Source organism: Dreissena polymorpha, chromosome 15 (genome assembly GCF_020536995.1).
Source record: "Dreissena polymorpha isolate Duluth1 chromosome 15, UMN_Dpol_1.0, whole genome shotgun sequence".
NCBI lineage: Eukaryota > Metazoa > Mollusca > Bivalvia > Myida > Dreissenidae > Dreissena > Dreissena polymorpha.
In genome coordinates this window covers 23,578,828-23,650,916 of record NC_068369.1, presented here as the reverse complement: position 1 = coordinate 23,650,916, position 72,089 = coordinate 23,578,828, and the positions used below count along the sequence as shown (strand labels likewise).

At 36.4% G+C, this 72,089-nt stretch overlaps 1 protein-coding gene across 1 annotated transcript; it reads right to left on the bottom strand.

The window, feature by feature from the left end:
* Positions 1-22,338: 22,338 nt before the first annotated feature.
* On the bottom strand, positions 22,339-65,922 carry LOC127859613 (fibrillin-1-like). The gene is made up of 47 exons (XM_052397115.1): positions 65,084-65,922; positions 64,768-64,895; positions 63,952-64,254; positions 63,222-63,417; positions 62,701-62,969; positions 61,669-61,888; positions 59,586-59,981; positions 56,581-56,781; positions 56,052-56,297; positions 54,263-54,497; positions 53,672-53,841; positions 53,407-53,574; positions 53,047-53,172; positions 52,699-52,824; positions 52,157-52,282; positions 51,755-51,874; positions 51,092-51,343; positions 50,565-50,693; positions 48,028-48,153; positions 47,550-47,684; positions 46,940-47,065; positions 46,344-46,595; positions 46,028-46,141; positions 45,523-45,645; positions 44,964-45,089; positions 44,432-44,551; positions 43,864-44,118; positions 43,268-43,528; positions 42,415-42,531; positions 41,935-42,195; positions 40,284-40,553; positions 38,514-38,783; positions 37,201-37,470; positions 35,479-35,748; positions 33,701-33,970; positions 31,710-31,991; positions 31,439-31,468; positions 31,054-31,166; positions 30,760-30,824; positions 30,331-30,485; positions 29,945-30,056; positions 28,737-28,883; positions 28,279-28,466; positions 27,223-27,293; positions 26,614-26,664; positions 24,779-24,803; positions 22,339-24,421 (listed from the first exon to the last, which is right to left on the bottom strand). The coding sequence occupies exons 4-46, from the start codon at positions 63,340-63,342 to the stop codon at positions 24,789-24,791; spliced, it is 7,500 nt and encodes a 2,499-aa protein (XP_052253075.1). The 5' UTR covers positions 63,343-63,417; positions 63,952-64,254; positions 64,768-64,895; positions 65,084-65,922; the 3' UTR covers positions 22,339-24,421; positions 24,779-24,788.
* Between the last annotated feature and the right edge of the window lie 6,167 nt (positions 65,923-72,089).

Sequence of the window (72,089 nt, the reverse complement as noted above, 5' to 3'; positions counted from 1 at the left end):
TTTCATTTTGGCTAGATGTTTATTTCAAAACCAATTAATGACATTTGAACAATCAAGTGCGAGGTATTACACGGGCGATCAATCTTACATTGAAATTCCCATTACCGTTGATGTAAGTTCCCTTGTTATTTATTAACTAGCATCAGTGTGGTTCATTGATGTCAGCTTTGATGTACAATTATGCATAACAGTTCACAATATTTCTGAAGTCCTAGTCAGTTGGTTTTGTTTATAGATTAATATGAATTTAATGCACAATACATTGCTGTTGAAGTATAAATTTACATCCTAATTAAGTATTGAAACATTATTATCAGGTAAAATATAGTAAATTAATAGTTGTAAAAGTAATTCGCTCTCGTCATAGGTTTGTTTGTATTATATTCAAATATCAGGAGACAACTTGTACGTATTCAGGTACTCGAAGTTTATTTAATGTGAGTCTTCTTGATACTAATGGGGGGGGGGGGGGCTACACAATTAATGTCAGTTTAGCCTGTAAGGTAACTATGAGCCTACCCAGTTAATGTCATATTAGCCCGCGAAGTACCAAGGGTCTCCCCTATTAATGTCATATGAGCGTGCTGGGAACTCAGTTGCCTACCCAGTTGATGTCATAGAAGCAAGCTATGACATCAACTGTGTATGCAAGCAGGCATACACAATTAATGTTATAGAAGCTAGCTATGCACTCGCAGGCATACACAGTTAGTGTCATAGTAGCCAAGCTAGAATGAATCTCAAGAACCAACCCATTTAACGCCAAATGAACTGCTACATACTCAGGGTCTTATCCATTTGATGACATATGGGTTTGCTAGATACTCAGGGACTAACCCATTTAATGTGCTATAAGCCTGCTTGGTACGCAGTGGCCTACCCAGTTGATGCCATGTGAGTCTGATTGGCTAATTGCACGAAAGCACTTAATTTTTTATTGCTCCGTATCGATTGATCCTGGGAGGTGGGATTTTGTTTCTGTCTGTTTGCGAGCTGCGTAAAAGTCACATTTTAGAATGGTTTCTAATGTGTAATCCACTTAACTGCAAACTTTAAACTTGTCTTTAATCCAGTTTTTTTTTATAAATCTTCAGCGACTTGTAGTTGAAAGAATATGTACACAATGATACATCAGAAAGATGATGGGTGTGTCGTTATTACCAATGTTTTTAACGAGACACTACGAAACTGTTTATTTCATTTTAGATTTATAATTTTCTTCGTACGAAATTTACTTTTTGTGCACTATCAGCAGCTGGAACGTAGGTCTACCTTAAGGATAACTATATGTACCGCGTGTTTTAGAAGATTGCATTGAGTGTTTGAAAAGACTCTTAAGTAATGTGTGTTTGTGTTGTTGTGTTGTTGTTGTTTTTTTGTTTTGTTTTTGTTGGGAATTTTAAAGGAAATACATTTTAATGCTTACATTGAAGCAATTTGAGACAATATCAAAAGACACTTATATTGTATTCATTAATACTAAAAAATATTGACACGTAACAAAAAGTAACATAGTAAGCTTATTTTACCTTCTTCACCGAAGTGCGACAGCAACCTTTGAGTCAGGTATTCAGGTCTGGTGCGCAACAGGCGAAAACCTTATCCGAACATGTGTGGTAATTTATTTTAAACTTCCAGCCTTTTTTGCCAAAGTTTAAATTGACTTCTAACTGTGACATGATCCTTTACATGCTGGTCGCAGTATTACAATGTGACGCTTATATAAAAAAGCTGACCTCAAGTATACATGAGTAATTAATGCATGTCTTTTTGTATTGTTGATGGAAATTTGTGTCAAAATTCATTGATAACGAATATAATGATGAGTTGCTTGCATACGTTATATTAGTTACACTGTTAGTTACTGATGATGTATGGGATATACACCTTCAGTACTTTAATACCATACTCGAGCGAGTATGGTATGAAAGTACTGAGGGTGTGTATCCCATACACCATCAGTTACTGACTGTGTAACTGTTATATCTCAACCAACTACTCGATTACTCGGAGTTTATGGACATTACTCGGGGTGTATGAAAAATACACCAATCGGATTAGGTCATTTTTGTAGGAGGTGAGATAAACCATAATACCATCATGCACGCAAAAATTGACCTCATTTTTACGACGCAAATGAATAAGTGAGTACTATAGCTCAAACTGTTCGATTATGTATTTAAGGACAATTAAAGAAACGGGCACATATGGTTTTAAAGAAGTGTTTCACTTATTGTTAAACCTAAATCTACGTCTGATACAAACAATTGATTTTACAAATTTATTTTACTGAAGGTGGATAGGTATTCAAACCAGGACATATTTGATCGACAGAACTGTCGAGTTGTTGACGCAATTAAATATGCTTTGTTAGACATAGGGAAACTGACACTTACAATGTTGACAAATTGTCAAATTTAATACCAAATAATGTTAAGGCATTCACGAGTTAGAGCTTCAGTTAAAAAAATGACCGAAGGGATTTTGTCCTTTCGTTTCTTACTCAAGTAAAAGAAAGCTTAAAACCAGGTTGCTCTAAATTCATAACTGAAAGCATAATGTTTAGTATTTTACACGCTGAATACAATAGAGTAATGTGCTCCATTTGTAAAATTTATTTAAGTGAACATTCTTAAACGTACGTGACGTTTTAAATGTCTGGATCGTCAGCATGGTGTTTCTTAGCATCTGAAAAAGAAAATAAGCAAAATTGCTGAAAGAACAATACAGACGCAGAAATATTTTTATTCAAATTATATTGAAGTGGTTTCCTTGTATATGCGTACTATAGTATTGGATATATTGAAAGCTATAACGATTAACTGATTCCTACCACAGTGGAAGTGCTACTCAGTACTTAAACAAAACAATAAACACCTAATTATGTGATTTAGATATTTGGTTTGCAACCCGTCCTTATGAATTACACATATAACAACTACATGCCATACTTGAAACAGCATTACGGGCATGGTTTTAACTTATCTGGATCACACAACGCCATGTTGAAGGTTTTCAGGTTCTTACATTCGCAAACTGTGAATTAAACACTTGATTACACGCCTTAATGTTACAGAAGAAATGAAACAAAAACTTAATGTGATTCAGATAGTTGTGTCATATTTACGGTCCAAGATGTCAACACCCAGTGAATAACAATAAATGTTTACTTTTTTATCAATCGATTTAGTATAACGACGTAACGAATGTTTTACTAATAAAGACCAATATTAATTCAGTATGACTTTGTTATGGGGTATTACCCTTTTGACGATGCGAACAGCATCGTCCAAGGTATCATAACCGTAGAAATTTTTTTCACAATGGCAACCTATGTAAAAGACCGAGCCAGTCCGATTGAGATAACTCGATTTTTCAGTTACTTCCCCTTTGCATTCGCCACTGCGTACGATATTGCTCGTCATTGATAACATTCTCCTAGCAGAGTTGTCGTTCGTGTTTCAACATTCAACAATGGCCGCCACGATGAGAGTCTCAATTCAAAACTTTCTTACTGCATAAATTGGCTTGTTTCGCTATTTAGAAACTGTAATTTAGGATATATGAATTATTTATTCACTAAATTCTCCGCTTATGACAACAATAGTTGGAATTCGAAGGACATATACTCGATGTGAATGAAGGACTTTTTTGATCGTAACAGCTTGACACGGCAAAACTGCATTACTGGTATTTTTAGTTATCAATATAAGTCACATTGTGCTTTATAAATTGTATTCGAGCATTTTGCGACTTATTGAATGACTATGATACCCGATATCAACATTTCATCGGGGATTTGCAGATCACCAAGCTGTCCTAGAATTCAACATTGATTTCAAACTCTACTGGTTTGTATACTCTTTCTTAGTGTTAGGACTTTTTATCATTTTAAAGTTAAATGAACTGTGTCACAGTAAAAGAGACATTAAGGCGATTGTGGCCAGTTTGGATCTAGATCAGCCTGCAGTCGCTTGAAAGCTGTTTGCTTAAAAGCGTTTTTCTGACAATAACAAATAATTTAATTGGATACTGATTTGACTGCGCTTTTCCTGTGACCTAGCTCAAATAATAGAATTGTCATTAATCAAATTATTTATTTCAAACATTAATCAATTGTTTTTCTTGTCCCTCGGGATCAATGACTCCAGCACTTTCCTGTTGAGAATTGAATACTGCTAAAGGCGATGCTAGGGGGCGTGGGAGATGTTGCACGTTCCAGTAACACTTGATTGTTCATTGTCGGCTCGGGTACTACGTACATGTACCCCGGGTACTCTTAAGTATACTTACATGTATCCCGGGTACGGTAAATATACTAACATGTACGTGGGAAATTTAACCCTAAATCCGTCGTTGTCGACTATTTTTTTGTAATAATTATATAAACACATCAGGGCTTAACACTAACTTTTTTCTCAACTAGCCTGTGCTTGGAGATGCGCAATTATGATTAAATCATTCTTATTAGCTTGCCTTACTTATGCTATTGAATTCAATATTCATCTATTTTAGACATCTATTTATAATATTCACGCCATTTCTGGAGAAATTTTCTTGTTTTTTTTAATTCCTCATACTTTCTCTTACTTTCCTCCTTCCCTTTTCTTTTCGTATCCGAGGAACCCCCATCCCCACCCGTAGAGCCAAACTTAAACAACGACATGAACGTTAAAACCTTTTTTACATAGATTGCCGGGTTACCGTCTTACAAGAAATGGTAAGTGAATCTTAGCAAAATAACGTGTTACGGTAGTTGTAACAATTGTACAGGGTTAACTCTCTACTAAAAGCCGGGATCAACCATTAATATTAGTTTTGCTAATTGAATTGCGTAAAAAATATTGTCAAAACACTTCTAATCTAAATAAAGTCTCTATCTTCCTGTAAATGGATTTATTAATCGTCTAAAGGATGGAATAACTTTTCCATAATGACAACAAATTAAAATTATTTAAAATTGATAAATAACTATTAATTTTATAGTTACTTTGTGTTAATGTCGAGTTTTACACCTTCATCATTCCGGACGATCCTGGGCAATCCCGGCTTTTAGTTTCAAACGTATTTTCATTGAGAAAATACGTCACTTCGAGGAAACCAATTAAAAACTGTGTCTAGCGGCATTCCGTTTAAAAATAGGTACTGACGTGTTTTACCAGGAAAACCGCCGGGGATTTTCTGAATTGTCGGCCTCTTTTTGATTGCAATCAGGGGGTTCCGAATCTATTTCGAGATACGATCCGTTTGTTGTCTCCGAACTCACTCTGGGATTTAATTGTCATCTGATCGTACTGTATTAAGATTTTTGCATCTTTGAAAAGCTTATTTAAAACGCAGTTTATTGATATAGAACCTATAATCCCGCCCAAAATACACACGACCGGTCGGACATGTTCCTGGGACATTGGCTAGCCCGGACCAAGATACGGGCAGTGAATGTCGTTCGGACATGCCTTAGTGTTAAGCCCTGCACATATATGTCAATTTTCTGTAGAATGGCCTCTATATTATCGGAACACATACTCAAAAAGCATGTTGATGCAGTGTTTTTTTAAGAGAAGTGTGTTTAAGATAATCGGTTGCACGTTTTACGACATCGGATTTTTGGCACGAATACAACTCGGGTACAGTCTAATATGGACCGAGTACAATTACGTTTATTTACCATACCTGGGGTACATGTAAGTATACTTAGAGTACCCAGGGTACATGTAAGTATACTTAAGAGTACCCGGGTTACATGTAAGTAGTACCAGAGCCGACAATGTCCAATCGAGCTCCATTATCCCTCATGAACCGACTCAAAAAACCGAGTCGCCAATATTTGACTTAATTTTTGGTTTGGATGCTCTCGAGGGATCGAAAATTTCAGAATCTTCCTAAAAGCCCTACGGGTTTGATCCCCAGAAGCGACATTGAAAACTAGCATACTTTGTTATCTAAAAGGCTGCTAAACCTGATATTCAATGATAATGTGAATTTTCTCTCACATGATGTCTATCAGTCATATTATATAAAAACTTACAGCAGTAGTAAACAACTGGACAATAATTAATGAACGCATCTTTCATTTGTCTTTGACACTTTGATTTTGACATGGCCTAGATTTAAATATGTGACTGGACTTTATCAGCACTCTTATAACAGAGCTAAAGTTTAAATGTACCATTGGAGATCACCTAAATCCAGATTTGCTATTATAGACGTGTGGAAAGTTTTAAGGGTGTGACAAGTAAGCAAACATTGGTCATTACCCAGAGGCCACAACTGATTTATGACTGTATTAAAACAAGAAAAATCAGTGCCTGATTTAGATTTCCTTAGATAGTTCAATAAAAACTAATTTCATAAGCATGGTAACATTTTAACGGTAATGCTACCAATGTGTCACACCAGGGCCTTGAATTTGAAATCTAGGACGTGCATGGTCATTTCTTCATGAAATCAGGACACAAAATTGTATTTTAAGTCCTTAATTGACCTGGCTATTGTTCTCAGATTATTATAAGCTCAATCAGTATATTTATATCATTATTTATGCTTTGTGTATTGTGAACATATACACAATCATGTAGTTACATAATAGCAATAAATAATATCAAAGCTATCCATACTATAAAGGTCATTGACAAATCCTATGGTCAAAATGTGAACACATTGAGTGTCATCGCCCTCTCGTGCCAGCAAAAACAACACGTTGACAGGTTGTCATTTTTGAAAGTTCTACTTTCACTTTCATTTTGTGATATCAAACTATTAACAATAAATGTGGCTGAGAAAAATATCGCCATTGCTTTTTTATGCCCCCGGTAGGGTTGCCTATATCAGTTGAACTGTCAGTCAATCAGTCAGTGTGTCAGTCTGTCCGTCTGTCCGAAAACTTTAATGGCCATAACTTTTTTAATATTGAACATAGCAACTTGATATTTGGCATACATGTGCATCTCATGGAGCTGCACATTTTCAGTTGTGAAAGGTGAAGGTGAAGGTCATCCTTCAAGGTCAAATGTCAAATATAAAGCGTCTGTCTGTCCAAAAACTTTAAAATTGGCCATAACTTTTTCAATATTGGCGTGCATGCGTATCTCATAGAGCTGCACATATTGATTGGTGAAAGGTCAAGGTCATCCGTCAAGGTCAAGGTCAAAGGTCAAATTTTGCAATATTAAAGATAGCAACTCCATATTCAGCATGCATGTGTATGTCATGGAGCTGCACATTTTGAGTGGTGAAATGTCAAGGTCATCCTTTAAGGTCAAAGGTAAAATATATGGCTTCAAAGCTGCGCAGCAGGGGGCATTGTGTTTCACAAACACAGCTCTTGTTTAATATATTTTCTGCACATTTCTTAAAAAAACTTACATCAATACACGATTTTCTTCGTTAATTCAATCATTCCTGACAAACTTGTGTACATATTTCGCTTATATTTTGACTTTCGTAGGTAGGACCGCATTGCCGCTTCCGAAATGTGTATTCATACTATTGCCTTCGAGGAACTTATCTGATGTTTGACGGAAAGGGCCGAAAATGTGCGAGTGTGGGTCAAGTTTCCCACAGGTACTACTTTCCCGTTCCCCCAATTTTTTTTCCGTACCTAAAATTTTTCGTACCCAATTTTTTTTTCGTACCCAATTTTTTTTTCATCCCCAATTTTTTGTTCGTACCCAATTATTTTTCGGTCCCAATTTTTTGTTCCCAAATATTTTTTCGTACCCAAATTTGTTTTCATACCCAAATTTTTTTCGCAAAATTTTTGTACCAAATTTTATTTTCGTACCAACATACACAATTGTTGTGATTGTGGTGATGTAGATAAACTTAACTTGATGCTTTTATATCCATCCTCTCAAAAGCATCGTTTACTGCTTTAAATCATGCCTAAAACACATAATGTAAAATTATTTATATTTGTCATGATAACATAAGATAAATCAATACATATCCCACAGCCAAATAATATACTCAATCTGGAAATATAATGGCGATGTCTGTAGTAAAAAAGCATTGTCATTAAAATGAGATATTCTTTCTGCAGCTTTTCTGTCAATATTTGGAAATACAATCTGTAATAACACACCGTTCAATATTAAGTATTTGTAAGTCTATTTTAAACCCAATGTTCTTAGGGGCGAGCAATTATATCAATAAGTGTCGTTAACGCACTGCAGCTTTTACAAAATCAATCACGATTTTTTGCCATTTTCCAAAAATGCAAGCATTCATTATTTTGACATTGATTCGAGGTTTCGGTGCCGTAAATGTGTCGTTTGAATTCAACCAAACACATAAACAATCAAATGCACAAAACAATATCGTACTTATTTGCATTAGGAATAAAGTAGCATACATATATTTTACTATAATACTTTTATTTATAATTTACTTGCATGCTTTTGTACAACATTAACTCTCATAATTTTATAAAGTATTGGCACACATTCCTGTGTTCAGTTTTATCTTACATGTTTGTACACATATTGTCTAAAATATTATATAAAGGATATTTAAGCAAATATTGCATTAACTCACATATTGTAAGCAGCATTTATTCTTATACTTGTCTTATACATTATGTTGTCATAAAAGTGTATAGCATTCTCTCAAACAATTGCATAAAGCAACCCATCATTGCATTAAGCAATCTTTCACATATTGCCATGAGATTGTGTCTAACATGCTTGCATAAAATAATACAATTAAGGAGTATTCTTCAAAACGGTATTACACCTAATGTTATTAAATATTATTTCATATAATTGTTCACAATTATGTTATCACAATCTTGTTCAACATACATTCGCGTGTTATAATGTTATGAATAAATCACATATTTTATAAATCGTTACACTGGTAAGAGACGGCGTCCTTCAAATCCTTTTAAAATCCAGTCAACATGTGTACGGAACGTACATTGTATGACTGTTAATATAGGTTTTAAAGAAGATATATTATTGATAAAAGGCAGAGACGGTGTTGTGAACAAGCTTACAAAAAATATGTTTTTCAAGGGAATTTCATATACGCAATCAGTTACCTGTCACGTTTCTTGATTTCTATTGGTTGGTGTGCTACTTGAATTTTGATGCGAACACTTACGATTGCTTCTGGAGTCCTGGAGTAAACAGTCTACCACTAAGACCACTCGCCCATCGTTCCTCATACACAGTTGGTTGTATTTTATAATTTATAAAAGCAATCCTCGTAGTTTCACAAAATATAAGGACAACAACAGAACTTTCGCGTTGCAACGCTTTATAATTTTCAGGTTTTTAAATCGTCAAAAGATGAATATAATGGCTCTTCTAGAGAATGGTAAATGTTCAGTATAATTGTTTCCTCACGAATATCATAACGAAAAAAACGTAAATTTGCGAATCTGAAACAACTGTGTTTTTTTTAATTTTGTTGATTTACCAAAACGTGAAAAAGGCTCCTTTAAGAATATTTGACACAGCAAGCATTAAACAGAATAAACCAGAACAATATAAAGAAGTGAAACTCCAGCTGCTGGAGCAGTATTGAATTTTCATTAAAAACAATTAGTTGGTCCTTTATTTAAGGCAAGTGACCGATTGCCCAAACAGTACAAAACAGCACAATACAAACCAACATAAACACAAAATATGAATAAAGCTGGGGTCACCGCCTTGGAACGGTCAATGCAAAGCATTGGGGGTTTAAAAAATCAGTTAAGTAAGACGAAGAAGTAGAAGAAAATAACAATAAGAAAAATACTAAGAACCAGATAACAAAAACACAAAGATAAATGAATACCTGCTGTTCAATCTCAAGACTGGAAACAAACATACATTTGGTCTGTTTTATATAATACGTAGATATACTGCAAACCAAACTTGGCCTTGTGCATCAGCAAGTTAATACAAACCATACACATGCATATTACATTAACAGAAATGTATAATAGTATGTAACAAATTCAAACATTTATCTTAAATTAGTGTATACTGCTTGTAGTTATATTGCAAGTTTATTTTTAATTATATATAAATACATGTATCACACCCCATACAGGGTGATAACAACATAATATTTACCCGGAATGGTTATGTTTACCTTACCCAGTTTTATCATCCAGTATGGGTGTGATAATTATTTTATTATACTGAAAGAAGAAAACACAAAACCTAATAAAACAATTGCTTGTTTATTCATTAACTAAGCACTCTGGCTCATACATTTCTGAATGCACGAACGTTATGTATTTCTTATTTTTATTTTAAGTAAATCAATATGCAAATGCAAGAAAGTAAATGAAGTAAATGCAGTATATTTATATATTCTCTTGATGCGGAAAACCAGTAGTGCTATTTTAAGCTCCATAAAATGGTGATAAAATAATTTGCATGCGACTGTAATATGGGTAAATGGGAATTTGACACGTGCTAATCACGTGAGGTATAATTAAAATATGAAGGCTTATATCATTATTCTTTCAGTATTGTGAAGGACGCAGGCGTGCCTCGACAGGCAAATAGGGGAAATGCAGCAGCACAGACCTTTCACCCATACATTTAACATGTGTTTAGCTCTACTTATGTGAATTTTGTTGTACACTTTCCAAAGCTCTCTGGCAGTTGCTAATTTACCTACATTTTCCTTATTTTATTTATTTATTTATTTAATTGGTTCCTAGTCTGGTTTTTTTCTAGTTTTAACCAAAAGCTTGAATTCCTATTTGTTTGGTAATTGATTTAGTAATTTTTCATGGTAAGTTGTTTATATGTTGAATTGATATGATTTGTGAAACTGGGTTTATCCCCTCTGAAACAAGAACAACTAAGAATGGGTGATGATATTTTAATTAAATATTTTATATCCAGTATCGAGTGTATATATGTCGTGTTTTAGGAAAGTTAGCTCATGTTCGACTTAAATTTTGTGGAATAAGTTTGCACAGAACGTTACTTTCAATGTTATCATATATATTTTGATTATTCTTTAAAATAGATTTTCTTAGTCAAGTTAGATTAAAACACTTTAATAAGCATATTTTCTGGATAACGTTTACATGAATATTTACTAAAATAGAACCTTTACATGAATTGTGTGCTGTTGCCTCCTCACAAATTCTCATAGTTTTGTGTGACAATACTGTATGGTCTGCTATTCATATTTGATATATACAACGATAGGTTGTTATCATTTATTTTTACTGCCATTTCAGCATCAGAAATTGCTATTCTATACAATATAAAGAAGTGAAACTCCAGCTGCTGGAGCAGTATTGAATTTTCATTAAAAACAATTAGTTGGTCCTTTATTTGCCCAAACAGTACACAACAGCACAATACAAACCAACATAAACACACAATATGAATAAAGCTGGGGTCACCGCCTTGGAACGGTCAATGCAAAGCATTGGGGGTTTAAACCTGGTTATAGAGCGCTCAACCTCACACTTGGCCCAGCAATATGCATAATACATTTAAGTGTAAATAAATTTAATGTCATAGCATTGTAACTCAAATTGAACCATTATAAAAGGGAATCAAAACGCATTCAATTTAATTACTATTTAATTACTCAATTGCATTGAAGATACAAGAGTAACAGAGTTACAACTTTTTGACGAACGATCAAATAAAACTATTAACAATTGTCAACAACATTCCTTCTTTATAGAAAAAGATTTGAGAATATAGCATCATGGAGTTAATATCTCAGATAATCATCGCGCAAATACAGGAAGAAGCAGCAATAATGGGTGTAAAAATTCCATATTACAATGCTTGGTTGTTTATGTGACTGCTAAAAAAATAATAATAATTAAATCAAACAAGAAACGCCTATCAGAGAGAAAATAAAAATAAAATGGAACGTTATAAACCCAATGACCTATGCATGTAGATTACAACTGGGAAAGTCGGTTGTATGACGTCACAAAAATCCATAATGACATAATGACGTGAACAAAATGCAGGGGCAGTACTGTAAATAAAAATATTAATGGGGCTGTGATACTAATAAAACAAGTTTAGGTGATTTAATATTAAGAATCAAATGAATAAAATTGGTAATTCCATTAAAGCAACATTATTGGAATCAAACAGTATATTGGTGTTATGACATTTGACGACAGAAATGATTTGATGTACGATGTGAATCCAAATGTAGTTTTCATGCAGATCTGTGCATACGACACAAAGACACAATTCAATTCAACAGTGAAAAATGCCCATTATATCACTAATGATTCCAAATTTAAAGAGACGATAGATAAAGTGCATACGACACAAAGACACAATTTAATTACACAGTGAAAATGTCCATTATATCACTAATAATTCCAAATTTTAAGAGACAAAAGATAAAGTGAATCGAAAACCCTAATAAAACAAGTTTAGTTGATTAAATATTAAGAATCAAATATATAAAAATAGTAATTCCATTAAAGCGACATTATTGGAATCAAACAGTATAGAGGTGTATTGACAACTGACGACAGAAATGATTTGATGAACGATTTCAGTCCAAATGTAGTTATCATGCAGATTTGTTCATACGCCACAAAGACACAATTTTGTTCAACAGTGAAAAATGCCTATAATATCACTAATTATTCCAAATTTTAAGGGAAGAAAGATATAGTGAATCGAAAACCATCAAACAAGTGTTTTTAAGTACATAAGCATCGTATCCTTTTGATAAAAACAAGTTAATTAAATTGAAAAGTTTAATATGAACATTTGGTTTAACATATTTTAATTTGCGGACACGCTTCAAAACATCTCCGTAAAATGATGGATGTGAGATTCCATTATTTAAATGCCAATTTAAAGAAACATTATATTTTGAAATTAAATCCCCATACTTAGAGTAAAATCTAGCAAATTTATTTCTAAGGTTATGATACAAAAAGCGTTGTTTTAGCAATTTTTGAGTTAATATTAGATTACGATCATAAAAATCTTTAATACACGAACATGCTCTGGCATAACGTACCAACTGCGAAATGTAAATACCATAGGAAGGTCCTTTAGGGATGTTGCCATCTAAAAACGGAAAATTCACAATTTCAAAGTTAAAATCGTCCCGTTTGTCGTATAAACTAGTTTTGATCAAATTATTATTAATAGTTAAATGTAAGTCTAAATACGCAGCGTCTGTATTGGATATACACGATCTATTTAAGACTAGTTCTTTTGGGTAGATTTTGTGAATATATTGTTCAAATAATGGATTATCTAAATTAAGTATGTCATCAATGTACCTACTAGTAAGGTTAAAACAATTAATCAAATCTACTTGCTTAGTTTTAGATAATTCTAACATAAAAAATTCGCTTTCATAACAATATAAAAAAAGGTCAGCTATAAGTGGCGCACAATTAGTACCCATAGGAACGCCAATAATGTGTTTAAATATTTTACCATTAAATTCAACAAACAAGTTATCCAAAAGAAAAGTAAGTGCTGCACAAAAGTCAAGACCAGTCCAAATGATGTACTTATCTAATATATGATTAGTAAAAAAAAAGCTGTTTTAGTGTTTAAAGCTAGATACAAACACTTCTCTCTAGCAAAAGTTTTTTCAATCAAAGAAACAAGGTTGGATTTTATTAAAGCGTGAGGAAGCGTTGTATATAGTGTAGAAAAATCATAAGTACTTACCTGTGACACCTGATATTTTTTTATTTTCAATTTTATCAATAACTTCTAAGGTGTTTTTTATTGACCAAAATAGTTTAATATTACTATTTTCATAAACTTTATTACAAAATTTAGCTATACGATATCTAATAGCACTCAATGCAGATGTAAGATACACTAATAATTGTTTGGTGGTACAAGACACTGAATTAGCGATAAAACGACTTTTATATAGCGTCTTATGTAATTTAGGTATCCAGTAAAGTGATGGCAATTTCTTGTCAGTAATATTAACTACTTCATTTAACTTTATGCATTGGACAATATGGTCGGTAATAATTTCATTAGGTTGCTTATTGTACTCACAATATGATGTAGTTTGTGAAAGTTCTTGTGAAATAGTTTGAACATAAAACACTCGTCATATTATTATAACATTATTAGCAGCCTTATCAGCAGGAACTAAGACGAATTTAGATTTTAAGTCTTCAAGCAATTTACAGAGATTTTGTTTATTAAATTTAGGTGAATGTGGTAGGGCCAAAGGATGTGTATCATAAAAACATATTTAATTCATGGCCATACTACAAGCATTAACACTACCAAGATATACGCATTTATTTTTGTATCCCTGCCTTTTGCATTAAAATGTGTCATCCCTGTCAGAGCAGAGCAGGACTGTTCAATTTAATGAATCCATGACAAAACTGGTGATTGTTATTTGCATAAACTGTCATCTTAAATCATCATGTGCAACCTACATCGATCATTATTTTCTGGTTTCGTGTTATTGTTTGTTTAGAATATCTAATTTGTGCTCGGAGTAATGAAACTTTCTTCTCAGAAAGATTGTGTTGTAATGGGCAGAGGCTAATCTAAGATAACATGGGGCAACATTAGATTGTATATTTTAGTATATGTTATGCAAGTGCAAGTGTGTTTTTTCAAGTAGGGTCCATTTTATTTCGTTTTATGTATTCCTACATCTTATTTTCTATGTTTTTGCTTGGAGACAGTACATTGTATATTGTAGTACATATGAATATTATATTACATGTAATACGCCCTATATCCGAAATTTAAATCGATCGCCGTTTTAAAATATACATGCACTGTGAATGAACAAAAACTGTCACGTGACCACAAAATTCAACGTCAGTAGTCATTTTTGGACAACAAACAGCCGCGCAATGTAGGTTTTTTCCAATATATTTGCTGATCATCCTCTGACTTTCATACGACCTAGTGCAGGCAATATGGCATGCATATAGCTTTCGATCGGTATATCACGCGTTTTGTGTGTTGCTCTGGATTTCGAGAACACTTCGGCGCAAATTTCCATTTAAGAAGCAAACGTCAGTAGTAAAATTACAAAGAGTCAGAGTGAAACAAAAATAAGTGTCTTTGTGTCGTATGAACGAATCTGCATAAAACTCAATTAAGATGCAACATTGTAAATCGGATCATTTCGTCATGTTCAAACAAATAAAATAGTATAAGTCACAAATCAATAAGATTGCATATTATTTTATTAAAGTGATATTATGAATTGAGCTGAAAAAAATTAACAGGTCAAAAGAGTTAGTTTAAATGTGGTTAATGACCAATTATCTTCAACGCATCCTGCTACTAGTTGTCTAATTAAATAAAAATATATATATTATATTCGATATTTTACGTGACTGGTGAGTCCTCTTAGTCGAAATGATCCGTAAAACAAAATAGGTTCTTTGTGTCGTATGAATGAATCTGCATAAAACTCAATTTAGATTCACATTGTAAATCGAATCATTCCTGTCGTCAGTTGTCAAAAAGAAAGTACGGTTGATATTCAAAAGCATTATATTTCTCTCTCCGGGATATTTTTTCAATATAATGATGCTGCATTAACAAAAATACGTGTATATGAAGTGAAAACACCAAAAATAAACAAGGTTGCGATAGACACCTATAAACTTTTAGACGCACATATCACTTAAACATAAGTTCATTTTTGTTGTTGCAGAATTTATATATGTCGTTCATTAATGTATGACATCAATCTTAACTTGTTATATCTAATTTAAATCTAAATTAGCATATATTAAATTGTTTTTCATTAAATTAAACGCTTGCATTTATTCGTCTACTGCCGTTTGCATATTTTCGCTACTGACGTTTGCCATTCCTAAACGTACTACTGACGTTTGCCATATTTGTTTTCACTATTTAAACGTTTTTAATTATCTGGTATATATTTTTGTTTGTTTATGCATAGACATATGAAATATATGTTCGTCCGGTAACGCATAGACAGCTCTGTGATCGTTAATTTTCGAGAACACTGACTCTTTGTAATTTTACTACAGACGTTTGCTTCTTAAATGGAAATTTGCGCCGAAGGGTTCTCGAAAACCAGAGCAACACACAAAACGCTTGATATAACGATCGAAAGCTATATGCATGCCATGTTGCCTGCACTAGGTCGTTTGAAAGTCAGAGGATGATCAGCAAAGATATTGGAAAAAAACCTACCTTGCGCGGCTGTTTGTTGTCATAAAATGACTACTGACGGGGACTTTTGTGGTCAAGTGACAGTTATTGTTCATTCCCAGTGCATGGGTAGTTTCGATAGTGAATCGGAACTGACGACCTGACTGTGCTCATAAAATGTATTTAAACCTCTATAACGCTCAAAATCCGTAAAGTATTTCGTAAAATAAAGTTAACACCTACACAATCAGTGTTCCTTACAGCAATAGGCACAATTTCAACGCTAGATGTGGTATGATTACATAGATTGTTGCAGATACAAAATGTATTACTTTGTGACACAATTATTCCATTTTAATTTCCCGCCAATATATCTTTTCATACGACACATGAACACTAAAATGGTACCTTGTTAGTATTCATGTGTCGTATGAATAGATATCGTTGCGGGAAATTAAAATGGAATTAAATATGCAAAACAATAATAAAATCGACCATTTTGTATCTACAAACATCTATTTTACAAGACCACATCTGGCGTTGAAATTTCGGCAATTGCCATTAAGAACACTGATTTTTAATTGTTTAATTTTATTTTACGAAATAGTGTACACAATTTCGTTGATTTTGAGTAGTAATGGGGCTTTAATTCTGAAAGAACGACAATTCTATTAAGTTTTCGCATTTGATTTTCGCATGATGAATTCTATAACCGGAATAATGCAACATGGCATATCGTTTCGACGAAATAGGTTACCGAATTATTAAAATTTAAATCTAGACCTACGATCTCGTTGTTGGTAAGTACACATGATGGACCAGGACAAGGCCAAAACTTATTGTTCATTGAGGTAACCACCTCGCGTTCTAAAAATGCAAACATGTGCCGTAAGTGAGCGCAACTACCCTGCATTCAAATTGGAGTTTTTCGCAATAAAATGGGCTAAAACACATTTCATAGCTATGTGTATGCCGCAGCATTCACTGTAACTGACAAACCCCTTAGGTTTTTATTTCTACAGTAAAATGTAATGCTACTTGTGAGCACCTGAACGCTTCATTTTCGATGTACAATTTAGATTTAACTAACAAAGCAGGTAAACGCAATTCAGATCGCGAGGGTCTGAGCGGCAGTCAACATGTGTTCTCTGAGTCTTTTAAAGCAATGTGTAACTCATTTCATTTCGGCTTCCAGTCGTTTAATGATATTTCTGCGATACAAAAGATTACTGTGGACGCAATGCCGTCAACTAGTAAAGTGAATAACATAAATTTGTCAAACGTAATGTGACCATGATATTGCACATTGATAAATGTGATATGATAAATTGCGGTGCAAAACCTGAAGAAGTTAAATATGTGTAAGTCAGTGTCAAAATATTGATTAGTGTTTTGTATCGCTTATTTATTATTGATTGCGTTTGTATAATTATTACACGTGAGATGGTGAACGAGTCTACAAAAAGTTGTACAAAACTCGTATCACATTACAGCGTGTCTGGATGCGCATGACGCTGTCGGTAATCAAGGTAGCGACAAGTGTGATTGCCTATCGACATGTTTTGCTGGCCAGGCATTGACCAGTGCAGTCCTGTTTCTCGAAGAAGGAGTTGTATTTACTGGGAAACACACATTGTTCTATATTCTTCTGCAAATCTAGTTATATTGAGAACTCCAGGCTAATAAGTGATTTTCTTAAAGTTGATAAATGTAAGGCGGTTATGAGGATACCTGTTATGCTAACGAAATCCCTTGTCGCAATCAGAAGACGACCACAACTGAATTGCTCATTACAGTACTCATTCCATGAGCAACTCTATATAATTTGTCTAATACATGGACGAGAGCAACACGATTATTTCATTGATATTCATTTGTTTAATTCAGCCTGTGTACAGAGTTCATAGATAGAACATCGTTAAGGGGCCTATTAAAATCATTTACATGAGTTTGATGTGTCCATTTGTTTCTGTACTTGAACCTTAACTGCAAGCTCTTGACCCATTCAAAGTGCTTGAAGTTATTGTTACTGTGGATCACGTTCTGATTATGCTAAACACCTTTGCAGCATACCACAGAGAAGGAGCAACAACGCTCATACTGTTGTAATCTCAGGCCCAGTTATCATCATAGGCCATTTCGGATTCTTCTCTAATTCCTTCCGATACTGTTTTCACAGCCCAGTTCTTTAAGGCCGAGTCAGGTACAGGCAGCCATTACACTCCTGCAGAGTCCTGTTAGTTCACCTCTTTCTCATGAATAAAGCTTAAGCAAAAGTCCGTCTCTGACCTTGTCTTAGCTAGAGTCTTTCACTAAGCAGACTCATAACCCAACGTTGCCCTACAGGCCGGTAAAGCGAGTTGCTATTTTTACAGATTGTAGAGTATTTCGTTTCATTGCTTCATATTGCTGAACTTTTTAGATATTAAAGTTTGGAATTTTGTTACCTCTAATGGTTGAATATAACCTACCAACTCGAGTTTTTCTAATACATTATTTGTGCAATTTAATATAATTTTAATTTTATTTTTGTATTAAGTAAAAAGTTATACCATGCTTGTGACCCTGATTATTTAACATTTTCGAAGCAGACTATGTTCTGAAATCATGCAATTGTCATATTTGTCTGCACCAATGTTATTTTGCAGGCCCTACCTTAACTTGCAAAAAAAGGGCACGTTAACATTATTTGGCAATATAATTGAGGACATGTGTCAAAAACTCAAATAAATATATTTTTTGGAATGTTTAATTATTGTACAAATCGTACAAAAAAGTGTATCATTCTTTGTTGAAAGTGGTACAATATATATTTTTGTTCCGTGATAAAATTCAAAACAGGCAAGATACATATTTGCATTTGGCTTTTTCATGAAATAATATATAATATGAAGTTTTTCATCTTAATTATATGCTAATCAAGTTTGTAACTTTGTCGAACGTTTTGTTTAAGCATCAGGTTAATATATTGCGATAAGTTTAACGTTCACCCCCTGTACGTCGATAATCCACACTGAGTTGGTTAATTCAAAGTAAAGAAACAAAAGTCGGCCGAAACTGAAACTGAAAGGTAGGTGGTTATTTGATCATTTCTGCTAATTTAGTAACTATAAGGACGTAATTGTTCTACACATGTGATAATGAATGTCTGACACACACATGCGTTTTGATTTTTACATAATTTAATAGTTTTCTAGTAAAAAACGATAAATTTGTCTTCGCAAAATGCTAATTTTGATGAAATGCGACCTATGTGTTAAATTATTTACACGTTAATTGACAAAAAAGTGAACGAAACTGTAACAGAGATATGCCAAATTATATCATGAATGTCCTTTAAAATTTTACTTTTAACACCTAATGTGTTTCTGTGTTAAAATCATGTGTTTGCAGGACGGGTATAAAAGTTTATGGATAAATCTAAACTGATATGAAAATTTCTGTGGATAATATCCAAACTCAAAATGGATAATTAACAAACTGCGATATATTGAACATGTTTTCCAAAGACAGGTTGGATATTATTCTTTGAAAACAACTATTTATAACCAAAAACAATTATTATTATTATTATTATTATTATTATTAATGAAATTAATTTCAACCGAATTTGCATATATATACACTTGAGATTAGAAGCAAAATAAGCATGCGAAATTTGCATTCCACGTACACAAAGATGCCGTAACACGTGTTCCATGTCATTTTGAATAGCTTGAAAAGCATAGAAATTGAACAATGTTCTTACTTATTATTTAATCACTTGATTTAAAGAGATTCGAGACGAAGCTGCACTGGCCTCGCTGATTCATGTATTTGTCACCATATTAGAGGTTTCGAATATTATTTGAGGCATTACTGATCTGATTCATTATACATTGTACTAGAAAGATTTCATCGAATGGTACACACATATTTAAGGGGCATATCGACGGCTAGTATAGCATCTTACTTTCCGAAATATATTTACACATTGAAAAGAACATATTTGATGATGTCTCAATACACAGACATAGATATTAAAAATATTCTGTAAATAATGTATTTTAATAACAATAAAAACAATTACCCGTGACCCTTTACGCCGGCGCGGGAAAATTGAAGTAGTAGTAAAATATTAACTAGTGAATTGTACAGTACCAGCTATGCGCATGCTCACAGCCGAAAAACGACAGTCACTGTTAATGGTATTTTAGCATAGAAAGCTTGCGAGTTCTATATGGAATGACTTTGAACCCTATTGAAACCTTGTTTGGAATAATATTTGTGGACTTTTAACTAGTTTTCTTTTCGATTTCATCAATTACGTATTATTCCTTCCGATTTTATGTTAAAATAAATTTGGAATTTTTGTAATTTTTAATATTTGATACTTCATTATATAGGGAAATTCCGTCGATTCGCTCCTTTAAACTGGTGGCAAATAGTTTTAGAGCCGGGGCTTGGGCACATAGTATTGGCTTTATTTCGCTACGTGGAAGGACCAGACTGATAGGGGCATTCGTATGAAAATGCTTATTTATTTTCAACATTTGAATACAGTTTTATGACATATATATGCTTTTATTGTCAGAAATTAAAATCTCGAAATATTTTACAAGAGTGTTCATTTTATAGAGATATTTGCATAAAGACATCTTGCAGTTTGTCATTATCCATCAACTTCCTAATGTTAGTTTGGAATTATCCACACACTAGTTAGGTCATTATCCAATTTGTATATTCTTGTCCCAAACAAATACGAATATATTGCGGTTTTGAGCATTTACGCCAATCAAATTTTTTACATACATATATGAAAGGTTAATACATACGTCCATGCATTTAAACATTTAAAACATTCGATTATAATTGTTTTTGGCCTAAAACTTTCGACAATTTCATTTACTTTTTCAAGATTTTCAAACATATTTATTGTATTTCGACGGCAAATAACATTTTATCGAAAAAAAAACGTGTTTTATGTCACAACTTACCTCAAGTAAACGTGTTCTTAGAAATAAATGACTGGAGTCTTTATTTCTGTCGCCATTTTTTCTTCAGTTTGAATTAACCTACTCAGTTTGGATTATCAACGTACAGGGAGTGACGTTGCTATTAAGTTTAAAAAAAAAATTTGTTCTATAGATATATCAATTTTTATAAATTAAGCTTATCGAACATGGGGAACAATTTATATTAAATGTATATGTAATATTTGACACAATAAATCCCCTTGGACAGTAATGATATTCATTATAGCATTATCAACGTGTTTGTGTGTAATCTATGTTTTAATTGGTAATCGAGGTTCGATTGTTTTTCATTCAGGATTATCATTTTGATCTCCTAATACGGTTGTACCTTACATTTAATTATAATATTTGTAATTTGTGTAATTGCAAAATATTTCTTCTTCATATAATTATTTATTGCAAGTTTAAACGTTCGAAGACATTTATTTCAAGGGGCGAACTGTGTAAGATAGGTCATAAATGTTGTATATATGTCTATGTGTCAAAAAAGAGTGTCTATGTCATTTGTCTTCTATGTGTCGATGTGCATCTGTTGAGATATTCAGTCCATTGTCCTGTGTTCGTCCAGCCATGTAATGTGATGTCATACATATATTTACAGGCAGAAGGATAGTCATGAAATTATCAAGATTTTATTGGTCATCATGTAAAAACATGTTTTAGAGATTGAAAATAACTGACCATGTACCTCTTCGCCTTTGGGCAATCGCAGGAAAACCGTCATATTCACCCCATTGTAAGTCTATATTTTAGTTTTGACTTCATATACATGATTCTCGAACCTCGAGCAGGGGTTTGATTATTTATATCCCCCATAACCCACTGAACATTAAACTATGAAAATCTGCATTTCAATTCTAAGTATTAATATGAAATATTTCGGGCCTGATACAAATGTAACTAACTAACTTAATGTTTGTCTTACCTGTAAGCAGTTCAAATACATGTTTCTAAATACGGGATTTTTGCATAATTTAATATAACATCTAAAATTATAAACGGCGTCATGGTTGTGGCAAAGCAATAACTGCAAAAGTGGGTGCACTTGAAAATGACGCACTAACTTAAAATTTGTTCGTTGCAACTAAAACATTTTTTAAATTATCGATCAATTATAGATCATAGAAGCGGTCTATGGACTAAGTGTGTGTTTTCCTTCTACTGTTTTTAATATGACTTTTGACTAAACGTTAGTTTATTTTTTGGTTTTCTGTGGGCAGATAACAACACATGTGTGCTTATATGTTCTATATTCCACTGTCATATCATTTAATATAATACATTCATATGAATTACTGAATTATGTTTATGTTTAAATGTATATATAATATGTGTTGCTTTATCTATAGCCATGTTCATAAGCCAACCTTTTGTTATTTAATGTTGGACATCAGTCGAATCGAGTTATGTTTTGTAAACTCACAGTCTTATGTGCAACTCTGCGTTTCAAACAGTCGTCCATAGTAGATCATGCCATGTCATAACTTCTAACCATTAGCAACTATAAAATTAACAACCTACGTGTTCTAATTTAAAGTCCATCTTTGTTATATTGTTAACATGCATGTAGAAGCATTTTCAATGATGCTCTTATAGACAATTCTGGTTACCACAAAATAATTCTTAACAATAGTCTAGGGCGTTTTTGTGATGTGTGGCTTTAAAATGCTGTGTTTTACGCAACATTTTCAAAATTGAATATTAAAAGCCAATGCATACATAATGTAAACTTTGTCAAATTGATATATTTTAACAAGATCTAATTTACACGATCTGCTCTTGTAACTTTATTCTTATTGTGTAATTGGTTTCATGAGGAGGAAATCCCGCAAAATTAGAAAATCAACATAAAACTTGCAATATGTTATTCATCTTTATCAAAAATATAATCTTATATTAACTTATATATAATAATCCTTAAATAAGAACATGAGTATAACAGCACAAATAGATTAATATATACAAACATGTAACAGCAATATTAATACATATATGATTCTTCGTTTGAACAAAAATGTTCACTATCGAATACATGAAACAATATTTACAACTTCTAAAAACAGGTGACGTTTGATATAACATTGATTAATTTATAAGGGCTTATTTTTAATGTTACATGAACAAGAATAAGGTGATAAAGACAACGATTATAATAAGGGATACTTAAAATGCATATTTTACTATTTAACATTCAGACAAATAAAGTATTCATGTGAAACTACTTGGGTTCTTATAACTGGTTGTACACTCAATTAAAAAGCAGATATGAATTCTACCTTTGTATGCAATATAGTATAATAACAACAACAAAATACAGACGGATTTCATATCCTTACACAATCATTAATATTGCATAACAAACTATGTGTTAAAAATAATGCATTGATCATAATAAGTTCAATATAGTTCATTAAAATACGTAATTGGAACACAGAAAATGCACATGTATGCGCCAATAAAGGCTTCGTTTATCTCTTTGCAATAAAAAAAATCATAACAAAATGCAGCTCATATACCCAGACTACCCAAACAATGTGACTTTTTTCGATCAGTGGTTTAAAACTTTATGATCACCGTCAATCTCTTCAAGTAATCAGGTGAGATACAATTATTTCGATGTACTTGAAATGCAATCATACACGTATATATATATATATATACATAGATATTTGATATGTGTGCAAATATTTTATATGTGTGCTTCGGAAAGCTTTAATTATGCAACAAACTTCATTGTTTTCCGATTACAAAAGAATTCGAAAACATACACTATTTTATGAGGTTAATTCAAGTCAACTGTCACATTTTTTAAACAAAAACTTGAATCCGCCGTGCATCCACTTTCAATGAATAGTGTGTTCCACGTAGCAAACGCAACCGTTCATAACCAGAAACTATCGAATTCAAAATTTAAATGTCGTTGATACAGAAAATAGTATACACTAAAAAAATTGTTGAGCACCGTATGTTTGATATGTACAAAAGCAAAGTTATATCTCAGATATCACATACGAAGTGAAATATATACATTATTTTGATTGTTTAGATGGGGTAATAGAACAAATGTTAAACAAACATATACGTGTTTCCTTTTCATCAACAGAACTTCAGTTGTACATTTTCATCAAAACGTTGGTCAAATCGTGTTTATTCGTCAATTATTTTCAATTTCACATATTTCAACATGGGCCATCAATGTTTTGAACACAGATTTATGTCCCAATGAAATATTATTTTTTGGATTGGAACCATACAATGACGATCCATTACTTTTGAAGAAGGTGGGCATGGCAGCATATGTGTTGATTGTCGCAATATCTTAAAATATAACAAAAATTCAGGTTAGAACTCTTTTCTCGTGATGGATTTTATACTAACTATGTTAATATATAATATATTCAAGAAAATGTGTATTGACGCAATGCTATGCTTTTAAATTATTTTTTTTAAATATTTATTTATCTTTAAATTTAACTATGCAATTGGTGTAAATTAACATCAAAGCCGAAATCAAAACACAATACAACAACCAGAATGTGTAAGTCTACATATAACGTTACTTCAATTACTAATATGTGGCATGTAATTGTACTGATTGAATAAAATATATATGTGAAAAATAACGTATTGAGACGAACGTCCGCATGGTATTACATTAAACAGCACAGTACTTACAAAGTCTTTATCACATCTTCGTGCCCTGCAAGTATAAATACAATCAAGATAAAGACTTGAACACATGTGCGTATAACAACATTACAATCTCAATTAACTTCTCGGGACATTCTTACAATAAACAAACCAAATGACATGTTGTAAATTAATTGGAAAAACCATTGATTTTTAAGCGTATTCAACAGCTTTAAGGTAGCGCACCTGTAATGGGCACCTTTCCAAATATAATATAATGTATTATTTTCTTAATCAGCATCATTTCACTGAACTACATGCAAATTTTTAGGTAGGCTTTCCGTGCTTTTTAAAATATATAATGATTTTTTTTTTAATTCACCCCCACGCTCGGCTTTTTTCCAGTTTATAAGTTCCATTATTCATCCAGATTTCCGAATATGGGCATGCAGTTGGTGTTTACAGATGCAGTAAAGGTGTTTAAAGTTTAAACAAGATGAAACAAGTATTCTTTTACAGACATTTAATTGTTGTAACTTGTTATATATGGAAGAGCACCATGAAATGTAAGTGGTTTCAGCCAATTAGAAATTGGGTTGGTTAAAAACGAAGTGTCATTAAATTCAAAATAATATCATTTCAGTAATATTTTGAACTTAGTTTTTATAGATACACTATATACAGAAAAAATGCCAAGAAATAGACAGATTTACCGTTTACTTTTTGAAGAATAATAAAAATGCAACATGCATGATTCGTATTTTCAGCAGTAAATCACCCAAAGATTGGTTTATACAGGCAGTTATTGTAATGTTTGTGTTATTGCTGGAAAACCGGAATACTATATAACAAAAACATAGCTTATATGCTATATTAAATCAAATTACGTTAGAAAAGAAATAAAACGCGTCGCAAAAAGTATGCGCTGTATGCAGGATTTGAACATGCGCGGGAAGATCCCAAATTATTTCTAGTCTATCGCCTTAACCACCCGGCCACGACAACTTCACAAAGGCTCTTTAATCTTCAGAGAAATCGCGGGAAATCATAACAGGTGTGCTACCTTAAAATGTGTGAAACCGTTGGTCTGTGAATGTACAATTTAATTCGGGTAAGCTTGTTGATCAGTAGTAATTGCACATACTTATGACTGAGGTAGTGAGGAGAATGAGTTAGGAATGACCAAGAATTTCATTTTCAATTTAAGCGACATGCGCTCTACCAGTTGAGCTAACTGGTCCGGAAAAAGCATAACTATATTGATTATTACGCTTCTAAATAGGATAAGCCCTACGGTGCGAAACTGCGTGTTACGAAAATATTCCTAAAGCAGTTACAGATTAGACATATTATAACTATTATTCAATGTCAAAGGCATTTTATTTTGGATATGAATCAAAATATAAAAATGTCGTTTAGATATTTTTGTGAAGATACGTGTATTCTTTTATACACAACCCCATGAATTAACTAGAAATCATTCGACAATCTTTGACGAACTGAAAGGCGGTGAAATATTTGTATATTGTTTCGTGTAAAGCACGTCATAACTTCAAAAACAAAATTTACAATAAGCAATTAATTTTGCTGAAAGTGGTAATGCATCTTAAAATGGACACATCTGATCTCTGCATTTTGCTCGATGAATGCATCTCAAAAGAGAAACATCTCTGTACTTTTGAGAACAATGCTTTTAAGAAGGGACAAAGGGACACATCACTGTTCTTTTTCAATTTATTAATCTAAAAAGGGACATATCTCTGTACTTTTGGGATCAATTCATCTCAAAAGAGACACATCTCTGTTCTTTTGAGATAAATGCATCTCAAAAGGGACGCATCTTTGTACTTTCGAGATAGACTTTTTATTTCAGTACATACCTCATATATAGGATGTGGTCTCCTATCGGTAAGTGGTCTCTGTATGTGATACTGTAAAATAAAAACAGGTTAATACTAGAGAGTGAAATAACGAAAGGTTGTAAGTTATTTCTTTTTATCAACATACTGTCCTTAATTTAAGTTACAATCATCAGTCAAGTTTGTAAATATGATTGAATGTACTGATTTTTAAATGATCAGCTATCTTGTTACGTTATAATTCCAAAATAGATTCTGGCATATTCAACATTCTTGGTTAAAATTCCTTACAAATAGGACTTTTGCTTAAAATATTAATATATAACGGAATATCGGCCTTTTATTTGGACAGTCTAATAATTTGTGTTTCGAATAGGGTACATTCATAATAGCATTATAGTCACAATAACATTATACACATCATTGTAATATATCATGTAAATATGCACCCACAAATATTACTTTTCCCTATTATTGACAGAAATCAACTTGTTGCATAAAGTCAATTATTTGTTAGAAAGTCATAATTAACCTTTACCATATAAACCTTAAGCAGGGATGAGCATGCTTTTGCTATAAGAATACGGTGTGTTGGTATACATGTATATACAAATAAGGTACGTTACTTACTGGTTCGTTCGGAGATATGTAATTGTACAAGAAGTCCCATGAGAAATTTGAAGGTTGTTGGTTATCGTAAACTGAAACATACAAACAAACGTTTGAATTTTACAATGAAAAATAAATTAACACGTTTATTTAAATTGATAGCAAATATCAGTTGCTAAACAAAAGAGTTACAAACGTTCCTTTCTTTCATGGGGGCAATACTGTATACAGTTTTAAAAAGGAAACCATAGTTCTGACAAATATGTATATTTTACAATCCGAAACCGCAAGAGATTTCAAGAAATTATAAGGTGCATAAACTTTAACACTGTAAGATTTGTACTCGACTTTTATACTAAAGCTAAACATTAGAGTTTTAGTTGTCACAGAAAAGCAATACTCGTGCATTCCATTTAGTATTTAGAACCATATTCAACGCTAGATATGCGTCATCTGTGTATTCTTTAACCCATTTATGCCTAGTGGACTCTCCCATCCTTCTAAATTGGATCAATTTATTTCCAAAATTAGGGATGTTTATTATATTTATTTCTATATTTAGAATATTTCTTACAGAAATTCCTTTAAGCAAACAGCGCAGACCCTAATGAGACGCCGCATTATGGGTATACGCTGTTTGCAAAGGCCTTTTTTAGACGCTAGGCTTAAATGGGTTAAACACAAATGAATTCAATCATTCATCATGTATAAGCAATTTATGCAGTACCATGTATGGGTTAAAGTATAACATGTAAAACCTTTATAATTATAGCCTGTTCATGACGACAGCTATGATGCGGATTACACTTATTATGACCGTGGTGGTCACGGATGTGGTAGCTATGAAAATGTGAAAGATACAAATGATGATGAAATGTGATCATGGTTTCATACTTCCAAGTAAGCGGATGTGTTTTTACTGTTAAACTGAGCCACCAGACATGAAAATTAAACAAGTATGATTTTAATGGTCGGAGCTATCAACCACGGGTTTCGATTATTGACGTTTACGGTTCCGAAAAACCTGTGTCTTTATACTGTCATCACAGAACTCGCATTATTGCGCAAGGTACGTACCATAGCGTTCCTGGTTCGCATAATCAACGTCTCTATTTCGGCGCTTCTTCCGGTCTTCATCGGAAAAGGTAGAGGAGGACGAGGAGTCCCATTGGCGGCTGTGCTGCTTGTACATAGGGTCGTTTCGGCCCCATGTATCGATTTTCACAGGCATTCCATGCGTGAAGAAACCATTGTTGAACGAGTCCCTAACACGTGGAACAGAAGCATAATTGAAACATCTTTTATTTGTGTTTGAAGCTGCAGAAAACGGCTTGTTTAACCAGTTATGTTTCGTAATTGCCATATCAAGCAGTTAACTTGCTTGACGTCGATTCCTTCACTTCAAACCACCTTAAATGCTTTGCGTATTTGGAATGTGCATTTACATAAGATAAGGCAAAATGAAATACGCCACGGTGTTGCAGCAAAGCAGGCAATTATGTTTTTTTTCGTATATTCTAAATGCTTTTCTGTACCTGTCATATTCAGTTGAAAACTTCCTTCTGCGGTTTTTCACAGCATAAATGATGATTATGGCCACAACCAGAACCGCGATCAAAAATAGCGGAATACCAATACCAAGCCCTAAAACCAGCCCTAAATCGTCCTCCGTCTTGACAGGCCTGCAAACAAACGTAACAAGTGTTTTTTTCAACTAAAACAAACTGCAATATCCTTTAAACAGCAGTTCCCTACAAACAGCAATCCCCTAAAAACAGCAATCCCCTACTAAGAGCAATCCCCCACAAACAGCAATCCCCTACTAACAGAATACCTCTTCCGGTTTAAAGTTGACGCAGAAATAATAAGATAACATGGACATAATAAATCTAGCAGTGATATTTTTAAGTTGTGTGAGGATTCCGAAGTTAGTGTTTCATTATAAGGGATATAGCTGCCATGCAATTCTGGAAAACAAACATGCATTTTTTGTCTGACGAATTCAAACGTTAATAATTTGCATATTCTCCATGGCTGCATTTTCACCATATGGCGCTTTATTGAAATATACACAGTTTATCAACTAGGAGAACGATTTTGTTAAGATTTCGCGGGAGTCATGCTTAAGTCGTTCTTTCATTTCCGTAACCAGAGCATCCGTTACTAAAGCAACCGCAAGTTTTGTCTGACGAAATATAAAACTGAAATAATATGCATATTCCCCATATGGCCCGCTCTCAACTACCTTAATTTCATCAACTTAACTGGAATACTTTTCGAGTTTTTGCAGAATCAAATCCTTGCTTTTAATTACATACGTAGCCATGACAACCATACTCAAACGTAAATAATGTTAATTAAACCTTTATGGCCTTATCCACATACCAAGTTTCATCAACATAATTTTTAGTAATAGTATAATTCGGATTCAGAAGGACAGAAGGACAGGGGCACTAACGGACCCATGCAAAAGCGACGGACCGGGGGTAAACCTGTAGTATCCTTCAGTTACAATGACAGGTAACAAATAACATACATTTAACATTATATAATTTAGCATAACATCCACGAGTCTTCTAAACTTAAATTCCTGGTCATAAGATAAATCAATATTCTTAATTAAATTAACACAGACTTATAACTCGTCTAATCTTACAAATATTTTTTTTGAATCTCCACACTGTTTTAAATAAAAATTAGAATTCATTTTCATTTATTTTTATTAATATAAAAATCTACTCACTCGCAGGAAGGATTCTCATCCACCACCACGCATGCGTAGTTGTTAGGACATTGTCCGCGAACACTCAAGTAAATATCACACAATTGATCATTCAATGGTTTTGTGGCATCAACTTAAATTGACAACAGTAGGATACAAAAGGGTATCATTAAAATAAAACTTGACAATAACGCGATTTTTTGACAATCAATAGAACGTAAATGCAACAGAATCTTATAGACCTGTTTTTTGTAATAATTTCGATAGGAAATATTGAAATCCAAAAAATGTTTGTAGAATTTTATGTCGTCATGCGCTTAGCAACATTAGAACGAGTTACCAGAATTTGCTTAAAAACTCCGCTAGTGCAACGTTAAGTGGTTAGTCAGGTGTAAAGGCAATCTTACATATAACTCCGCCAACTGCCGCAACACTCGCGTTATATTGCACGTTGTTCCAATTCAGTTTTGCATTGTTCAAGCTCTGCGTTGCTTGTGTGAACAGCTGTAAAGCTTCTTGGCCATCGTCCATGAAAATAGTGGCGTAAACAATCACACTGCCACTGAAAATATCATACAAAAATGTGTAATGCTTTCATCATCCTCGTAGAGTTAAAGTGAGTTTGTTGTATCGCTGGTCTGTAAAGTGTTGTGTTTTTGCGTCTATGCAAATTTTAGATTTATGACGATTCTTACTTTACCAAACGATCGAATTTTAAATGGTACTTTAATTAAGTAAAATCGAGCACACTTGTGTGTACCATTACATTTGGTTAGCCGTTTAGTGCCGACGTTCTTTAATATGCTATAAATCTTTAACGTTACTGAGCGACTTACATTGAGATACGATTAACTATAACCTTCTTCAGTTTGCTACCCATATTCGCATACTGGGCAGTAATCTGTAACAAATAAACATTACACAAATAAGAAAGTTATTATAATACACAGAAATAACAGCTTTATATTATAATTAACTGTAAACCATACAAAGAATCATTCGAAATTATGCAACGGTGTTTGACGTAAACAACGTCTTAGGACTTTACGGACCAATAATGAAATTAATTGTTAAACATGCACGGAAAGGTGAAAAGAAATAACGTTTAGTAAACAACACGTGGGACTTACGAAAGTAGACAATATATCCGCCCACTGCTCGAACGTCGCCTTCACAGAAAAGTTCAACTTGCTGACCATGTCTTTAGGAATAGCAATCGTGATGGAAATATCAACGCGATCCTCTGATAAACAAAGAAAATGCAAAAAGCGTGCATTTATTTTAGATATTCACCGTGGAAAGAACGAAAAGTCTAGATATCTTATTGTTTTACTCCTCCGTAGTGGATACGTCAAATAACACTTTTTATGCGAAATTACTATTGTGCAGATGTCGCCATAATTGTATTCATGAAAAATGATGAAACTTTGCATAGAATTACTGAATTATCAAAAAACTTATTCGCCTACCCTTTAAGAACTTAACGTAATTTAGAGAAAATTAATAACTACTTACGTTGCGGGGCTAACGTAGTTGTCGTTGAGGCTGAAACAAATAGATTAAACTACTAAGTTCAAATACCAGTTAAACTACTTCATACTATTTTACGATATAAAGATAAGGTCAGTCAAACTTAGTTAAAACATAGTTTCAAAATGGCAATCCGTATCAGTATCAATATTGACAGAGGGAATATAATATATAAGTACAATCTTCACAATAATATTCATTATCAATATCATTATCAAATCACGAATATCATTAAACTGATTTAAAATATTCTTACCGTCCTGAACGCATGATCCATTTCTTTCAATGAATCCTATCAGACACGAGCATTCAAACCCTCCGTTGGTGTTGTGACAGAACTTTTCGAGGTTGGCGCTACAATTGTGAGTTCCGAGCTGGCATTCGTCTACATCGGTGTCACACGTCGCACCTTCCCATTGGGCATTGCACAAGCACGTGCCATTCACGTGATTGCAAGTCTGCGTTGAAACCAACGCGTTGGTGGTGTTGCAGTTACACGGCGTGTTACAGCCATTTCCGTATTTATTTTTGCTACATGCTGAAACAAATTAAATTAAATACACTTCAATACCGTTATTTCGAACACCGATAATCTGAAGTCACCGTTATTTCGAAGTATTTTTCGGTGTCGATTTTGATTCTTGTTTGTTAAATGTAAAATTTCATTGTTAATCCGAACTTCGTTAAACCGAAGAAATCGTTAATTCGAAGTGATTCTGTCGGTCCCAACACTATAATTCGCACCTAATTATCAATCATTAATTCGAAGTCAAAACTGCAAAATACTGAGCGTAATTTCACACCTTTGTCGTCGAGCGTCAAAAGCCGATAATTACACCCCTGTCGTCTGCGCGAACGCCGATGTTCAGAGAGACATCGCGTATTATTTAAAAAAAAAGGTTAATTCATTTCCGAAAAATGTATTCATATGTATGTATGTCTGATAATTTGTGTTATTCGTTTTATTTTATATGTTCTGTAATAAGAGAAAAATAAAAACAAGAAAAAGAATCGTTTTATTCCCCCGTTTGTTACGAGTAGAAATCTATAGCTATCTGACTAGTTTACGTTTTTAAGTAAGCATGTAACCGAACCATGCGAATTCCACAACGTTTTATTTTAAAGGAATCAAATAAGTCTTCTTTCAAATGTTTATTTCGAATTATCGTTAATCCGAAGTTTTTTTAACGGTCCCGACGACTTCGAAATAACGGTGTTGAAGTGTAATGACATTATATATTTACAATAACAAATAAAATGCAATAATAGTAAAATTGTACTTAAATTATTTTCTTTGATTTTCTAAGTATCTAGAAAAATTATAATCATGAATTCATCGGAGATTTCTTAAGTAAGGAACTTTTTATGAGATTCTGGATGGATATAGCGCGTATCCCTAAAATTATGTAGTTTGTAACAACAAAAGAAATGTATACGAATTTTATTTTGCTGCATCTATATTACAAAAAGAACTAGACTACGTTCTATGTCTTTCTTACAGAAAATGCTAGGAAAACATGGATTTATGGATTAAGGCCGACACAATTCGATTACTACAAAACGATTTTGATCTTGCATCAATATCAAAACGCGACCTGTACTTAATAATGTTATATATAACAAGCCTAAAAATAAAATGTTAAACTATTTCAGTGATGATCTTAAACAAGGTAAACCTTAAAACCTGCGAACCAATTGATCGACAGACAAACTCGAACACCTTCTGTGTGGTGGCTGTCATAAACCAATCACGGAATTAGTGGTAATAAATGCCCCCGGAACCGAAGGAATTCACAAGATTTATATGTATTACAAATATATGAATATTGCAACAGAATAACCTTATGAAAATTGTAAAAAGTGTTAAGTCTGCCTCATAAAGGCGCCATACGAGCTATGCGTGTTGCTGCGGTATGCAATGGTTTGGCAGTTGTGAGTACCAAACACTCATATCAGATAATTATAACACGTGTTTAGATAAGCATGTTCGCCGGTGCATTAACATTATATTACCGGTAACTTCTAATATGCAAGGAACGTCATTTCTCCGTTGTCATTTATTTTAAATCTCTTTCAAATGCAAGTTCAAAGAATCAAATAACAAAATACACTTGCACTTCTGAACAATGAAAAACGGTGTTTAATAAAACATGGAATTACCCAGTTGTATGAATGTATGTTATGTAGATGTTAATGTTCATTTGAAATTGTTATTGTGCATATACTATAAGTATGACACGGGCTTACCCTCGCATACACCGGAAACATCAGTATATCCGATGTTGCATGGACAGGTGAATGATCCGTTATTATTGGCACACGTGGAATTTTGTCGACAGTTGTGAGTACCAATCTTGCATTCGTCTACATCGGCTTCACATGTCGCACCTTCCCATTGGGCATTGCACAAGCACGTGCCATTCACATGATTGCAAGTCTGCGTTGAAACCAACGCGTTGGTGGTGTTGCAGTTACACGGCGTATTACAGCCATTCCCATATTTATTGTTGCTACATGCTAAGACAAATTGAATAAAATAAAGGCATCAAATATTTACAATAACAAATAAAATGCAATATCAGTGCAGTTGTACTTGATTTTTTTCTTTTATTTCTACGTATCTACAACAATTATAATCATGAAAGTATCGGAGATTGATTTTCTACGTATCTACACACATTATACTCATGAATTCATCGAATATTTCTTACTTAAATAACTCTTTTATCAGAATATGGATGGATATAGCGCGTAAACCCAGAATTATGTAGTTTGTAACAACAAAAGAAATATATATGCATGTTATTCTGTTGCATCTATGTAACAAAACGAACTAGACTACCGTATGTCTTTCTGATAGAAAAAGCTACGAAAACATAGCTTTACGGATTAAGCTCGATAAAATGCAATACCACAACACGATTTATTGGCTTGCAACAACAACATAACGCGACCATTACTAAATAATGTTATTCATGACAAGTCTTAAAATCAAATGTAAAGCTAATTCAGTGGTTTTCCGGAAACAATGTAAACCTAAAAACCTTTTGTCTGGTGGTTGTAAGAAAACAAGCAAATTCGTTGAATTGATATCCCCCGCTAATATGCTTCTGGACAATCATACCAAGTTTCAATTAAATCCGCCAAAGCACTTCCAAGATATGGCTCCGGACTCACAAAAAAAGCATTTTTCCAGATACAATGGGCCATTACTCTGTTTTTATAGATTGTGTACACTGCCATTTTGCGTGCATCATCCTATTATCCATATATATACACATACCAAGTTTCAATGAAATCCGCCAAAGCACTTCCAAGATATGGCTCCGGACGGACGGACGGACGGACGGACTGACGGAAAGACGGAAGGACGGACGGACAACGCCAAAACAATATCCCTCCGCCTATGGCGGTGGATAACAATCACGAAATTAGTGGTAATTAATGTCCACCGGAGCAGCAGGAATTCACAAGATATATATGTTTTACAAATTTATGAATATTGCAACAGTATTACCTTATGGACATTATTAAAGTGTTTCGACTGCCTCATATAGGCAGGTAAACGAGCCATGCGTGTTGCTGCAGTGTGCTATGGTTTGACAGTTGTGAGTACCTAACTTTCTTATCCGATAATTATAACACGTGTGTACATGCAAATGAATTAGTATATACGCTAGTGCATTGACATTATATAACCGGTTATTTCTAATAAGCATTCGGCGTCTTTTGTCCGTTGTCATTTCTTATAAATACCTTTCAAATGCATATTCAACGAATCAAATAACAAAATACACTTGCACTTCTGAACAATGAAAAACGGTGTTTAATAAAACATGGAATTACCGAGTTGTGTGAATGTATGTTATGTACACACATACTCTTGCACTTATAAACAATGAAAAACGGTGTTTTATAAAACACTGATTTACACAGTTGAATTAGTGTATGTAATGTTTATGTTAATCTTCATTTAAAGTTGTTATTGTTATTGAGTATATACTATAAGTATGACACATGCTTACCTTCGCATATACCGGAAACATCAATATATCCGATGTTGCATTGACAGGTGAATGATCCGTTATTGTTGGCACACGTGGTATTTTGTCGACAGTTGTGAGTACCCAGCTTGCATTCGTCTACATCGGCTTCACATGTCGCACCTTCCCATTGGTCATTGCACAAGCACGTGCCATTCACATGATTGCAAGTCTGCGTTGACACCAACGCGTTGGTGGTGTTGCAGTTACACGGCGTGTTACAGCCATTCCCATATTTATTGTTGCTGCATGCTGAAACAAATAAAATAAAATAATGACATCAAACATTTACAATAATAAACAAGAGATTTCCAAGCAATATGGTCCCCTACAGGTGAATATCCACCAGTGTCAGTAAATATATAAATATATTTGTTGCCATTGCAACCAGAATTCTTGACGTAGGAACAAAATGAATTGACGTGCATAATCTTCATATTGCCATCTGTCCATGTTTCAAGTTTCATGAAAAAAGAAGAACTTTGAAAGTTATCGCAGGATCCAGAAAAGTGTGACTGACTGACAGACAGACTGACAGACAGAGCGCAAACCATAGGTCCCCTCCGGTTACATCTGTAGGGGACACTAAAATGCAATATCAGTGCAGTTGTACTTGAATTATTTTCTTTTATTTCTACGTATCTACACAAATTATAATCATGAATTCATCGCAGATTGATTTTCTATGTATTTACACACATTATAATCATGAATTAATCGAAGATTTCTTAGGTTAAGAACTTTTTTTGAGAATCTGGGTTGATATATCGCATATACCTATAATTATTAAGATTGTAACAACAAAAGAAATTTCTATGCATTTTATTCTGCTGCATCTATGAAAAAAAGAACTGGACTACGTTATGTTTTTCTTATAGAAAATGCAAGGAAAACATTGTTTTTAGGATTATGATCGATAAAATGCAATAACTATAACACCATTTATTGGCTTGAATCCATAACCAAACGCGACCCGTACTAAATACTGTTATACATGACAAGCCTAAAAGTAAAATGTTAGGCTATTTCAGTGATAATCCGAAAACAATGTAAACCTAAAAACCTGCGAACCAATTGATCGATAGACTAACGCGCACACCTTCTGTGTTGTGGTTGTCATAAAACAGTCATGGAATTAGTGGTAATAAATGTCCGCCGGAACAGTTGGAATTCACAAGATTTATACGTATTACAAATATATGAATATTGCAACAGTAATAACTTATGAACATTATTAAAAGCTTTTTAACCTGTCTCAAATAGGCATGTAAACGAGCGATGCGTGTTGATGCAGCGTGCTATGGTTTGACAGTTGTGAGTATCGAACATTAATATCAAATAATTATGACACGTGTTTACATGCAAATACATTTCTAGTCTATTTGTTGCTATAGCAACCAGAATGTTTGACGTAGGAACAAACAAAACAACGAGAATAAAGTCCATATTGCCATCTATCTATCTTTCAAGTTTCATGAAAAAATATGAAGAGCTGTTAAAGTTATCGCAGGATCCAGAAAAGTTGACAGACTCACAGACTCACAGACAGTCGCACAGAGCGCAAATCACAAGACCCCTCCGGTCAAACCGGTAGGGGACAACAACACACTGAATTACCCAGTTTAATGAATGAATGTTATTTAGATGTCCATCTTCATTGGCAATTGTCATTGAACATACACTATAAGTATGACGCATGGTTACCTGTGCATACACCGGAAACATCAGTATATCCGTCGTCGCATTGACAGGTGAATGATCCGTTATTATTGACACACGTGGTATTTTGTCGACAGTTGTGAGTACCAAGCTTGCATTCATCTACATCAGCTTCACACGTCGCACCTTCCCATTGGGCATTGCACAAGCACGTGCCATTCACGTGATTGCAAGTCTGCGTTGAAACCAACGCGTTGGTGGTGTTGCAGTTACACGGCGTGTTACACCCATTTCCGTATTTATTGTTGCTACATGCTGAAACAAATTAAATTAAATAATGACATTATATATTTACAATAACAAATAAAATGCAATAATAGTAAAATTGTACTTAAATTATTTTCTTTGATTTTCTAAGTATCTAGAAAAATTATAATCATGAATTCATCGGAGATTTCTTAAGTAAGGAACTTTTTATGAGATTCTGGATGGATATAGCGCGTATCCCTAAAATTATGTAGTTTGTAACAACAAAAGAAATGTATACGAATTTTATTTTGCTGCATCTATATTACAAAAAGAACTAGACTACGTCCTATGTCTTTCTTACAGAAAATGCTAGGAAAACATGGATTTATGGATTAAGGCCGACACAATTCGATTACTACAAAACGATTTTGATCTTGCATCAATATCAAAACGCGACCTGTACTTAATAATATTATATATAACAAGCCTAAAAATAAAATGTTAAACTATTTCAGTGATGATCTTAAACAAGGTAAACCTTAAAACCTGCGAACCAATTGATCGACAGACAAACTCGAACACCTTCTGTGTGGTGGCTGTCATAAACCAATCACGGAATTAGTGGTAATAAATGCCCCCGGAACCGAAGGAATTCACAAGATTTATATGTATTACAAATATATGAATATTGCAACAGAATAACCTTATGAAAATTGTAAAAAGTGTTAAGTCTGCCTCATAAAGGCGCCATACGAGCTATGCGTGTTGCTGCGGTATGCAATGGTTTGGCAGTTGTGAGTACCAAACACTCATATCAGATAATTATAACACGTGTTTAGATAAGCATGTTCGCCGGTGCATTAACATTATATTACCGGTAACTTCTAATATGCAAGGAACGTCATTTCTCCGTTGTCATTTATTTTAAATCTCTTTCAAATGCAAGTTCAAAGAATCAAATAACAAAATACACTTGCACTTCTGAACAATGAAAAACGGTGTTTAATAAAACATGGAATTACCCAGTTGTATGAATGTATGTTATGTAGATGTTAATGTTCATTTGAAATTGTTATTGTGCATATACTATAAGTATGACACGGGCTTACCCTCGCATACACCGGAAACATCAGTATATCCGATGTTGCATGGACAGGTGAATGATCCGTTATTATTGGCACACGTGGAATTTTGTCGACAGTTGTGAGTACCAATCTTGCATTCGTCTACATCGGCTTCACATGTCGCACCTTCCCATTGGGCATTGCACAAGCACGTGCCATTCACATGATTGCAAGTCTGCGTTGAAACCAACGCGTTGGTGGTGTTGCAGTTACACGGCGTATTACAGCCATTCCCATATTTATTGTTGCTACATGCTAAGACAAATTGAATAAAATAAAGGCATCAAATATTTACAATAACAAATAAAATGCAATATCAGTGCAGTTGTACTTGATTTTTTTCTTTTATTTCTACGTATCTACAACAATTATAATCATGAAAGTATCGGAGATTGATTTTCTACGTATCTACACACATTATACTCATGAATTCATCGAATATTTCTTACTTAAATAACTCTTTTATCAGAATATGGATGGATATAGCGCGTAAACCCAGAATTATGTAGTTTGTAACAACAAAAGAAATATATATGCATGTTATTCTGTTGCATCTATGTAACAAAACGAACTAGACTACCGTATGTCTTTCTGATAGAAAATGCTACGAAAACATAGCTTTACGGATTAAGCTCGATAAAATGCAATACCACAACACGATTTATTGGCTTGCAACAACAACATAACGCGACCATTACTAAATAATGTTATTCATGACAAGTCTTAAAATCAAATGTAAAGCTAATTCAGTGGTTTTCCGGAAACAATGTAAACCTAAAAACCTTTTGTCTGGTGGTTGTAAGAAAACAAGCAAATTCGTTGAATTGATATCCCCCGCTAATATGCTGCTGGACAATTATACCAAGTTTCAATTAAATCCGCCAAAGCACTTCCAAGATATGGCTCCGGACTCACAAAAAAAGCATTTTTCCAGATACAATGGGCCATTACTCTGTTTTTATAGATTGTGTACACTGCCATTTTGCGTGCATCATCCTATTATCCATATATATACACATACCAAGTTTCAATGAAATCCGCCAAAGCACTTCCAAGATATGGCTCCGGACGGACGGACGGACGGACGGAAAGACGGAAGGACGGACGGACAACGCCAAAACAATATCCCTCCGCCTATGGCGGTGGATAACAATCACGAAATTAGTGGTAATTAATGTCCACCGGAACAGCAGGAATTCACAAGATATATATGTTTTACAAATTTATGAATATTGCAACAGTATTACCTTATGGACATTATTAAAGTGTTTCGACTGCCTCATATAGGCAGGTAAACGAGCCATGCGTGTTGCTGCAGTGTGCTATGGTTTGACAGTTGTGAGTACCTAACTTTCTTATCCGATAATTATAACACGTGTGTACATGCAAATGAATTAGTATATACGCTAGTGCATTGACATTATATAACCGGTTATTTCTAATAAGCATTCGGCGTCTTTTGTCCGTTGTCATTTCTTATAAATACCTTTCAAATGCATATTCAACGAATCAAATAACAAAATACACTTGCACTTCTGAACAATGAAAAACGGTGTTTAATAAAACATGGAATTACCGAGTTGTGTGAATGTATGTAATGTAGACACATACTCTTGCACTTATAAACAATGAAAAACGGTGTTTTATAAAACACTGATTTACACAGTTGAATGAGTGTATGTAATGTTTATGTTAATCTTCATTTAAAGTTGTTATTGTTATTGAGTATATACTATAAGTATGACACGGGCTTACCTTCGCATATACCGGAAACATCAATATATCCGATGTTGCATTGACAGGTGAATGATCCGTTATTGTTGGCACACGTGGTATTTTGTCGACAGTTGTGAGTACCCAGCTTGCATTCGTCTACATCGGCTTCACATGTCGCACCTTCCCATTGGTCATTGCACAAGCACGTGCCATTCACATGATTGCAAGTCTGCGTTGACACCAACGCGTTGGTGGTGTTGCAGTTACACGGCGTGTTACAGCCATTCCCATATTTATTGTTGCTGCATGCTGAAACAAATAAAATAAAATAATGACATCAAACATTTACAATAATAAACAAGAGATTGCCAAGCAATATGGTCCCCTACAGGTGAATATCCACCAGTGTCAGTAAATATATATATATATTTGTTGCCATTGCAACCAGAATTCTTGACGTAGGAACAAAATGAATTGACGTGCATAATCTTCATATTGCCATCTGTCCATGTTTCAAGTTTCATGAAAAAAGAAGAACTTTGAAAGTTATCGCAGGATCCAGAAAAGTGTGACTGACTGACAGACAGACTGACAGACAGAGCGCAAACCATAGGTCCCCTCCGGTTACATCTGTAGGGGACACTAAAATGCAATATCAGTGCAGTTGTACTTGAATTATTTTCTTTTATTTCTACGTATCTACACAAATTATAATCATGAATTCATCGCAGATTGATTTTCTATGTATTTACACACATTATAATCATGAATTAATCGAAGATTTCTTAGGTTAAGAACTTTTTTTGAGAATCTGGGTTGATATATCGCATATACCTATAATTATTAAGATTGTAACAACAAAAGAAATTTCTATGCATTTTATTCTGCTGCATCTATGAAAAAAAGAACTGGACTACGTTATGTTTTTCTTATAGAAAATGCAAGGAAAACATTGTTTTTAGGATTATGATCGATAAAATGCAATAACTATAACACCATTTATTGGCTTGAATCCATAACCAAACGCGACCCGTACTAAATACTGTTATACATGACAAGCCTAAAAGTAAAATGTTAGGCTATTTCAGTGATAATCCGAAAACAATGTAAACCTAAAAACCTGCGAACCAATTGATCGATAGACTAACGCGCACACCTTCTGTGTTGTGGTTGTCATAAAACAGTCATGGAATTAGTGGTAATAAATGTCCGCCGGAACAGTTGGAATTCACAAGATTTATACGTATTACAAATATATGAATATTGCAACAGTAATAACTTATGAACATTATTAAAAGCTTTTTAACCTGTCTCAAATAGGCATGTAAACGAGCGATGCGTGTTGATGCAGCGTGCTATGGTTTGACAGTTGTGAGTATCGAACATTAATATCAAATAATTATGCCACGTGTTTACATGCAAATACATTAGTATATCCGCTGGTGCATTAAAATAATATAACCGAAACTTTCTAATAAAGATACAACTGGATATGTTAGTTGTCATTTATTTTAAATCTGTTTGAAATGAAAGTTCAACGAATCAAATAACAAAAACTCTTGCATGTATTAACAATGAAAAACGGTGTTTAATGAAACACTGACTTACCCAGTTGAATACAGGTATGTTATGTAGATATTAATCTTCATTCACAATTGTTACTGTGCATATAAGTATGACGCGTGCTTACCTGTGCATACACCGGCTTCATCTGTATATCCGATGTTGCATGGACAGGTGAATGATCCGTTATTATTGGCACACGTGGAATTTGGTCGACAGGCGTGGGTCCCTTCTGTGCATTCATCTCGATCCTCACCACACGTGGTTCCCTTCCACCCAGTCTTGCAGGTGCAACCACCGGTGACTTTGTCACAGTGGGTTTGTGTGTTGTTAGCTACGCATTCACAACTCCTATTACACTGTTCACCCCAATTGCCATCCACGCAAGCTGGTTTAAAACAAAAAGCATGCTATCATATCTTATTTTCGCATAGTTAGTATTTCTCAATTATTATATATCTCTTCCATGTATAATTTTAAACATTTATCATTACATATTTTTTCATTTATTGATTTTGACAAAAGGCTCGAGTATGCAAGACGAATTTCAAAATAAGACGTGTTTATCAAAATCTTTGGTCTAATAGTATAACATAACTTAACATACCAACGCAATTATTTCCTGTACCACTGTAGCCAGGGTTGCATCCACATTCAAATCCCCCAGGATTGTTTGTACACTTCTGAGTGCAATTATGGGTAGCTTCCAAACACTCGTTTTTATCTGTAAATTTTACCAGACATCAACGCTTATATGGGCATTTCAAAATGCGCTTCATTTATTCAAATAAGAATAGTCAAATTATGATAAACATTCAACGTACATTATGCCGCACAGTATATATTTGGGAGCGTTTTTGCTATTTATTCATCGCCCATTCAACGAGGTTTTAAACCGCACGTTAAACACGATGCTGCGTTGAATAAACGCATATGGCCCCGGTTAAAGCCTTTTCTTTCTTTTAAATATAACAAATTTGCAGCGAGTGGAATTTATGTTAGGCGAAACGCGTACTTTTGAGTTAATTAAAGTTGAGTGTAACAGTATATTATGTTCAAAATGAGAGCATTGGGTCATCCTCGTAAGAACGAAAGAACGAAAGAACATACCAATCGTTATAAGCAACCCGACATCTGTATATGCATGGACCATGTAATCAAATTATGCGGATTGAAATTAAAGTTCATTTTTATTAAACAACTGTCGGTACAAATTGTTTCGAGAAAATAAGAAGCTGTTTGTCAGCACCTACATTTTCTAAATGATTATACACGGAAGAATTAATGCATCGACTTAGTTTATAAATTGCATTTTTAAATTACCAGGCCGCCGTATTTGATTGGTGTATGTGGTTACAAGAAAAAACTGTTTATGCAGTTACAACATGTAACAAATCAAAAACATGGGTAATGCATTTAATATATTAGTGAAACAATAGTGACAATAGTGAATAGCGTACCTGTACATACACTGGCTAGCAATGTATAACCATTACGACACTCGCATGTATAGGACCCAAGCTCGTTCTTGCAAGTCTTCAAAGAGTCACCGCAAATGGTTGTGTTCGATGCACATTCATCGACGTCCGTGGTGCAGTTGTTTCCTTGCCATCCATCTTTGCAGGTACATGTTCCATTAGTGTTTGAGCAACTAAGCGAGTTGGCTGTGTTACACCCACAGTCAGTCGCGCATCCGACGCCATATTTCCATGATGGACAAACTGCGATTCACAAGTAAAAATAAAAGTTGTACAAATATGCTGACTTACCTATTTTAAGGTTTACCGATTCAATTTAGTTCTCGATTTTTTACTAATTCGGTTCAACTGAAACTATTGGCAGATTAAATAATTTGCATTTTCAAAAGTCGTTCAAGCAATAAAAACTGTATACTGACCAACCACCTTATTAAATTGGATAACTATGTTAATCGGCGAGTTAACGTCGACTATAAACCGACTTTGAAGGCAATTGAGTATCAATCACATTCTATCGACATTCAAGAAACATAAACACAGAAATGTTCATTTACTTTATCAAAATAATTTCAATTTACCTTGACATGTCCCATCTCCAGATTTAATATAGCCCGTATTGCAGTTACAAACGTACGACCCGGGCGTGTTTGTGCATGTAGAATTTTCAGAACATGGGTCTATGCTACACTCGTTTTGGTCTTGATCACAATTGGTGCCATTCCAGCCTGCCTTACACGTACAGTTACCAGTGTCAAATGCACATGACAACGTGTTCGTTTCATTGCATGAACATACAGAAGTGCAATTTGCACCGTAGTTTCGAGCGGGACATTCTGAAAGGCAGAATGTACACGTATTTTGATGCAAGAACAACGTTATAATTGCACGGTTATGATAATGATGATATAATACTATACACAAAACTTTTATTTTTAACTTTTATGAAGTGGGTTTGTAATTTTTAAGTAATCGATTAAAAACGTGTTAGTTGATTATATTAAATAGACACTTAATTTTAAATACCGTTCTTTTGTGTTTAACACAAATGTAAAATAGAATATTTGAATTTAAGATTTTGATATACATGTATACGATGACAATAATCATGAACGCGTATATGATAAATAAAGTTGTTGAGATGCATACCAATACAAGTCTTCTGATCTTTATCCAACGTATAACCCGTCAGGTTACACGCGCATTCATAGCTGCCCTCTTTTTCAAAGCATGATTGCGAGCAGGGATTTGTGGAACATTCTTTAATGTCTGTAGATAAACAAACAATCATTCATTTATGGAATAATAACATCGAACATTTGATGAAATTGTTGATACAGTTTTGCTCCCCAATCATGGCAATGTATATAATGAGAATTATCATAACATAATTAACTAACAAAACGAAACGTTTAGCAAAACTCATGTATTTCATGTGCATACATTTTTAAAGAGTTGTTTTTAAAAACCATATCTCATAAACAGTATGAGTAAATAGTTAAACAAACTGAAAGTTCTTATGTCGTTACAGAAAGATAAATGTTTTGTAGCTGAAAAAAGGAAACACCAACAATTATTTTACGTTCTCCTTGATTATAAATGTACAAATCTTTGGGCGTTATTGATTATAGCAAGTTAACTGATGGTCAATTAAAAAGTTGTATTAAGTAAACATGATTACCTTCGCATTCAGTTACGCTCCCTGTCTTGAACTTAAAGCCTGAATTGCATGTACATGTTTGGTTGGTATTTATCAAGGCGCAAACACCATTTGTACAATAGTTTGATGTGGAACAATTTTGCTGCGCTGGAAAAATAAAATAAACATGATACACTTTTACATACAAAAAAATATTTTTGCTACAGTTCTTAACATTTTAATCATAACATGAGCCAGCAGAATAGCGTATGCATCAGATTTATTCTACATGTAACGTCTTTACATTTATCTTTCGTATGTTCCGAGTTTGTATTTTGAAAAACAAATCGAGTAAATAATTCATTTTGTACAGCAATACATCCAATGATTGAACTACCTATTGTCAAAACCAAATATTGATAATCAGCATACATACCATTTACCTATCAACACAATTTATAAAACAATTAATATTTCATATATCACTTGTTTCATTTTCCGTGTTTCGATACTGCATGGATGCACATCATGAATCATAAGGAAAACAATTAAACATTGAGGCAGTTAAATTGAAACTCAGCAAACCTATTTTGATACTCACGTAAGCAAGTCTTTTTATCGTCGCCAAGCATGTAAAATTCATTGCACGAGCAACGGAAGCCGCCATCAGTGTTTGTGCACACCTGAGTACATTTAGCCTGTCCGTTTGTGCACTCATTTATGTCTGTAAAAGTTTAATGCTGGACAATTCATAGTTTTTTATCAAAATCTTTATGCGAATTCAACATTTTGTTTACCAAACATAAATTGAGAAAAAACTATGAATCATAATTTATGAATTATATATATATACAGTTGTTGAGCCCAGATAAATCAATCGAAAAGGCTTTAGTGTATACTGTAATTCGTTTTATTGCCGTTATAATTATTAAAACAAAAAATTGTCAAATATTCTTTGTTTTGGTCAAAGAAAATAGTATCCAGTATAATACATAAAAAGGATATCCATGAATAACAATACCATAATTGGTAAAACGCAAGGAGTTAATAATTAGGACCAATCATATGAATATCATTATAGAATTTAGTTTTACAACAATGTCTACCTGTGCACTCTTTGCCATTTTGCACGTAACCTGCATTACAACTACACTCGTAGCTGCCCGGTGTGTTCGTGCAAATCTGCTTACAATCATTAGACTCCACACATTCGTTAATATCTGAAGCGATAAAAATAACACTGTTACTGATTAGCAAAATAGGATTTTAAACAAAAGGTTTTCTTGATAAACAAATCATATTAAAAAAAAGAAATATGTTAATATATGTCTGAAAAATTGTCAAGGCTTTGTTTAATAACTAAATATGTGTTAACAAAAATAGTGAACCATTTCATTTGTTCAGTGAGCATCGACAACATACCAACGCAGATTGCATTCTCTTCTTTAAACCCGGTCTTGCAGCTACACAGGTACGAGCCGGGCGTGTTAGTGCACATCTTGTTACTACCCGGACATCTGTTTAGATCCGCGCACTCATCTTGATCGATGGTGCATTTTGCGCCACTCCAGCCTTGCTTGCATACGCATCCTGTCACGCTGTCACACCTTTCTGCTCCCACACCGCAGTCACACGCGGTAGAGCAGTTGACACCATAGTGGAAAGAATCACATACTGAAATGAAAATTTTCTATCTGTACAACTTGTATTCGTTAAGCTTTTAAATAAAACATGTAAGTACAAACCAATATAAGATTGAATTTGAAATTTATAACCGTTTCCATTTGTCATGTATTACACACAGTGAAACGACAATTTGTTATCATTAGCTTCAGAGTAAAATATATCATGCTAGATTGTAGTAAAAATGAAAATTTCTAAAATTTCAAAATTCATATCAATTTCATATAACATAAAATACTATCTAATTGTTAATGTCTTAAGTTGAAATCTTAAACAATATCGATTGAAACATAGTAATAAACGAAGATAAAAGTTGCTGTATAATTTATACATACCTTCACAAGAGCGACGGTCGTTTGCCAGTTTGAAGCCCGTATTGCACGCGCAAGTGTAATCCCCAAGTGTATTTGAACACGTTTGACTGCATGCATTCGACGTGTTATCTTCACACTCGTTTATATCTGTAATATATGTGAACATGATCCCATCGTTGAGGTCAATGTAATTTAAAGAAGTGAAACTCCAGCTGCTGGAGCAGTATTGCATTCTCATTATATACAATTAGTTGGTCCTTTATTTAAGGCAAGTGACCAATTGCCAGAACAGTACGAAACAGCACAATACGTACAGCAACATGTAAATGGAAAAATAGTCTGCATGCCACCTTATATCTGTTTTAAGAGTTTTGTCATTCGTATACTATTTTTAATATTCGTATGTTCATCGAGGTGAAAATGTGTTGATTATGTAACGATTGTTGTTGATATTGCTTTTGTTTGTTGATATTATGTTTACAATAATACATGTATGAAAATGGCAAAAAGCTTTGTATAAAAAAAGACAAATGTATGCTTCAAAAAAGTCCTTGGGGTTCTCATTATTAACTTTGACGATCAATGGTATTTTATGACATATTAGTTTTCCTAAAATACGCCAAATCCGTACCTATGCACGTTTTGTTGTCAGCACCAAGCTTGTAACCGGTGTTACATAGGCAATTGTAGGTCTTGTTTTGCAGGTCCGCTCTACAAATGTCCGAGCAGCCGTTGTCTGGGAACTCTTTCTTGCACACGTCATTCGCTACAAAATATAATTATTCGTTGTAATAGAAAACACTTATTTCATTATACTTTGTTCAAAAGCTACGCATGTGTCCACCATAAAACATATTTATGGATGCATGTGTGATACTGGTCATAGCGTGATGTTGACAAACAATTTAATCATGTAACTCTTGCTTTACGTTTTGCCCAGTGCGGTATCTTGCATCGATTTATTTCCAACAATGTGGAATGTGGTTACGGTTTGTTTTGAAGACTTCCCTTTATATTTATGAGTCACGGAATGCATGTGCAAAATATGCAGCTCTCTTAACAGATACAATATAATGGAACTTAGTGTCATTTTGTGAAACCAATTGTACCTAAAACGCATTTCTTGCGGTCTGCCTGTAGTTCAAAACCAAAGTAACATTCACAGCTGAAGCGTCCGACGCTGTTCGAGCAAATATGTTGACAACCTGACACCCCAGCTTGGCACTCGTCGAAATCTAAAAATGAACGTTTAATCCATATCGAATTTATGGGCCGTGCTCTGTGAAAAGGGGTTTAATGCATGTGCGTAAAGTGTCGCCCCAGATAAGACTGGGCAGTCGCACAGGCTAATCAGGGACGACACTTTCCACTTTTATGATATTGTTTGTTTCAAGAAAGTCTCTTCCTATCAAAAAACTAGTTTAGGCGGAAAAGCCTGTGCGGACTGCCCTTAAACTCCCTTGTCACAGAGCGGAAAAGCCTGTGCGGACTGCCCTTAAACTCCCTTGTCACAGAGCGGAAAAACCTGTGCGGACTGCCCTTTAACTCCCTTGTCACAGAGCGGAAAAGCCTGTGCGGACTGCCCTTTAACTCCCTTGTCACAGAGCGGAAAAGCCTGTGCGGACTGCCCTTAAACTCCCTTGTCACAGAGCGGAAAAGCCTGTGCGGACTGCCCTTTAACTCCCTTGTCACAGAGCGGAAAAGCCTGTGCGGACTGCCCTTTAACTCCTTTGTCACAGAGCAGAAAAAGCCTGTGCGGACTGCCCTTTAACTCCCTTGTCACAGAGCGGAAAAGCCTGTGCGGACTGCCCTTTAACTCCCTTGTCACAGAGCGGAAAAGCCTGTGCGGACTGCCCTTTAACTCCCTTGTCACAGAGCGGAAAAGCCTGTGCGGACTGCCCTTTAACTCCCTTGTCACAGAGCGGAAAAGCCTGTGCGGACTGCCCTTTAACTCCCTTGTCACAGAGCGGAAAAGCCTGTGCGGACTGCCCTTTAACTCCCTTGTCACAGAGCGGAAAAGCCTGTGCGGACTGCCCTTTAACTCCCTTGTCACAGAGCGGAAAAGCCTGTGCGGACTGCCCTTTAACGCCCTTGTCACAGAGCGGAAAAGCCTGTGCGGACTGCCCTTTAACTCCCTTGTCACAGAGCGGAAAAGCCTGTGCGGACTGCCCTTTAACTCCCTTGTCACAGAGCGGAAAAGCCTGTGCGGACTGCCCTTTAACTCCCTTGTCACAGAGCGGAAAAGCCTGTGCGGACTGCCCTTTAACTCCCTTGTCACAGAGCGGAAAAGCCTGTGCGGACTGCCCTTTAACTCCCTTGTCACAGAGCGGAAAAGCCTGTGCAGACTGCCCTTTAACTCCCTTGTCACATAGCGGAAAAGCCTGTGCGGACTGCCCTTTAACTCCCTTGTCACAGAGCGGAAAAGCCTGTGCGGACTGCCCTTTAACTCCCTTGTCACAGAGCGGAAAAGCCTGTGCGGACTGCCCTTTAACTCCCTTGTCACAGAGCGGAAAAGCCTGTGCGGACTGCCCTTTAACTCCCTTGTCACAGAGCGGAAAAGCCTGTGTGGACTGCCCTTTAACTCCCTTGTCACAGAGCGGAAAAGCCTGTGCGGACTGCCCTTTAACTCCCTTGTCACAGAGCGGAAAAGCCTGTGCGGACTGCCCTTTAACTCCCTTGTCACAGAGCGGAAAAGCCTGTGCGGACTGCCCTTTAACTCCCTTGTCACAGAGCGGAAAAGCCTGTGCGGACTGCCCTTTAACTCCCTTGTCACAGAGCGGAAAAGCCTGTGCGGACTGCCCTTTAACTCCCTTGTCACAGAGCGGAAAAGCCTGTGCGGACTGCCCTTTAACTCCCTTGTCACAGAGCGGAAAAGCTTGTGCGGACTGCCCTTTAACCCCCTTGTCACAGAGCGGAAAAGCCTGTGCGGACTGCCCTTTAACTCCCTTGTCACAGAGCGGAAAAGCCTGTGCGGACTGCCCTTTAACTCCCTTGTAACAGAGCGGAAAAGCCTGTGCGGACTGCCCTTTAACTCCCTTTTCACAGAGCGGAAAAGCCTGTGCGGACTGCCCTTTAACTCCCTTTTCACAGAGCGGAATAGCCTGTGCGGACTGCCCTTTAACTCCCTTTTCACAGAGCGGAAAAGCCTGTGCGGACTGCCCTTCCCTTAAACTCCCTTTTCACAGAGCTCTGCCCATATTATATCCAATGTATCCACTCAATAAAGCTTACAAACTAGGAGAGGTAACCATTGGAATAAAATATAGTTTCATCTCGAATTGCGATTATAAACGAGCAAAAACATGAAAAGTGCTGTACACAGCATGCCCAGAAAATTTAATAAAAGGTAATCCCGATTAATGATTATCTATTACTTCCATGTGTATTTCAGATCCAAAACGATAGCATTGTTTTATGAGAATATCACTCTATATGTGTCCAAATTGGGTTTTACACACAAAATAAAACAACGTTATAGTTATTAAGTAAGAAGATGTTCCTATGTTTTAAACGTAGACGTGAATCATTCGTCGAAATACCTGTAAATCAGGTTTGCATTGAAAATCGTTCCAGTTCGTATTCAATAGCATACATATTGTACAAAGTAATAGATCCGTGTTTTTATGTGTCCTGATCTATATATTACCTAAGCACTTTGTCGCGTCGTTCTGGTTAACTATGTAGCCTTCCCCACAGGAGCAGGTGAATCCACCGATCGTGTTGGTACAATTCTGACTACACGTGTTCAGATCTAGCCTCTGACATTCGTCGATGTCTAAAAGATTATTTCAATGGCGGTTATCTTCAGCACAATAAAAATGATTATAAGAGCAATAAAATAATATTTAAAGGATCATTGACTTGTGTGAGCATGATACCCATAACATAAAGTCTGCAAAAGTTCAATAATTTATCCAATAACCGATGATATGTAAAGATATGCAGTCTTACATCAGCCTTTCTGCACTATGTCGCGATTGGAATTACTAAGACAATTCACAAATGAATAAGTCCATAAGGCGTAGACTATTTGTTAAAAAGGTTATTGTTAAACATATTTAGTTACGCTTGTTATTTTCATATTTCATAAGCATAAATCAACTAATATTTTTCGAACGACCGACAATCAATCGATTATTCACAGTTTGAGTTATGAACTTAAAGGCAACTTACCAACACATGTGACATTATTATCATTAAATCCCGCTCGACAATTGCACGAAAATGAACCAATCGTGTTCGTGCACACTTTGTTGGCGTCATTGCATTTATTTGGCGTTTCGCACTCGTTTATGTCGGTGTCACAGTTGGTTCCCGTCCAGCCAGCCCTACAGACGCATCCGCGTACCGGGTCGCATCGATCGGAACCAGCTCCGCACTGACAGATTCTAGAGCACTGAGCTCCGTAGTTAGGGAATTGGCAAACTGGATAATAATTCATTTATTTAAGTATTGAACTGCGTTTTACTACCAATAACTATTCACAAAACCTTATTTGATTCTGTGAATATCACATTTAATTGCAAATAAAAGATAAGAACAAACAAAACAATACACATCATTCGCTTTAAGTGTCCAAATTGTTAAATGAACATATATGCATGCATGTTTTCAGTATTCTTGTCGATGAAAAAATAAAAGATAAAATACAACATGACTATTTTAATGCTAGTTCCATAGATAATTTGGAACTGCACAGATTTATTATAATTTTCATATGTAACAAGCATGGTTAGAGTTGTTTCAATCATAGATGAGAACGTTGATTGTTTTCTTTCCAAAGTTGAAATTCAGAAACATTAACAATGATATTTCATTTACATTCAGTTTATTTACCTTCGCATGTGATTTTGTCAACTCCGAGTTTGTATCCATCGTAACAACTGCATTGGTAACTTCCAACAATGTTGTTGCATTGTTGCGAACATGATTTAGTTGAATTGCACTCATTAATATCTGCAATAAAACAAAAGAGCTCTGTCAGATATTAACTTAATTCAATAAAAAGCATTTTGATGTAACAGCTGAGATCAACTTACACACATTAAACGGCTAAATGAATGGCCATAAATATATATTGTGAATGAGAGGCCAAAAGTGAAATTAAATTATATTTCATGTCGATTAAAAAGGATTTTTTAATCATTATTTGTAAACGTGAGATAAACTAAAAATACTCATCTGTGCAAAACATTATTAGAAACACGTTTATAATAATGATGACAACCTAATCCTTACCATCGCAACGTGTGTTGCCACCATTCAGCTGGTATCCAGCTTTGCAGAAACACTTGGGTGAGTTGTTATCAACAACACATCCGTCTGTACCGTTACATTGATCTTTACAAAGGTCAGGTATCGTATCTAAAACATAAACATATTTATTTCTCTTTAAGTAGTAAGCGTCTGAGATATTGAATGTTTAAATGCCTCACTGCATGCCGCTAAAAGGTCAAGTTTTATCTGCGAAATAAATGCAAACGTATTAAGAAAATAAAAAACAAAGACCACAGAAACCGATGAATTATAATTTATAAATAATTAATAAACAAAATACTTAAAATATACCATACACGTTTAAACGGATCCAGGGGAATTGCCCCAGTTTCAGGGGAATCGCCCCAGTTTCAATAGTTATTTAATTTTCAATGTCGCATGGTATGGTTTGTCTTGTACTGCATAGGTCATTCGTTAATGTTTCTGGTTTTCATTATTTCTATATATTTAAACATAATTATCCGTTCTTATTCAGTAATGTGTCAGTCGTTTACATGACATACCTTGTTTGCATTGGTTTGAAGTTGAACTGAAGTTGTATCCGGCATAGCAGTAGCATGTGAAGTTGCCCTGGGTGTTGTTGCAGCCTTGGTCACAGCCGCTAGTTGACTCTTCACACTCGTTTATATCTATGACATTCAGAGAGATTGGCTTTTCTTTTCTTTTATTGTAATATAATATATGTGGAGTTTCAAAATGAAGGCTAAGAAGAAAATTAAAGTTTAGTATGTTTACTTGACAATAGAATCATTAATTTTGAATGGAACAATCCAATTAGTTGTTAACCTTATCGTGATCACTAACCAACTGTAATTTTAATGTTTTTAAAATTGATATTAAGTTGAACTTACCGTTACATACGGTTTTATTGATTGAAGACAAGCGGTATCCAGCATTGCAAACACACGTGAAACTCCCTTCGGTATTGACACAATTAGAATTAGGACCACAAGGCGTGCTCTTACATTCGTCGATATCTACAATGTAATATAGATATATCCATCGTTGCAGCTAGCTAACATTTGACCCGATGTTTAAGAAGAAGTATTATCGCTATGTCTTTGTAATATTATCATCCTGCATCATATATACTCTCTAAGCATTACATTACTACTGTGATTTGGCTCAATTCAAATTAAGAAACAACCAAGTTTGAGTAGAGATATGTAATGAATTTAGTACTTAAAATAATGATATCGTTAAAGACGTACCCTCGCACTTAGAATTGTTGTCTTCAAATCCCGCTGGGCATGGAGTGCAGGTGTAAGTCGGTAATGATGTATTTGCTTTGTGTGCTTCCGCTTTTGTGTCCGTGCAGTTGCGTCCGACTGAGCAAGGATTTTCTGCACATGCGTCAAAATCTAATTGGCAATCATCACCTACAAAACATACATATACATGTTGAATAATGCAATTGAAACCATCAAATATTAACTAGTTGCATCGATCTACACATTTAGGTAAATGACCTCTGACCTGCCCAGTACGGCTCGCATTGGCATGTTGCTAATTTGAAGTTAGGATTGCCATGGACCTCTCTCAACACGCTCGTGTTGCACGTGCCGTGACCGCTACACAGAGAACACACTACGAGGACGATGTCCAGAATGGGAGCGCTCACATTCTTGCTGTCTATGACAGTGACACTACAATCAATAAAGAAAACGAATTGGCATACAACACATTTAAGTGATACCAGATAGTCCATTATTTATTTAAATTATTCTGAACTGTATAAAATATACACTCATTTTTAACACGTATTGCGTCCAACCAAGCCCTAGAATCTTCACATATGCACTATCTGAAGATCATTCAAACATCGTGCGGTAAATGTATACCACTAATTGACCTCTATAATAGGAACTTACGGTTTATTTTTAATACATTGGTTAATGTATAATACACACCTTAGGTAATATACATTACCACAAAACAGAATAATTACAAATTACAATGCAAAGATGTTGTTCTCATAGAACAAATTACATGAACTACACATTTTTATATATTCCAATTGCAATACACCAGTCAATCGCTATCATTTTTACTGTACTTTACTCTAACCTTAAATCCTTCGGATTAGTGTCCGTCAATTTTAACGTGACGTTCATAGACTTGTCCGCTTGTTCCATGCCAAGCGTAGCACCGGAGGTGCCGAGCACTTTGTAGTTTAATATGCTTCCATCGTCTTCTCCTTTGATTGTGATTGATCTTGATTCGTTGACGTTAAGTGTCAAAATGTTCTTGTTGCCCACCACCTGTACTCCTGCCACCACAGTTATATTCGGGATTCGGTTGCCTGTAATGATTGAAATATACATTTTTATTTTGCAATTGATAGTTATAAATAGAACATTACATCTATAAAGTATGGTTGAATTGTACGAATGATTAACGTTAACACACCATTTTGGCGATTTATGTGCAAAGTAAAAAATTATAAACAAACAATGAACGGAAACTATAAATACACAATATTACGTATTAAAATTGAAGTATGTTCCTGCCGGTATATTGCATGAATGATTGCATATTATATAAGAATATAGAAATCGAATGATATTTAATTGTAGCTTTATTGTGATTTGAAAATAACGTTAAGTAATATACTAGAAATGGCGCGGCAGAGGCCGACGCGTATCCCCACGCCGAATGTTTGACCTAGGTGTGCCCCAGGGTTGGTAATGGGGCCATGCATAGCTGAGATTGACCGTATTGTCATAAGAGAAGTTCATCATCAATTAGAAGTGAATTGGTGTAGAAATGAAGAAGTTATAGTAAAAGGCAATTTTGGGTGGGTGTGACATATGTGGGCAGGGCGCCCCAGGGTTGGTAATGGGGCCATGCATAGTTGAGATTGACCGTATTGTCATAAGAGAGGTTCAGTATCAATTTGAAGTGAATCGGTGTAGAAATGAAGAAATTATAGTAAAAGGCAATTTTGGGTGGGTGTGGTCTATGTGGGCGGGGCGCCCCAGGGTTGGTAATGGGGCCATGCATAGTTGAGATTGACTGTATTGTCATAAGAGAAGTTCAATATCAATTTGAAGTGAATCGGTGTAGAAATGAAGAAAAATTATAGTAAAGGCAATTTTGGGTGGGTGTGGTCTATGTGGGCGGGGCCCCAGGGTTGGTTATGGGGCCATGCATAGTTGAGATTGACCCTAATGTCATAAGAGAAGTTCAGTATCAATTTGAAGTGAATCCGTGTAGAAATGAAAAAATTATAGTAAATGGAATTTTTTGGTGGGTGTGGCCTATGTGGGCGGGCGCCCCAGGGTTGGGATTGGGGCCATGCATAGTTGAGATTGACCCTAATGTCATAACAAAAGTTCAGTATCAATTTGAAGTGAATCCGTGTAGAAATGAAAAAATTATAGTAAATGGAAATTTTTGGTGGGTGTGGCCTATGTGGGCGGGGCGCCCCAGGGTTGGGAATGGGGCCATGCATGGTTGAGATTGACCGTATTGTCATAGGTGAGGTCCAGTATCAATTTGAAGTGAATCGGTGTAGAAATAAAGAAGTAAATGTAAAATAACCTAAAAAAATGAGTGATAATTTCTGACGCGGCCCCACCCCAACCCCTATAACTTTTGACCCAGGGGTCAGATCAAAATTCCAAATAGTGCAGGGTCGCACATATGCTCATAGCTACCATGTGTGTAAATTTCAAGGTTCTAGTGCTTTTAGTGTAGGAGGAGATAGTGGCCAGGACGGACGGACAGACGGACGGACGGACGGACGGACGGACGGCGGAGATCACCACAATATCCCCACCTTTTTTTCAAAAAGCGTGGGGATAATAAGTATAAATATTACCAAACAATATTTTCATTCGAAAATAGAACGTACTTGCTGCCTCATTTGTTAGTACCGCCTTTTCTTCAGTACTTCCGGTCTCCTTTGCAAGTTGCTCATTGCCAGTGAAGACTAAATCAAATACACACTGAAGGTTTCCACTGCACTTCTTCTCTGCTTCCGCTCGTAATGTAGCGTTGGCTTCTTCCAGGAATTTCGGAGTAAAGTTCGCTTGTATGAAATTGGCGTGGGTGAAGCCGTCTCCATACTTGAAAATGGACTCTTGTGCGGTTGTAATCCCTGCCATTGAATAATTGCTTAAAGTATTGCATGCTATAGTATAACAAAGTATTAGTGAAAACAGCATCAATTTAAGTTGAAATCTAGCAAAAATGAGTGAAGGATACATGTGTTATATCCGTTAAAAAACATTAGCTATATGACATACTAAATATTCAGTTTTATGTAGAACAAGATCTCAGACAACTTATTTTTATGTTTACCTATTTAAGTGCATCGTTCTAAAGAGTATGATCTTAATAATATACATAAAAGGCGATGTACCGTTAAAAATTGCGCTTACATGTACTGCCGAATTTTTCGAAAATCTGTCGTTCAGAAGGTCTTGATAGGGAAGTGTTGGCACCACGTGGTATGAAGTCATCTGTATCATTGTCATTGTAGTTACCCAGCAACCCAACGGTCTTCTTGTTTTTCAAAGTGTTTGGCATCGCGATCGCCATCTGAAGAAGCCCGTTTCCTTCTGTGACATTGAATGTGACTCCTACAATAAAGAACACAATTAATAAACACATGTTCAACTTCCAACGTTGCCATATACTGTAGTATACTGCCATATACTATGTAGTGAAGATAAATTATTTAAAAGACAGTAAAATATTTCTAAGCAGTTGAAGAATAATAAAAACAAGAGCACCGCCTTGCGGGTACAGACCGATCATCTATTTTTCTTTTTAAAGGTGAAGGGACATATCTCAATTTCAATCCCAAAGGAGGGTGGGATGGAGTGGAGAGGGTGTATAGTGTGGGGGTGTGGTCATTTATTACAATATCTTCTAAAAATGAAAAAAAACAAGAGCTGTCAGAGGACAGCGCGCTCGACTATTCGAATGCTTGACATTATAACGTAAGTCATCATGGGGAAATTGTTCATATTCAATAATTTATAAGACGATCTTTCATAAATAAAAAAAGGAAAATAATTATTATTTATTTATTTATTTTATTTATTTTTTTTTGGGGGGGGTGAGAGGGGGTATAATGTGGGGTGTGGTCATTGATTAGACGATCTTTCAAAAATAAAAAAGAAAAAAAGAATGTTTTGGGGGGTAGGGGGGAAGGGAGGTGAGAGGGGGGTATAATGTGGGGTGGGGTAATTTATAAGATGATGTTTTAAAAAAAATGGGGGGTAGGGGGTGAGAGGGGGTATAATTTGGGGTGTGATAATTTATTAGATTATGTTTAAAAAAAATTAGGGGGGGGGGGTTGGGGGAGGGAAGGGATTCTGGGTAGGGGCGTGGGGTATTGTTTGGGTGGAATCAATTGTGGTATTCAGGTAAGTGTTGTTTTGTCAAAGTAATAATGAAATGTGATCATAAATAAAGAAGTTATGGCAATTTAAGCAAAATGTTCAATTATCTAAGTGTAAAAAGGGGCATAATTATGTAAAAATGCTTGATACAATGGTCTGCTCTTGTTTATAGGTTGGGGTCATGTTGGTAAACAAGTATTCAACATATAAAAGCAATATATCAAAGGATCAATAATATGCATATTCTAACTATAAAAGGGGCAATAAGTATGACAAAATGCTTGATAGAGTTGTCTGCTCTTGTTTATAGGTTGGGGTGATTATGGTAAACAAGTATGCAAAATATGAAAGCAATATGTCAAGGGACAATGAAAATAAATGGGGTAGTACGTAAACTTTAACATTTGTATGTTAACGCTAACGGAAACAAAGACGCCTTGGTGAGTAGGATTGGGGGGGGGGCGGGGGTGGATCATCTAATAAATGACAACCACACCCTCACACTAGTGAGGGTGTGGTGGTCATAAATAAGATGATCTTTAAAAAAAAAAGAAAAAAAAAGTGCGGGTGTGGATTCGTGGGGGGGGGGGGGGGGGCGTGGGAGATGGTTTGGGTGGAGTCTATTGTGGTATGTCAGGTAAGTGTTGTTTTGTCAAAGTATCAATCAAATATAATCATAAATGAAAAAGTTATGGAAATTTTAGCAAAATTTAATAATTTGACCTTGAGAGTCAAGGTCATTCAAAGGTCAAGGTAAAATTAAACTTGCCAGGTACAGTACCCTCATGATCGCATGAAAGTATTTGAAGTTTGAAAGCAATAGCCTTGATACTTTAGAAGTAAAGTGGATCTAAACACAAAATTTAACCATATATTCAAAGTTACTTAGTCAAAAAAGGGCCAAAAGTCCGTAAAAATGACAACCAGAGTTATGCAACTTGTCCTTTACTGTCCCCTTATGATAGTTTGCGAGTGTTCCAAGTATGAAAGCAATATCTATGATACTTTAGGGGTAAAGTGGACCAAAACACAAAACTTAACCAAATTTTCAATTTTCTAAGTATAAAGGACCCATAATTCCGTCAAATGCCCAGTCAGAGATACATAACTTTGCCTGCACAGTCCCCTTATGATAGTTAGTAAGTGTTGCAAGTATGAAAGCAATAGCTTTGATACTTTAGGAATAAAGTGGACCTAAACGCAAAACTTTACCAAATGTTCAATTTTCTATGCATAAAAAGGGCACACAATTCTGTTGAAATGCCAGTCAGAGTTACATAACCTTGCCTGCACAGTCGCCTTATGATAGTTAGTAATATTGCAAGTATGAAAGCAATAGCTTTGATAATTAAGGAACAAAATGGACCTTAATACAAAACTTAACCAAAATTTTCAATTTTCTAAGTATAAAAAGGGCACATAATTCGGTCAAAATGCACGCCACAATTATCTGACTTTGCCTGCCCAGTCCCCTCATGATAGTTAGTAAGTGTACCAAGTTTGAATGCAATAGCATTGATACTTTATGAGAACAGTGGACCTCAACGCAAAACTTAACCGGACGCCTACGCCCAGGAGATGACAATAGCTCTTTTTTTTCAAGAAATAGATGAGCAAAAAATGCATCTTTATTTCTAATTTATCGGCATTTTTTTGTTAAATCAGTTAGACAACACTATTACCAGTCATAGTAAATGGAACAATATGAAGACGTTTCGTATTAGAATTCAGATATATATTTTTTTAAAGACCGTCAGCGATTCATTTACATGCATTGACCTTAAGTATATCACCCTTGCTATTTAATGGGTTTGTTTCTTTGCAAGAGAACTCTATCACACGGATCCTAATATTTGTGTATCAATAAGTGTTTATTCGGACAATATTACTTAATTTACTTAATGAATATATACACATGTTTGTGTATTTAAGTATACACGTATGTGTTATATATGAGTGTGCCTGAGTGCGAATTTGTTTTTAAATTTTAAGATATTCAATAGGACACAAACAAGTTGATAAAAATAACCACGAGCCTGAATCACTGAAGAAAGCCGAAATTGTTTTCTCAGACATGTTCCTTGATACGGTCAGTCCGGTGACCGATTTGATGACCATAGTTTCAGGGTTGTAGTAGTCATTCGTGTAGTCCGCCCACGAGGTTTTATTCGTGCCCACGAAAAGCTGTGTCCTGTTCCCTGCCTCGTTCAGCTCCACTTGCATCCAGACCCCATCGCCCTGTATCGCAAAGCCTGAGAACACGGTAGCGTCAGAGAGATCCCCTGTGGCTTTCTTCGCTCTTTGTGTTCGGCACTGGATTTGGAGGGCTACATCTTGTTCACTTACTTTCAGCATGACGTATTCGCCATGGCCGTTGAAGGTGAAGTTTGCGCCATCTAACGTGTTGAAGTGAGGATCACCGACTCCTCGGGCTAAAAATCGCAAGGCATGGATTTATATTTAAGAACACACTGTCATAACGAAGTGTTCTGACATGAACTTTGCCTTGATAAAGGAATGGTTACCCATTTACTCTAACATAATTATGCTGTGCACTTTACAGGACTGTTTGTCGCCGAAGCAGTATAATTAAGCAACCAGGTTTATTTTACATGTATGGAAATTAGTAATATATTTTATATGACCAAAATGCTTTGTTGAAATCACATACATGAAATGTCGCGTGCAATTGAACGAACTTTCTAAATAAACGGTTCACTAGCAATGGCAAAAGTTATGGTTTTAGAAATGCTACACAACATTTTGCTGTTCTGTTATTTATTTGCATATTTCCAATTGCCAATGGGTTCTGCACCCAAAACCAAAGTAAACAAAGTTTTGCCAATCCTTAAACGTGTTTTTTTTTCAGTTTCTTTCATCTTTTCAAATTAATCACCATTGTCATTCTTATGAACATCAATATTTATAAGCAATACTAATTTAGTATCATTAGTTACACCGTTAGTAACTGACGGTGTATGGGATATACACCCTCAGCACGAGAGCGAAAATTGTATCTCAGCCGTCTATTCGATTGCTCGGGTTGTATGGAAATTCACATGGAAAATGCTCCATGAGCACGTGACTAATCTTAGCCAATCGGATAAGGTGATTTTTGTAGGAGGTGAGAAATATATATACATGAATATTTTATATATACATTTATGAAACTAAAGTAGGTGTTCCAAGTTAAATTAAGAAAAAATCAGCACAAATGCGTTGTTATCTACCCTTTGAAAATCAGAAAAACGGCAAATCTCTAGTCGAAAGGTCAGTTTTTAAACAATTTTTACATAATTTAAAAAATTTAAGTAACACAGTAAATAAAACTTCCAGATTAGAAATTATGAGGTATCAACAAACAAAAAAAGAAAGAAAAGAACCGAATTTTAAAGGCCTTTGCAACATGGCGTCTCATCAGGATCCAAACTGTTTGCTATTCTTTTAGTATTCTTTGAAAAAAAAAATCAAAGAAAATGCTAATTTTAGAAATTCAGCAGACGACATTTTTGCAGACGACAAATTTCCCAGCATGCAAAGGGTTAAGTTCCAGCTTCACTCGCAAAAGCACCATGTCCACCTTATCATTTGTTGACAAGGTTGTATGCATCGTACTCAACTCATATCCTAACAAACAATTCCTTTTCATGGTACATTTCAAGAATAAATTGCTTACGTTAACGTTTGAAAGTATACAATACGTTAAACAGGGAAGATTTTGACTTGGGTTAAACATGGACAAACTTATTATTTTTTATTGACGTTTACTCAAATTATGACTATTTTTAAAGTATTTTGAATTGTCTAAAATACTTATATTTGTCAAATACAGCTTTGTTTACACATGTTCTCCTGACACACGAATCAAAGCCGGCATCACTCGATATAAACGCGTATGTTTTGTCTCTACACAACATGATTTATTTATTTTTAGATATAATTATCGTAATTATACGCATATACTCGGAGACAGTTCCGGTTGACGGAAATGTACGAACGAAGGCGATATAACAGGAAAATCATAACTGTTTTAAAACCGCAATATTAATAACGCCTAGACGCGGTTTTCTATTATCACAATACAATCAAATTTTAAAATCCATTGATACTGGCTCCTACCTCGCAGCGAGAACGGGAACAACGAATAACATTGCGAAACGAGAGGCCTGACTTCCCAGTACAGGTCACAGAGATCTGTCCTCTCACAACACACATCCCTGTAGTGTAGGTCCTCCAACTGATGGCTACGGAGATTGACCAACCGATTGACAGAAGCAAAGGTCCCGGCTTCTTGCCCAAATCCGATGAAAGAAAAGGTGGAGACATCATAGGCACATGACTGAAATGAATTAAGGTAATTTTAAAATATAATAATGTGAATGAAATCCAGAAAGCTTATAACCAGTGTTGCAAACATGAAATATGTTCAGAAAATGTTTTGATGTAATATATAGATTCAATCAACATAAGTGTTATACGAATGAACGGCAAACTTTTTAAATTGCTAAAAGCACACAAGAAATCAAACATAAAACCGCATTTTAGAAGAGGTATGACGTCACGAATGAACCAATAAAACAACCTCACGGGTTTAAGTGAAACCATTCTATCAAATATTTGAGTTTAATCTTAAACTGTGGACACCAATTAAACAATCATATATTCTCACTGGATTGAGTGAAACCTTTTATTCACACATCCACATGGCATCTTTTTAAACATTTTTACCAAATATTAGAACACAATCATGAAATTTCGTTAATCGCTACTTCTTACGCATTTTTGAATGTCTTGCATATGGCAAGAATAAGCTTAACGCCTCCCAGTCACATGTAGTCAAAAATATGCAGCTCATCTTGTAACCAAAAGGCGGGAATCAGACTGGCGTAATTTATTCTGTATCATGACCTTATGGCCAATATGTCTGACACATTATCCCTTAGTCAATAGCATATACGTTCGAACAGAAACAGTACGCAAAAAGAATGATAAAACTTCAATGTGAATTAATTGTTAGCCATTGTCAAATTATTTGTTTACTTATCTCAAAGCCTCTTTCTTTAATTGGTTTAATACATTTCAACATAAAATAAGTTAACTCTGGGCAATATAAAAGTATGAACAGCATGTTGTGTAAAATATAATAAGTACCTTTCCATATGGCCGTGAAAGACGTGTAGGTTCCATAGGAACGTGGATGACGTTTGCAGAGTGCCAAGTGTAGTCCCACAAACTGAAGCTCCGGTCCCATTGCAACCAATCCAAAAAGCACGGACAAACAGGCATTTGCCATGCAATGGTCTCATACTGGGTTGCCTTGGATTTCTCTTTCTTGTTCCAGACTTTGCACGCTAGTTCGTCGTTATCTTGAATATTCGTCTTAATTGTGTAATCAAAACTGACGGCACCTTTGTATTGTTCTGAAATATATTGCAATTCCATATATTTCTGAAAACGCAAATGCTTAGGATGTATAATCATGAGCGTTATCACGATTATCAATTTGTTATCGACATCATCACCATCAACATTTTCATTACAATCGTCTAAACCATCGTAGCCATTACAATTTTCATGATCTTCATCTACGATTGCGAATCATAAAACCAAATAATAGTATTTTTTATGAAGAGTATTAAATAAATGCACATGTATAAAGCTTGGTGACATACTATTAAATTTTAGATTTTGATCAGCTCTACGTAAGTAGCTGCCGTCGGCTGTATTGTCGAGTCCCTCGTAGCCACCATTATCGATGTAACCAATAAATGGTGAGCCAAACGTATCAAGCATTCCGCCATTAAGGTACGAGTTGAACGAGTACGAATGATATCCGTCTGTTGTAAATACGACTTGGAACGTAACGTTCTGAAACATTTAAATACCAAGAACAATTTAATTATGAGCGATGGTGGTCGCAACGTATGAGCAACATCCTCGTGTATTAAGAAATTGTATTACTTTTATAAAAATTTGTAAATTTCAACGCTAGATGTGATATTGTTTTGGAGTTTTTTTGTGGCACAATATATTCCATGTGAATTTCCCGCGACGATTTCTGAACATTCACTAGCAAATGCGAGATAGGCGTTAGCGTTGGACGCACGGCGTAGTTCTCAAGAGCTGTCCGAAGCCAATCTCGCGTTAGCTCGTAAAGGTTCGGATAACGTCGCGGGAAATTCACACTGAATATAATGTCACAAAAAAATAAAAATGAGCATTTTGTACCTCGTTTAATCTTTGTTGCCAGACCGCATCTAGCGTTGAAATGTTTGCTATTGCTATCATGAATTTTTAAGTGTTAACTTTATTTTTCGAAATATTTTACGAAATATGCGTTGATTTTGAGTGTTAATGGGCTTTTAAATGGAAAGTGCGAAATGTACTTCAGAATCCACTCACATCATTTCCTCCAAATCTTTTTGCCGCATTCCATGTGGCTTTCAGCACATAGATGGGCTCGAAGTTGGCCTCGCCATAGCTTTCGTTCACAAATCCCTTCACCTTAGCGCTCACATTAGCATCAGTAACAGTTGCAAAGTCATAAGACTGGTAAAACAACTGATTGTTTGTCACAAATAGATCTGCAAAATAAGGCGCGATGCAAACGGCGCCCCTGAAGTCTTCGCTGTAACCTCGACTGTTGCTTGGTGGGGAATAACCCAAAAATGGTTGCTTGAAGCAAATAAGGCCATTCGGACAAATCTACAATGAAACGAATGTATTGATTTAAGTATTTCAATAATTTAAAATAGTTTTATTTTTTAGAAGATTTGTTTATATTCTTATAAAACGTTTTCATTTCAATTAAGCAATCATCTAAAATGTGATTTTGTGTAAATTTAACTCCTCACGACGACAATATCAAAAACGTACACATTGTTTGACTTAGTAAATGGAACTTTTTTAACAAACTGTATAATCTTATTTTGTAAATAAGACATAATAGGCAAACTCGCGACTGTTCATATAAAGTGGCATAATCAAAACTTCTAGCACCTCAAAAAATAAATAATATATAAATTATTTAGCACTCTTTTGCATATTCATTAATTAACGAACCATAGTTTGCTACATATTCGTAAAATACAGATTGTAGCATTCAAACGCATAATTTGGGTACGTCTTGCGGCTGAGTGATGCCTTGTCTCTTATTCTTACCAGTTGAATCTGCATATGAAATGTAATGGTGTAGCTGAACAACAGAGATACACTCACGTATATTTTTCTGTATCCCGTACCGCGGAATGGTACCCGGTATCCAAGATTGGGGAGAGCGGTACACGTATCGTCAGAGGCGAATGAGGCCTGGTCCCCGGCTGTTGTGCCATACTCCAAGAAGAAGCCTGAATAATAGGCAAACATGACACTAATTTACTGAGGACACAAAAAGCCATTAAATGTGATAAGTGAGAAACACGATAAACACAAAAACTTGCAATAATATGTTTTCTACAATACCATATGTAAACAAGTAAATACTGATGCTCGGCAAATAACTAGATAAGTGAAATTAAAACATAACAGTAAATACCACGCGATGGAAGCTCGGGAGATGCTGTTGTTGGTTTTTGTGTTGTAGTAGACGGCTGAGTTGTAGTAGGAGGTTGTGTTGGAGTAGATGCCGTGGTTGTTGAAGCTGCCGAAGTTGTTGTTTCAGCCGCAGTTGTTGTAGCAGCCGCAGTTGTTGTTTCGGCCGAAGTTGTTGTTTCTACCGAAATTGTTATTTCTGCCGAAGTTGTTGTAGCAGCCGCGGTTGTTGTTTCAGCCGCAGTTGTTGTAGCAGCCGCAGTTGTTGTTTCTGTCGCAGTTGTTGTAGCAGCCGCGGTTGTTGTTTCGGCCGCAGTTGTTGTTTCTACCGCAGTTGTTGTTTCTGATGAAGTTGTTGTAGCAGCCGCAGTTGTTGTAGCACCTGTAGTTGTTGTTTCGGCCGTAGTTGTTGTTTCTACTGCAGTTGTTGTTTCTGCCGAAGTTGTTGTAGCAGTCGCGGTTGTTGTTTCAGCCGCAGTTGTTGTAGCAGCCGCAGTTGTTGTTTCTACCGAAGTTGTTGTAGCAGCCGCAGTTGTTGTTTCTGCCGAAGTTGTTGTAGCAGCCGCGGTTGTTGTTTCGGCCGTAGTTGTTGTTTCTACCGCGGTTGTTGTTTCTGCCAATGTTGTTGTTTCTGCCGCAGTTGTTGTAGCAGCCGCGGTTGTTGTTTCAGCCGAGGTTGTTGTTTCGGCCGCAGTTGTTGTAGCCGCCGCAGTTGTTGTTTCTGCCGAAGTTGTTGTAGCAGCCGCGGTTGTTGTTTCGGTCACGGTTGTTGTAGCAGCCGCAGTTGTTGTTTCGGCCGTAGTTGTTGTTTCTACCGCAGTTGTTGTTTCAGCAGAAGTTGCTGTAGCAGCCGCAGTTGTTGTAGCAGCCGCAGTTGTTGTTTCTGCCGAAGTTGTTGTAGCAGCCGCAGTTGTTGTTTCTGCCGAAGTTGTTGTAGCAGCCGCGGTCGTTGTTTCGGCCGTAGTTGTTGTAGCAGCCGCGGTTATTGTTTCAGCCGCAGTTGTTGTAGCAGCCGCAGTTGTTGTAGCAGCTGCAGTTGTTGTTTCGGCCGTAGTTGTTGTTTCTACCGCGGTTGTTGGTTCTGCCAATGTTGTTGTTTCTGCCGCAGTTGTTGTAGCAGCCGCGGTTGTTGTTTCAGCCGAGGTTGTTGTTTCGGCCGCAGTTGTTGTAGCCGCCGCAGTTGTTGTTTCTGCCGAAGTTGTTGTAGCAGCCGCGGTTGTTGTTTCGGTCACGGTTGTTGTAGCAGCCGCAGTTGTTGTTTCGGCCGTAGTTGTTGTTTCTACCGCAGTTGTTGTTTCAGCAGAAGTTGCTGTAAGCAGCCGCAGTGGTTGTAGCAGCCGCAGTTGTTGTTTCTGCCGAAGTTGTTGTAGCAGCCGCAGTTGTTGTTTCTGCCGAAGTTGTTGTAGCAGCCGCGGTCGTTGTTTCGGCCGTAGTTGTTGTAGCAGCCGCGGTTATTGTTTCAGCCGCAGTTGTTGTAGCAGCCGCAGTTGTTGTAGCAGCTGCAGTTGTTGTTTCGGCCGAAGTTGTTGTAGCAGCCGCGGTTGTTGTTTCGGCCGGAGTTGTTGTTTCTACCGCGGTTGTTGTTTCTGCCAATGTTGTTGTTTCTGCCACAGTTGTTGTAGCAGCCGCAGTTGTTGTTTCAGCCGAGGTTGTTGTTTCGGCCGCAGTTGTTGTTTCTTCCGAAATTGTTGTAGCAGCCGCGGTTGTTGTTTCGGTCACGGTTGTTGTAGCAGCCGCAGTTGTTGTTTCGGCGGTAGTTGTTGTTTCTACCGCAGTAGTTGTTTCAGCAGAAGTTGTTGTAGCAGCCGCGGTTGTTGTTTCGGCCGAGGTTGTTGTTTCGGCCGCAGTTGTTGTTTCGGAAGCAGTTGTTGTAGCAGCCACAGTTGTTGTTTCTGCCGAAGTTGTTGTAGCAGCCGTGGTTGTTGTTTCGGCCGAAGTTGTTGTAGCAGCCCCGGTTGTTGTTTCATCCGCAGCTGTTGTAGCAGCCGCAGTTGTTGTTTCTGCCGAAGTTGTTGAAGCAGCCGCGGTTGTTGTTTCTGCCGAAGTTGTTGTTTCTGCCGCAGTTGTTGTAGCAGACGCGGTTGTTGTTTCAGCAGTAGTTGTTGTTTCTACTTCAGTTGTTGTTTCTGTCGAAGTTGTTGTAGCAGCCGCGGTTGTTGTTTCGGCCGTAATTGTTGTAGCAGCCGCGGTTGTTGTTTCAGCCGCAGTTGTTGTAGCAGCCGCAGTTGTTGTTTCTGCCGAAGTTGTTGTAGCAGCCGCGGTTGTTGTTTCTGTCGAAGTTGTTGTTTCTGCCGCAGTTGTTGTAGCAGCCGCGGTTGTTGTTTCAGCCGCAGTTGTTGTAGCAGCCGCAGTTGTTGTTTCGGCCGTAGTAATTGTTTCTACCGAAGTTGTTGTTTCTGCCGAAGTTGTTGTAGCAGCCGCGGTTGATGTTTCAGCCGCAGTTGTTGTAGCAGCCGCAGTTGTTGTTTCTGCCGAAGTTGTTGTAGCAGCCTCGGTTGATGTATCGGCCGTAGTTGTTGTAGCAGCCGCGGTTGTTGTTTCAGCCGCAGTTGTTGTAGCAGCCGCAGTTGTTGTTTCTGTCGCAGTTGTTGTAGCAGCCGCGGTTGTTGTTTCGGCCGCAGTTGTTGTTTCTACCGCAGTTGTTGTTTCTGATGAAGTTGTTGTAGCAGCCGCAGTTGTTGTAGCACCTGTAGTTGTTGTTTCGGCCGTAGTTGTTGTTTCTACTGCAGTTGTTGTTTCTGCCGAAGTTGTTGTAGCAGTCGCGGTTGTTGTTTCAGCCGCAGTTGTTGTAGCAGCCGCAGTTGTTGTTTCTGCCGAAGTTGTTGTAGCAGCCGCGGTTGTTGTTTCGGCCGTAGTTGTTGTTTCTACCGCGGTTGTTGTTTCTGCCAATGTTGTTGTTTCTGCCGCAGTTGTTGTAGCAGCCGCGGTTGTTGTTTCAGCCGAGGTTGTTGTTTCGGCCGCAGTTGTTGTTTCTACCGCAGTTGTTGTTTCTGCCGAAGTTGTTGTAGCAGCCGCGGTTGTTGTTTCGGTCACGGATGTTGTAGCAGCCGCAGTTGTTGTTTCGGCCGTAGTTGTTGTTTCTACCGCAGTTGTTATTTCAGCAGAAGTTGCTGTAGCAGCCGCAGTTGTTGTTTCGGCCGAGGTTGTTGTTTCGGCCGCAGTTGTTGTAGCAGCCGCAGTTGTTGTAGCAGCCGCAGTTGTTGTTTCTGTCGAAGTTGTTGTAGCAGCCGCAGTTGTTGTTTCTGCCGAAGTTGTTGTAGCAGCCGCGGTCGTTGTTTCGGCCGTAGTTGTTGTAGCAGCCGCGGTTGTTGTTTCAGCCGCAGTTGTTGTAGCAGCCGCAGTTGTTGTAGCAGCTGCAGTTGTTGTTTCGGCCGGAGTTGTTGTAGCAGCCGCGGTTGTTGTTTCGGCCGGAGTTGTTGTTTCTACCGCGGTTGTTGTTTCTGCCAATGTTGTTGTTTCTGTCGCAGTTGTTGTAGCAGCCGCGGTTGTTGTTTCAACCGAGGTTGTTGTTTCGGCCGCAGTTGTTGTTTCTTCCGAAGTTGTTGTAGCAGCCGCGGTTGTTGTTTCGGTCACGGTTGTTGTAGCAGCCGCAGTTGTTGTTTCGGCGGTTGTTGTTGTTTCTACCGCAGTTGTTGTTTCAGCAGAAGTTGTTGTAGCAGCCGCGGTTGTTGTTTCGGCCGAGGTTGTTGTTTCGGCCGCAGTTGTTGTAGCAGCCGCAGTTGTTGTTTCTGCCAAAGTTGTTGTAGCAGCCGCGGTTGTTGTATCGTCCGTAGTTGTTGTTTCTACCGTGGTTGTTGTTTCTGGCAAAGTTGTTGTTTCGGCCGAAGTTGTTGTAGCAGCCGCAGTTGTTGTTTCGGTCGCAGTTGTTGTTTCTACCGCAGTTGTTGTTTCTGCCGAAGTTGTAGTTTCTGACGAAGTTGTTGTAGCAGCCGCAGTTGTTGTTTCGGCCGCAGTTGTTGTTTCTACCGCAGTTGTTGTTTCGGCAGCAGTTGTTGTAGCAGCCAGAGTTGTTGTTTCGGCCGTAGTAATTGTTTCTACCGAAGTTGTTTCCTCCGAAGTTGTTGTAGCAGCCGTGGTTGTTGTTTCAGCCGCAGTTGTTGTAGCAGCCGCAGTTGTTGTTTCGGCCGTAGTTGTTGTTTCTCCCATGGTTGTTGTTTCTGCCGAAGTTGTTGTTTCTGCCGAAGTTGTTGTAGCAGCCGCTGTTGTTGTTTCGGCCGCACTTGTTGTTTCTGCCGAAGTTGTTGTAGCAGCCGCGGTTGTTGTTTCAGCCGCAGTTGTTGTAGCAGCCGGAGTTGTTGTATCGGCCGTAGTAATTGTTTCTACCGAAGTTGTTGTTTCTGCCGAAGTTGTTGTAGCAGCCGCGGTTGTTGTTTCAGCCGCCGTTGTTGTTTCAGCCGCCGTTGTTGTTTCGGCCGCAGTTGGTGTTTCTGCCGAAGTTGTTGTAGCAGCCGCGGTTGTTGTTTCGGCCGCAGTTGTTGTAGCAGCCGCAGTTGTTGTTTCGGCCGCAGTTGTTGTTTCTACCGCAGTTGTTGTTTCTGCCGAAGTTGTTGTAGCAGCCGCAGTTGTTGTTTCGGCCGAAGTTGATGTTTCTGCCGAAGTTGTTGTAGCAGCCGCAGTTGTTGTTTCTGCCGAAGTTGTTGTTTCTGCCGCAGTTGTTGAAGCAGCCGTAGTTGTTGTTTCGGTCGCAGTTGTTGTTTCTACCGCAGTTGTTGTTTCTGCCGAAGTTGTTGTAGCAGCCGCAGTTGTTGTTTCGGCCGAAGTTGATGTTTCTGCCGAAGTTGTTGTAGCAGCCGCAGTTGTTGTTTCTGCAGAAGTTGTTGTTTCTGCCGCAGTTGTTGAAGCAGCCGCAGTTGTTGTTTCGGCCGCAGTTGTTTCTACAGCAGTTGTTGTTTCTGCCGAAGTTGTTGTAGCAGCCGCGGTTGTGATTTCGGCCGCGGTTGTTGTTTCGGCCGCAGTTGTTGTAGCAGCCGCAGTTGTTGTTTCTGCCAAAATTGTTGTAGCAGCCGCGGTTGTTGTTTCGGCCGCAGTTGTTGTAGCAGCCGCAGTTGTTGTTTCGGCCGTTGTAATTGTTTGTACCGAAGTTGTTGTTTCTGCCGAAGTTGTTGTAGCAGCCGCGGTTGTTGTTTCGGCCGTAGTTGTTGTTTCTACTGCAGTTGTTGTTTCTGTCGAAGTTGTTGTAGAAGCCGCGGTTGTTGTTTCTACCGCAGTTGTTGTTTCTGCCGAAGTTGTTGTAGCAGCCGGAGTTGTTGTTTCGGCCGTAGTAATTGTTTCTACCGAAGTTGTTGTTTCTGCCGAGGTTGTTGTAGCAGCCGCGGTTGTTGTTTCAGCCGCAGTTGTTGTATCAGCCGCAGTTGTTTCGACTGCAGTTGTTGTTTCTGCCGAAGTTGTTGTAGCAGCCGCGGTTGTTGTTTCAGCCGCAGTTGTTGTAGCAGTTGGAGTTGTTGTTTCGGCCGTAGTAATTGTTTCTACCGAAGTTGTTGTTTCTGCCGAGGTTGTTGTAGCAGCCGCGGTTGTTGTTTCAGCCGCAGTTGTTGTATCAGCCGCAGTTGTTGTTTCGACTGCAGTTGTTGTTTCGGCCGAAGTTGTTGTAGCAGCCGCGGTTGTTGTTTCAGCCGCAGTTGTTGTAGCAGCCGGAGTTGTTGTTTCGGCCGTAGTAATTGTTTCTACCGAAGTTGTTGTTTCTGCCGAAGTTGATGTAGCAGCCGCGGTTGTTGTTTCAGCCGCAGTTGTTGTAGAAACCGGAGTTGTTGTTTCGGCCGCAGTTGTTGTTTCGGCCGCGGTTGTTGTTTCGGCCGAAGTTGTTGTAGCAGCCGCGGTTGTTTCGGTCGCGGTTGGTGTAGCAGCCGCAGTTGTTGTTTCGGCCGTAGTTGTTGTTTCTACCGCAGTTGTTGTTTCTGCCGAAGTTGTTGTAGCAGCCGTAGTTGTTGTTTCGGCCGTAGTTGTTGTTTCTACCGCAGTTGTTGTTTCGGCAGAAGTTGTAGCAGCCGCAGTTGTTGTTTCGGCCGCGGTTGTTGTTTCGGCCCCAGTTGTTGTAGCAGCCGCAGTTGTTGTTTCTGCCGAAGCTGTTGTAGCAGCCGCGGTTGATGTATCGGCCGTAGTTGTTGTTTCTACCGTGGTTGTTGTTTCTGCCGAAGTTGTTGTTTCTGCCGAAGTTGTTGTAGTAGCCGCGGTTGTTGTTTCAGCCGCAGTTGTTGTAGCAGCCGCAGTTGTTGTTTCGGCCGCAGTTGTTGTTTCGGCCGTGGTTGTTGTTTCTACCGCTGTTGTTGTTTCTGCCAAAGTTGTTGTAGCAGCCGCAGTTGTTGTTTCGGCCGCAGTTGTTTCTTCCACCGCAGTTGTTGTTTCTGCCGAAGTTGTTGTAGCAGCCGCGGTTGTTGTTTCGGTCGCGGTTGTTGTTGCAGCCGCAGTTGTTGTTTCGGCCGTGGTTGTTGTTTCTACCGCTGTTGTTGTTTCTGCCAAAGTTGTTGTAGCAGCCGCGGTCGTTGTTTCGGCCGCAATTGTTGTAGCAGTCGCAGTTGTTGTTTCGGCCGTAGCTGTTGTTTCTACTGCAGTTGTTGTTTCAGTAAAAGTTGTTGTAGCAGCCGCGGTTGTTGTTTCGGTCGCAGTTGTTGTAGCAGCCACGGTTGTTGTATCGGCCGTAGTTGTTGTTTCTAACGTGGTTGTTGTTTCTGCCGAAGTTGTTGTTTCTGCCGAAGTTGTTGTAGCAGCCGCGGTTGTTGTTTCGGTCGCGGTTGTTGTTGCAACCGCAGTTGTTGTTTCGGCCGTAGTTGTTGTTTCTACCGCAGTTGTTGTTTCTACCGCAGTTGTTGTTTCGGCAGAAGTTGTTGTAGCAGCCGCGGTTGTTGTTTCGGCAGCGGTTGTTGTTTCGGCCGCAGTTGTAGCAGCCGCAGTTGTTGTTTCTGCCGAAGTTGTTGTAGCAGCCGCGGTTGTTGTATCGGCCGTAGTTGTTGTTTCTACCGTGGTTGTTGTTTCTGCCGAAGTTGTTGTTTCTGCCAAAGTTGTTGTAGCAGCCG

Excerpts from the sequence above, each read along its gene's own strand:
- LOC127859613 (XM_052397115.1), bottom strand. The coding sequence starts at position 63,342 with ATGCTTGATACGTTTGGCTCACCATTTATTGGTTACATCGATAATGGT. Across the intron at positions 45,090-45,522 it reads CGATAAAAAGACTTGCTTAC|CGCAGCAAAATTGTTCCACA; the intron begins GTGAGTATCAAA and ends TTATTTTTCCAG. Across the intron at positions 30,057-30,330 it reads GGCAGTTGGCGGAGTTATAT|TTGATGCCACAAAACCATTG; the intron begins GTAAGATTGCCT and ends TGTCAATTTAAG.